Source organism: Blennius ocellaris, assembly GCF_963422515.1.
Source record: "Blennius ocellaris genome assembly, chromosome: 18".
NCBI classification, from domain to species: Eukaryota; Metazoa; Chordata; class Actinopteri; order Blenniiformes; family Blenniidae; genus Blennius; species Blennius ocellaris.
The window spans coordinates 9,240,121-9,295,042 of NC_137667.1; the positions used below are offsets into that span (position 1 = coordinate 9,240,121).

At 40.4% G+C, this 54,922-nt stretch overlaps 1 protein-coding gene across 2 annotated transcripts; it reads left to right on the forward strand.

Annotated features, from left to right (window-relative positions):
* The first annotated feature begins 200 nt into the window (after positions 1-200).
* Positions 201-34,992, forward strand: fndc1 (fibronectin type III domain containing 1). Of its 2 annotated transcripts, XM_080514130.1 has the most exons (23): positions 201-337; positions 490-677; positions 7,197-7,391; positions 9,320-9,388; positions 12,972-13,223; positions 13,467-13,565; positions 13,655-13,772; positions 13,889-14,076; positions 14,631-14,738; positions 14,842-15,030; positions 15,122-17,482; positions 17,824-17,939; positions 18,132-18,243; positions 18,514-18,846; positions 19,925-19,999; positions 20,875-21,027; positions 24,403-24,639; positions 28,743-28,851; positions 32,489-32,568; positions 32,805-32,834; positions 33,235-33,396; positions 33,524-33,646; positions 34,192-34,992. In XM_080514130.1, the coding sequence occupies exons 2-23, from the start codon at positions 605-607 to the stop codon at positions 34,305-34,307; spliced, it is 5,298 nt and encodes a 1,765-aa protein (XP_080370256.1). In that variant the 5' UTR covers positions 201-337; positions 490-604; the 3' UTR covers positions 34,308-34,992. The 2 variants fall into 2 exon arrangements, with proteins under 2 accessions (XP_080370256.1, XP_080370257.1); XM_080514131.1 differs by lacking the exon at positions 19,925-19,999.
* The last annotated feature ends 19,930 nt before the right edge of the window (positions 34,993-54,922 follow it).

Below are 54,922 nucleotides of genomic sequence, written 5' to 3' on the forward strand. Positions count from 1 at the left end.
TCAGTCAAAAAAAACCCTACAAAAGTAAACATTAATAACAGGTAGATAGTGGGCGTGACCAGTGTTTAACGCGCACATCTGAATGAATCCAATAGATTACTTTTTTTTCTCCCCAGTTCAGATCTGCTTCAGTTCTTGTGGAAATCGGAACTTTTCCCCGAAGAGGGAGACATTTTCAGCCTTTTTTTAAAATATATTATCCAAAATGTAAGGACACCTTGCAGCAGCACCCTCACATTCACAAAGCATCGGAGCATATAGTATAGTTTTATACCGTCGGAAATTTGGATTGACGAAAACTAAAATAAGGATGTAAAGTTTTCACGGCTGGCTAAAGGTAAGGAGTGCATTTTGGTTTCCCACTGACGTTTTTTTATTATTATTATTATTATTATTATTATTAAGCACACAATGAGCGGATTTATTATAGAAAAACAATATTTAAACGGTGCATCCAGATATTGATATGCTCGTTTTCACTATTTGCAGACTTGAAGGAGCAACAGTTGTCAGAGTATTGGTGTGGACTGAGGGGAGGAGGGCTGTTGTGTCCCTGCCCTCTGCATCCAGAGCCGCTGAGCAGCTGAAGTGCGCCACACGCACCATGGCTTTGGCCGCAAGCAGGACGCTCCTGGCGCTATTCCTTACCTTTTGCACACAGGAACTTGGATGGACAGGTAAACTTTTTTTTTATTTGCACTAGGGTGTTGCTGAGTTTCTTTGGGAGTGCTTGATTTTTTTTTTTCTGATCCTCTGTGCAGATAATAATTCATTGATGAAAGAGTTAATGTGAGTTAATTTGTAGTCCGTGAATTTATAAAGAGTTTGCAGGTGGTTTCTTCCACTTCTATGCTGCGCAGAGATTTCTGCACACTTCAGTTATTGCAGGGAAAATAAAAGATAAATTGTGAGTTTTATGTGTTTGCAATAGTTAGAGTGAGCAGTCCCAAGAAAATTCAGAGTTCGTAAAATAATGGCATTTTCAGGTTGCTGTGTGGAAAAAAAAAAGTTTTCCAAGTGGTCTCGTGCCAAATTGGTGACTAATATGTCTGTAAGTGGTGATAAATTAGTTGCCATCTTGGTGGGTGACGCGGATTGAAAAGAAATCAAGTTTTCTTTCAGATTTTGAGCAGGCAAATATTGCAGCCTGTTAAACGTGTCATCATCTACTAGCCGGAGGCAGGTATGAGTGGAACATGCCTTCCAGCAGAATGTCACATAATACTTTAACCTGAATTGTTTTGGTGATGCAGAGACTGACATGGTTCCACCAGAAAGCAGTCTGGTCTCCATGCAGTTATTTTTCAAAATGTGCAGCTCTGAGGCAAAAAAAAAAAAAAAAAGAAAAAAGGAAAAAAAGAAACCACGGCAGCACACATGTTTTTGAAGTTTGTTAAGTGCTGTTTGTAAAATCAATTTTCAGGGGGAAAGAATCCCACATCGTCAAGACAGTAAAAATATCCAAAATAGCAAAAGTGCCATAAAGCCTGAGGAGCTTGGAGAGTAGGAAGCTTTGGATGGGTTTAAAGGTCAGAGCCAGACTCTCCTTTTCTCTTTGAATGTCTTCAGTCGTCTCAGCGTGTCAGTTGATCTGTACGTTTCTATACATCCCTTTCTCAACTGTAAGCACTTATAGCATGAGATCACTGCTTTCACTGAATACAGGCAGCTGCTATTTCTTGTGGTCTTTTCTTCGAGTCGTTTCCTTCTCCGTCGTTTTGGAAGCCCTTTCAGGGCCCTTTCTCCTTTTCAACATCCTGCTTCACAATCATGTGCTTCCATACATGCATCCACATGTGCTGAGTGCATCCACAGCTCACTGCTGTTCACTGAGCAGCTCGCGACTTGTTAAAGAAGAGGAGAGTGTTACCCATTAACTTTCTCCACACACGTCATCAAGTTGTCATCCTAAAATTTCTCACAATGGATAAAGCTGGGCTGGTGGGGATATCCTGGACACCTCGGTGGGAGCAGTCATAATAGAGAATATAAACATACTGTATTTGGATTAAAAAATTGAGTTGATTTCTTCCATGCAGCTGCAGTCCATCAACTCTTGGATTGTCTGTGATGTGTTTGCAGTGTGAGTGGGACAGAGACTGAGGGCAAATAGAGAATCATGTTTTTGCAGGCAACAGGAATTTAATCTTATGCTCGACTTCACATGTTGGGATTCTGCAGGAATAACACACGTCATATTTGAGCAAAAGCTTTCGGGAAATCAGCAGTGAGCTTTTCAAGCGTCATGGCCAACATATGTCCAATCTATCTAATATTTTCCACGGCACGGTTCGATCCCGCATCCCACCCACCTGCAAGTTGGCTGCTAGTCAGACCTGCCAGCGGCGGCATGTCTCGTGTCATGATGTCATCTTTCGGTGCCGTTCCAGTCGTTTTAAACCAGTACCACCTGGGCTGTGAACACACACCTGTCACAGGGCACTATAAGTGCTCCATGAAGAAGAGCTGCACAGAAATCTTTCAGTCTGCGTCAGTGAGCGACTGATCAAACTCATTCTGGATGTATTTCGGTGGTGCAGTGGTTTGTTGCTTGTCTGCAAGGAGTTTGCACGTTCTCCCTGCGCACGCATGGGTTTTATATAGACCCTCTGGTTCCCTCTCACAAGAAAAACTTGCACTTAAAGTGAGTGCTCTGTGTGTGTGCGTGCGTCAGCTTGATTGATCCTGGGTGAGAGGAAACTGACTTATGACCACCTTTAAAAAGCAAAGTATGTTTTCCAGTTATAATTGCACTGGCTGACTTCTGTTTGCAGATGTCATTACTCATAAATGTGTATAAACCGCCCAAACTAAACATGCCCTTACTTGAGGTTGTTTCTATGCATAAATTATGTTCTCGTGTAAAGGTTCGGGTTAAATAACAATCAATTGTTGATACCGAACTGACAGTATTGTGTCGGACACTGCAATAATTGATGGGTCGGTGTGACTGAATGGAGGACAGGGGTATTGGCCGTCTTGGGTTACAGCCTCAGTCTGGTGTGTCAGCTTTATGATGAGGTTAATTACTGGCACCGTAAGGAATTCTGTTCCCCCGGGCAGAATTTGACATCAACCTCACACAGCGGCGGCTCACATCTTTTTCAGCTTTTTTGGTTTGTTCAAGTTATGTGTTCAGTCTAAAAGTAAATAAATACAGCAGTCCCTCTCAACTAATACACTCTAAAGCAGCAGTGGGTTGTTTTGCGAAGCAGCACTTGAAAGTCTTTGCCACTTAAACATTTACAGAAGTCTGAGACTTCATGATCAGTGCACGGACTTTGGAAAAACAACATTCAGCATTACATTTTTTTAAAGCAGAGTCACATTTTTTCTGAACAAATCAGAACACACAGTCATGTCCAGTGAAAGCTGTTTACTGCATGTTGTATTGATTACTCAACAACTTGGACACTGGCTTTCTGGAGAGAGAAATTTGTGGTGGTCGACTTGGAAATGCATACTTATTGTGTTTAAATGATTTTATTGGAAGGCTATTAAACGCCCCAGAGAAAGGCATTTTGAAATGTGGGCGAATTAAACTGAAACCATCTCCACAACACTTGTGGTGAGTGAGAATTTGTGGGTTTTGGTTGAAGCGATAATCCAAAACTATTTGAAAAGTGACTTCAAATACGATTCCAATCCCAAATCTGAAACATCTCAAAGTTTTAACTCAGTACTGTATTCATGTTAGTAAAAAAGCAGCACGGCAATCCACAGATATTGTTGAACTTGTGGTAAAAGTATCTTGAAACTTACTAAGTGGAAACTTCCACGTCATTTGCATCTGGTCCTTAAACTCATTTGAGGAAAGACACTTCAATGAGTGCAAATGCTCTGTTGTTGTCATGACATCGACAAACGTCATGATGTAAACACCTGCAGCTGCACATGAGTTTGATCATCTCACTAAAACACTCGCAGTGTGGCCAATCGCTGCAATACGTGCTTTATCAATGCACACACACATTCAGTGGGGATCCTGATTATTGAAGGTAGTTGGCAAAAGATGACATTTATGAGGAGTTAAAGTCGAACTCATTAGGGGTGAATGAAGGGTCGGCATCTGTGATTTCGAGGCGGGGTGAAAGGGTGCTCTTGTAAAAAACAAAAAGGACTGCATTGCAGGTGCAGGGCCACAAGAATTTTCTGGAAGTTTTACAGGAGTCCTTTGACCCCAGGGTTTACCTACACATGCTTCTTGTGCCAAAATACACATGCAGATACATGTTTGCGTCTGCCTATCTGTCTGAGTCTTTGAGTGAGTATTAATGCAACACATACCGAGTCCATCAGACACATAAACCCACTTTCTTTTACTTTTCTGTGATAAATTGGCCCGCAGGCTTTTTCCTCATTCTTCACATACTTCAAACTTTCCACTGTCAAACTCAATTATTTGGTATTCGCCTGTCTTTTCGCTCCACGGTCACAAACACGGCATAGAATCTGTTGTATTGTCGCTCCAGTCTCCTGCTGCGATGCCTCAAAACCAAGCCTCGACGTGTACGATTACGATGTTACTGCTCACTTGCTTAGCTTCTTGCCAAACTGTTTTTTTCTTGGACAGCAATCATGCTGCACTTAAAGAGTCTTGATTTAATCAGAAATGTCTGGTTTGCTCTCGGATCATAAGTTTCCAAAGAGGCTATCATCATTGAGTAAAGTCTGGACAGAGCAGCAGATCCCTTCCTACGTAATAAGGAGTCTTATTAGAAACAAGGGCCAAGTGGCAAGTGTGTCCAGAAAAGTGTCACCGGAGACTGCCGTGGATAGGTGATAAAACTTGAAGGAACAGTGAAGGGACTCTGGATAAACACTGCCACACTCCTTTATGTGCCCATGCAACTACACGTATCTCAGGAGTGTCGGTATTCACAGTGAGGAGAGGCAATAATGAGGCGGCCGTTCAGCACATCTTAAAACAACTACTTAAGCCGAGACTCCACTATCGGCCCCCCCGGGGACGTTTGCGACCGTCTGTGAAGCACGGCTCTGCAAGTGGCAATTATTTCTAAATGTGAAAAGTGAGCGCGATCCAGCTGGGAGCACACCTGCGCATAGCGAGAATGAAAAAGTGATTTTGTGAGGAGGCTGCAGCAGAAGTGCTGCTGTAAACCTTTTTGGGAGCAAAGACACTCATGAGGACCTGATGGTAACAATAATGTCAATTATGACTGCAATAAATTTCCAGCAAGCCAATAAACCTCACTTTACTATTCCCACTTCTGGCTGACTGAATCAACCAAGCTCCTATATCTTCTTGGTCATATATCTTGGAAGACATTTAATCCTTTATCCAATCATCCAAGTGGCTTCATCAGTTCGCTGCTGTTCATTAGACTAGCCTTGTGTTTTGAAAATGTATTTGCATATATACACATTTGCACATGTTTCCATATCTAAATTTGTTGAAAAGAATAAGCCAGTAGAAGGCGAACGACACGAAACATAAAGGTCACAGCGAGGCGTAGTGATTAGCGCTCTCAACATGGAACAAGTGTCCCTGCTTTCAATATGGAGTTAAGCTTGAGGGTATTTGTTTTTTATGCATGTTTTCCTTGTGCCGACTGATTTTATTACTCCAGATAATGTGGTTTCCTTCCACAGTACAAAAACATGCATTTGAGGTTAACTGGTGACTAAATTGCCTGTACGTATAATTACGACAGTGTGACTCTTTCTGTGTTCGTCTTGTGGCCTACAAGCAACCTTTTATATTGAGTATTGATTATATGGACATCAGCTGGGATCAGCTCACCCTTCTCGCAACCTTAAGTTAGAGAAATACCTGCTTGGATTTAAGGATTCAAAGTCACTGCAATGGTATTAACTGTTGATTGAATGACTGCATGTTTCCTGCACTTCATCTGAGCCTCCCATTGTGTTCTCACATCCTTCGAGCACTGTTGTTGTTTTGCTTTGCTCTCAATGTTTCCAGCAGCAGCGACAAGAAACAGCTGATTTCACTCTGAAAACCAAATGCGTGCCACCTGCCTCGGATCAAACAGCAGACAGATAAAGTCAGCAGCAAGCGAGTGAACACTGGAATATTTAGAGCTGTAGTTTCCCTCGGGACTGGGTGGGAAACACAGCAGAGCTACAATACTGGATCTCCATTCATCAACAAAATGATTCTAACATCCAATGCTATTATAAACAAAATGAAAATGTGAGCAACACTGCCCCCAGGAGGTCAATTAAAAAAAACATACTATGTCTGCATGTGAGTTTACGTGTTCTCGCTTTGCATGCGTGGTTTCCCTCGATTCTGTTTTTCTCCCACAGTCAAAAAATAATAATTTTTAAAAGATGGATTTTCTCCAGTGTGATATTGATGGTCAATAATATTTTTACAAATAAGTCAGAGTCTTTTCTTTGGTCTCTGAAGAACAAGTCATGCCAAAACTGTAATCGGTTTACAGTTTAAAAAAACTGTTAATCTAAATCCTTAAAGACCATTTTTGGTCTGTTGTTTGACAAGAACTCAGTCACAGAGAGAGCAGTGTGTATATTGTTAGGAGAAGTGTTATCCAACAGCCTCCTGATAATGAACTTTAGAACAACACACTGAACACTGATCAGAGCTTTGTGTGTAATTCACATGAGGGCCGAAAAAAGTATCAATGGTCTTTCTTCCCTTTATTTGTTGACTCAGCTGAGTCTTCAACAAGCTCTCGGGCATGAAACCATCACTGAGCACTTTGTAAATCAAATGAGCTATTGTCAATATTTCAAGTTAATGTTTATTATTTCCCATGTGCTCAGTCTTCCCCCAGGCAATTTCTTTTCTCACACATAAGCTAAATTTTTCATTTCATATCGAAGCAAATGAGCCATTTGCTCTGCATTATCCTTGTTTTAGTGAGATGAAGATCGCTTATCATCGTAAGCTAATAGCATCCAACTATATCCATTCATCTCTCTTTTGTGTTGGTTTATTCAGCGAAGGGTTGCAAAGTGGCTGGAGCTGATCCCAGCTAACACTGCATCTGTCACTCACATGTTTTTAGACTTTGAGGACCTAAAAGAAGCCCACAACATTCTTATATGTAGAAGTAACATGTATTGTGTAAAGGGAATAAAACGTTTGGTTTTGGGTTTTTTTTGTTAAATTAAGTTCCAAATTACTTAAAAAGGCCAGATCTTCTTTTATTTTCTTTTTTTAAATGACATGATACTTTGTTTTGCAGCTGAAAAACCAGTACGGCTGCAAAATGGCAAACAAACAGCAGTGGACAAAGACCTGAGAGAGAGATGGGAGCCCTCTATCCATCTGGATGGCAGACCTGTGGACCGCTTCGTCATCAGCTCCAGCAAACCTGCGAGATCTCACCGCTTCACTAAAGTGGGAAAAGACAATCGATCTCCTCTACTGGAGGATGTAGGTAAGGAAAAAAAAAAAAAAGAATAATTTGAGCATGTTTAAGAGTTACCAACAAACCGAGAGAAAACAAATGGGAATGTAAGAGCTGGAAGAAATGCGAGAAGAAGAAAAAAAAAGGTGATTCATAGGAAAATAAATGGCCAGAGTGTAAGAAATTAAAGCTTGGCTTGAAGACTGGAGTTGAGCTTTCAACCCTCAGAAATCTGCACTTTCTCAAGACAAGTGCCAAAAACAAAGCTGGGATGAGCAACGCTGTGTACAGAGTTTAGAGTCGGGGAGGTGAGACGTGAGCACTTGCTTGTGTGCGATTGTTATCGCTGGATTACATCATAATTGGAAGTGCAGTCATCAAAGTTTGCCAGTATAACAAGAAGAAGCTTGAGGCATAGTGTTGTGTGATAGAGGTTATTTTAGGCTTAACCAGCTTCTCTTGCTTATTTGTAATGCCGCATTGTAAAACATAAGTCGAGTCTTTATGTTTCTACACACATGCAGTTTGCTGTGTCGACTGTCTGGTCTGCTTTTGTCATTATTGCATTTTCCTCTGCCTTGGCACCTCGATGCCATATTTCACCAGCGACTCAAAGTCTGCAGCCAGCCCTTTTCCAAACCCAGCCCTGCTCCTAGAATCTAGCCCTCTGTGTTGTGGTCACTTGCTTTGTGCGAGTGTGTGTGCAAGTGCATGGTGGCTGTGGTGAAGCACAGGGTGGTGCCAATGATGAAGTCATACGTTGTCTTGTACTGCATCTCAGTTTGTTCATCTATAAATGTCTGTGTGGTTATATGTGCTGCCCGGTGCACGTTGCGGCGGCTCCCTTCTGGTCTCTCCCGCTCCGATACAACTCAAGAGAAACCTCTGGCTGCCGAGCAGAGTCTCGACATCGCCTTTCCAGAAATTCCTTGCAGATCGTTTGTTGTTCCCTCAGCAGCATGAGAGCTGCATCAGCTGTCATAAATAACAGTTCTGCTTTGCTTCCACGTCGCTAATGTGTCTGGCCAGCTGTTCATAGAGCTACAAAAACAAAGAGCTGACCTGTTGTGTGCAACAAAGCGCCAAATGGAGAGTAATCAAGAACAAGACATTAAGATAGTCATTGTCGTCGATGTAAAAAAGAACAAAAAGTGATTTTGCCTGACAAAAAAGAGCTTGAAAAAAGAAAACAGGCATCACAACCAGGCAATGCAGCAAGTTTGTAGGCAAGGAATTAGGTAACCGTCATAATTCACATTGGGAATAACACACTTCTTAGAAATAAACAGGAGATAAGACAAAGTGAACAGACTAATCCTCAGACCACCGCAAGAGACGTTCACAGAAATGTGACAGGACATTGGTGCTAAAATAGAACAGGAAGTAAGGGAATTGAAAAGACATCAGACAACAGCCATGTACATCAACCAAGGGGGGATGGGGTGAACCTTTCACACTTTAAATACATTTGCTGTGTGGCAGCACTACCAATTGTTATAACCGTTTAGTTTCAAACAGCAAGTCTATTTCACTGAGAAGTTTTGAGGCTCAAAACAAAGTTAGCCTGAGCTGAATCAGCAAAAATGTCATTGTCCAAGTAGTAAGAGCTTCTGGCATAGATTTAAGACTCTTGATTGGATTGAAAAAAATAAAGAAATAAAAGCTAATAAGTTAATTCAGGAAAAATGTACATTTTCTGAAAATGTAGCCTAATAATACTTCTAATACATCCATTCATCTTCTTCGCTGCTCAGGTCCTGTTCATGATGATGGGGTCATATATTACACATTCATATAAATTAGTAGTGTCAAATTAAAATTAAAATTATGTGTCAGATAAACACATACAAATGATCAATATCTTAGGATGCCATTAACAAAATACTGCTTATGTATCATTTTGACATGATTGTCTAAACAGATTTCTAATGGGTTTTTTTGTTGTTTTCTTTTGATAGACCCAGAATGGGTGAACCTGGATGGCTTTGCAGTGTTGGGCGGAGCATCTGTCAACAACTCATCAGCAGGTAAAACCTGATCTCCATCAATACCATGGAAGTAGTGTGCCTCGGTTCAAATTTAAGAGTAAAATATACAGGAAAAACACTTTCAAGGCAGTTTGCAGAAACAATCTGCTGACATTGGATCTGTGAAATGAACCCTCAGACGTGATGATGATTTACATTGTCGTGTCTTGGGGGGGGTGACACTCTCATTTTCCTTCATTTCCTCTCTTGTTCTGCCCCTACGGGATCTGAGGGGAAAAACTCCCACTTACCGCTGACTCACAGATTCCCATCTATGCAGCCACGTATATTTTTCTTGTGTGTCCAGTATTGACGTCGATTTTATTGTGTGTTGCAATCGATGGTTTACGCATACTGTATATTATATAGGAAATTAGTGGCTTGACATCTTTGGCAGGGTTTCCACCATATGAGATTGTAGTGAACAAAATACTATTGAAAAGATACATCTGTATATTTAATACTTTTTGGTTTAGTCCCATTTGTAATGATTTTATAGAGATTGTGTGAACAAGTTGCTCAATTACAGTACTGAGAAATATCTTTAAACAAACCATGTTTATATTTCTGTGTATATTCTAAACTATAGGCCTTGCGAAAAGCTGTAAACTCACTATCGACAGTTGCTCATTCTGCTTCTGTGGACAGTTTAGTCTCCAAACCACTTGGCATGGAGAAAAATCATCTAAACTCTCCTCTGAAAACTTCAGGCCTTGCAATTGAACCCAGGACTTCGTTGCATGCGGCAGCAGTGCGAACCACTGAATCACCACGCTGCTTTGGAGGCTCAGTTTATTTGTTTGAGGCAGAGCTGCTTTGGAGACGCTACTAATCACATTTGCCGAGTTACACTTGGGTGAACAGAGCCAAACAAAAGATGGGTTTCTGGCAAAAAAAAAAAAGTATGTAATGAAGGAAGGAAGAAAAAGAAGACAAAGTAAATGTTAAAAACCTTACCTCAAGAAGAAGGTAAAAAATGGTATATAAACAATACAAATGGTAAAAATGGATTTGAACTTATTTCATACTTTTTGATTTTACGCCTTACATTGCTAGTCACGTTCATCCATCCAACTGCTACTGGGAACAATTTGGTGGTTCAGTGTCTTTCTCTTGGACACGCCAGGAATGTTCAAGGTGAGAGGGAAACTTGAACTTGCAAACTTGCTATTGACAAACAACCTGTTACATCATAGCTACTCCTGGTTTGACGCTTATTATTAAGTACAATGTGACATCCGTGCGGTCCAATCTATTAGAGCGCCAATCATCTGTCGGTCCATTTGTCATATTGTTCTTCAACTTCCAATGTTGTGACAGACTGGAAAGCCATCGTCCAATTTCTCAGACAAAGTGGCATGATTCTGAGTTACGAATTAGAAGTTCAGGGAAAACTTAATCACAGTGTGAAATTCAAATTTAAGTCGATTTTCCTATTTAATGCATTCAATAATCTGTAGGAATTGGCCGAACTATTTGCTGAAAGCTCACTGTTATGAATGAATACAAATATAAAAGCATTTTTCTCCATATTTCATTTGCAGCGTTTATATAACAAACGCGTCACTTACGTTACATCTGTAATTACGTTATGTACAAATACGATTTGTGTTTTCCCTGTTGAGAGTAGGTTGTTTACCTTTGACTGTAGTCTTCCGTTGAGGATTGTTTATAGAAGTAAACTGTGTAAAGTAAGTGATGCAGTCCACGCTGAAACCCAAACTCACTGGTTTTGAGTTTGCCAAGCTTCGGCTCGTTTTGGTGATGAAATATCAAAGTGGTTAAAAGCGTTGTTTCCTTAAGGCAGTTTTTGTGGGGTGTTAGGGAAACAACAGAGGCATTCTTTTCCAGCCCAGCCTCAGCAGACGGAGGTGGGTCGCTCCACTGTAACTGGTATGTCTGCCTGTCTGCCGGCCAGCATCGCAGCACCTGAAACCAGCGAGCTTCCAGGAAAATACATCCGGGATTTGGCTTGTGGAGTCAATGGTTTTAGTGGTCCGCGGCATTGTGACCCGGGCCAAACTATGCTCTGTGACAATTTTCCAGAGTGAAGAGAGACAGGAAGACGAAAAAGAAAGGAGAAATGGGCTGATCAAAACCAAATGTGCCTATTTCTGGTTTAGGTTATAGCTTCCCAGAGAAGCAGTCCCATTGAAATGGATTTGGGGTGAAACTGAATTAGCAACCATAACAACAAAAAGAAACTCCCCTCACTGTCTTAGTACCAAATGATAACTTTGGTTAACAGTATTTAATAGTACAAACATAGAGAAAATCCAAAAGCACCTAATGAGACTTTTTGAACTTTTTCTAATTTATATCCAGCCTGGGTAATTATAAGCTAACAGGAAATTGTAGAAAAGTGGTCATTGTGTAGCCCTTTGAGATTAACAACAAACATATTTCAAATGAATAGTTTGTGGTATTCAAGGCTCTAATGTGCGTGTTCTCTTCTGTGGACGTGTTATGTAAGTACTAATTTTCTAACCATGCCAAACATGATAGAAATCGGGCCTAGTCTGGAGGCCAGAACAAAATCATCACCTCAAAGTCATTCATATACTTTGTAAATAATAACATTTAATCCAAATGCAACAATAATGTAATACTGTAAAATCTTATTGTGACAACAGCCCACTGTTAAACCTAAAGCACAATCAAAACAAGGAGACATACAATACCCAAATCACCAGTGTTGTCCAAATTGAAAGGGAAAAAGTTCACTTGGCTGTGCTTAAAGGACATATGAGAGATTGAGGCTTAAAAACACAAACAGTGTTCCAAGTCAAATTGAGACGAAGCATTTTTTTTATTTTATTCACTCAGCCATTCACATCCACTCTGCACCATTGACACAGAACCCTGTCTGAGTTTCCTGGCCATAACTGAAGAAGGCACTCAGTAGATATGGTAACGTCTCATTGATTCTACACCCTATGTACACTTTGAAAAGTAAAACGTACTTTTCAACCGTAGAACTTTTTTCTATCCACCTTGTTCGGCTGACTTATCAGGACTAACAGCGCATGCAGTTGGCCTGATGGAAAACAGAGAAAGTCTTTTTCATCTGACAGTGATTATAACAAATGGCTGAGGGAGGGATCAACCGTCTTAACAAAGAAAGAATACAAAAGAGGGGAGGGACAGTAGGGGTTTTTTTTTTTCCATTTGTTGTGATATTGGCAATGCTATTGCAGATGAGGGGGATAGCCTGGTTGTCCGAGTTCATGCCTGAGACATTGTCAAACATGAAGCGACAACTATCACTGAAATGAAGTGAGAAACAGATGAACAAAAACTGCAGCAGATGATGCAGTACTTGGTGCGCTTCCACAGCATTTACTACTCTGTTCAAGACATCCATGTTTACAGCAACAGTTGGATGAAAGTGACATTATGTTTCTATCGTTCAGCAGATGTGAGAAACAAAAATGGCCAATTTTTTTTTTTCCTTCAAGCTTTGAGAGAGCCCTTTAGGCAAACCAAGTAGATGGCACAGATTACAAGTGAGTTATGGGGTCATGAGGGTACAATGAACTCTACTGCACTCTGGCTTATTCCTGCTTTTATCATCCATCAACAGGTTCGGTCAGGCCTTCACAAAGTGCAACCAGAAATCCCTCATCTGCAGCGCGGGCAACCAGGGTAGACAGAACGACTCACCAGCCGTCAGCCCCGGCTAATACCAGGACACATAGGAGGGCGCCTCAGTCCTCTTCAGGTCCAAGACAGCCTGAGAGAGTTTGGACCAGAGCAGCACTGCTGGAAAGAAGGCAGCAGCAGCATCATACCAAGCCTCAGTCTGACCAAAGAAACCGACACACACCTAAACTAAGTAAGAGGATCCATATATTATACTACTAATAGACATATAATATAGCTACAAAGATTAAAGGTAGAAAAGCATGATAACTTCAAGCAATCACAAGGTGTACAGCATCTGAATACTGCATTTTTTGTTTTCTTTTGGGGGGTTTTTTGTTTCATAATTTAGATAAGTGGATGCATTTTGTTTGTACTGTCTTCAGTGTCCATAGTGTAAACCCTGGTCGTGCCTGGTATCCCTTTCTATTCATAGCATCTGAGTCCGTTCATGTGGTGTCACTGCAGGCACAGAAGGCCCAGGGCCGGAGCGCTCCCGCCAACAGAGCATTCGCAACCAAAACAACCACACCAGGTACCAGCACATTCATATTTACTACTTAAAGATTAAGAACTCGGTCTTTATTCTCTCTGTCTTCTCATGTGCGTTTTGTGTTTATGCAGAGCCACCTGAATATGAGGCTAAAGACATCAGCGCCAGGGTCATGTCACCTCAGTCAGTGCTTATCTCCTGGGTTGATCCTGCTGTCGAGATGGGAAAAGTTGCCCCTGGGGCATCCAGGTGAGCTATGTTGTAATATGTGTTTGTGGGTGTGTCTGTTACAAAAACAGAAAGAGGGTTAAAGCTAAAAGAGAGAAAATTAGTGAAAGATAACTTTACATTTATGTTTGATTCAGATCATACACAGTGAGATACAGGGAGAAGGGTGAGTCAGCACGCTGGGAGTATAAGGACGGCACCCAGAGGAGGATGATGATAGACACCCTGTCTGCTGACGGCATGTACGAGTTCGCCGTCAGAATCTCCCAGGAAGGAAACCATGGCAAGTGGAGTGTCTCTGTGTTTCAGAGGACTCCTGAGTCAGGTATCTATCTGTGCTGAACGCTGAGAATCACTTAAAGAAAACCATAATGTTGCCCGTCATGCAGTTGAAGGATAATGATTACCGAAGCGGGAGTGTTAAAACATTTTCTCGTGAGCTGAAAAGAGCAGTTATTCTCAGAAAAAAAGAATTCACCCATGCGTAATTTTGCCTGTTAGGAATTTGATGCTCGTTTTGCTTTACCACACCTCATCATCACCACTGCTTCATACTCCCACCTGATATTTGATTCTAACTTTGGCTGCTGCTCTGTCATTGCAGGATTTATACCATGTCATTGCAACTCCTGATCTGCAGTTCATTGAAATGTCAGCTTTTATTGCTTGGCTCACAGTTCGCGTCTCCATCTGCAACTTCATGCATGATCACGCTTTTTTTTTTTACAATGTATGGCAGCAGAAACTCTTCAAGCCCCCTGGCAAAAATGTCCTCACTTTAAACAGCAATTTCTTAATCTTCCTTTCTTAAGGCGGTACGTGGTTTGTAATCTTTTTACGCCTATCATTTCATTGTTTTGTGCCCTCTTTCATTGCAAGCACCATCTGGGCCACCAGAGAACTTTGAGGTCAAACCACTACGAGGAAAAGGAACTGCTGTAATAGCAACATGGGATCCACCTGAAGAACCAAATGGAAGGATAAGAGGTCAGGCCAGGACAAAAAGTCTAGCTTTAAAAAAAAAACCCACCATTTTAAAGATCAGTTCTTATGACTTTTCTTATCATTTCGTCATGCTGCTTCCATACAGAGTACATCTTGTCTTATGCCCCTGCGATGAAACCATTTGGAATGAAAAGTGTGACGCATCGTGGCAGCAGCACCACAGCCACCGTCGATGGTCTCACACCCGGAGATCGTTACATTTTCAAGATCAGAGCCACCAACCGGCGGGGGATGGGACCGCAGAGCAAGGCATTCAGTGTTGCTATGCCAGGATGTAAACACATTAATTATTTTCTGTATATCCTTGCATGGAAGCTCGAAACACCACATATCTTTCAACTTTTTTTTTTTTTTTCATTCGCCAGCCAGGAGTGCCGCCTCATCGCTCTCAAAAAACAAAGACAACATCAAGACAAGCCACACGCCATCTGAACAGGATACAAACCATGATGAATCCAACTTCCAGTCAACAAATGTGCCAGAGGAACCGACCACAACTCCCCAGCCACGTCCTGCTGCACCAAACAACAGGCGTACAAGGCCACTTTCCCAGACACGCTCATATCATAGTATCTTCTCCTCTGTGAGGGGATCCGTAAGGAATGGGATGAATAGAGGTTCAACCAGAGGAAGAGCTCGAGAAGATGAGGAGGAGGAGGAGGAAAAAGAAGAGGAAATACCAACGACACCACCTCCCACAGAAGAAACAACTACAGAGGTTATCCCAGAAACAGAAAAGCCAGACAATGATGTTTTTCCTGAAGATCTCACAGTGACTGAAACCCCCAGCCTCAAGGTTTTGACACCCTCCCCAACTAAACCTCATCCCCCAAAAAATAGAAGGCCTGTAAAAATTAGGGTCCATCAAAAGTCAACATCCAAAGCTGCTTCCTCTTTCCCCCCTTCAACTGGTTCATCTTCCTCTTCTTCTGATTCCTCCTTCCCTGTTGATCCTTCAAAATCTTCATCCACTTCCTCGCGTGTTCAAGAGTCAGCAGCCAGTAGAAAGGATTATGTTGCTTCCACATATCCTGAAACCAAAAACATGTACGATACACTCAGTGTGCCACATGAAAAACCTTCCACAGTGATTGAAATAGAAAGTAATTCTCAGCAAACAGATACGCCATCTACAGGCAGAGCTTCATCTTCGGCTGGGCGTACCAGTGGCTCAGGATTTGCTTCTCGATATGGTCACGGCCGGAGGCAATCTGGAAATTTGTTCCGAGGGAATTCAACCCGATTACTGAATGGTTACAAACCTGCTGTCACGTCACAGTCAAACTCTCCGGCAAGAACAGATTCTCTCACATCTCATGACACTTCCGCAGACAGGAGTCAAAACCACCAAACATCAAATACTTTCAACCCAACATCTAGGTCAACTCCAGGAAGTACTTCCAACAGACAGGCAGGATCAGATTCAAATAATCATGATAAATCACAGTCCACATCAGATTCTAGGTCAACTTCACACAGAGGGTCTCAGGGCGTCGCAACGTCACATAATACAAGAACTTCACAGGATTCACACAGATCCCCAGAGCAAGACACTTTCTATACAGAGGCAAATTATAACAGCAACCACAAAGACCCAGATGTAGATATAACCAAAGTGGAGGAGCCTACCTCAACACAACCCACAGAGGAGGAGGAGGAGGAGGAAATAACACAGGAAGAAGAAAGTAAGGCTAGCACTAACGAGAAACCTGTTGTTCCTCATACCAGACTTAACCCATCTTTTGCTGAACGATTCCCTTGGCTGGCCAGTCGTTACCCTGGCAGATTCGGTTCAAGTAGGGGAACGTCATCCTCCAGGCAGGATGGTAGAACCCCAAATAGCAGAGTGTCATCCTCTGTTGGGGCTGGTAGACCGGTTTTAAGGGGGACGCCAACGAGAGTGTCGGGGGCAACAGGCGCTGCAGGAGTGTCTTCAGTTCAAGATACCAGTGAGCATCTGGGGACTCCTTCCACTCAGGACTCACTAAAGAATGGAGCTGGTGAGAGTTCAGTAAAACCTATTGCGACAAACCAAAATACTGCTTTTAGGGATTTTAGAAACCGAACTACCTCTTCTTCATCACATCCCTCGTCAACGTCCTCAAATTCCCAGCGTTCCTCAAGTGGAAACAGAGACTCTAGTGAGCCCATCCACAGAGGGATCGCCAATGAAGATCACAGTAAGGAATACCTTGATGAGAGGAATAGAGGAACTACTGGGAGAATTAATAAAGTTGAAGACCCCACTGCAGAGCAAAAGAATCCTTCTGTAACTTCAAGTGACTCCCAAGGAAATGCAGAAGATAATGACAGTGTTGATGCAAAAGAAACCCCAACGAGGACAAGGCCTTCACCGGCATTTGTTCCAACACAGCGTCGTCCCAATATGGCAGTGAATGGAAGGGTGCGCTCTCCTTTTGTCCCAAACAGGCAGGCTGGTGGCGCTAGAATTCCCGTGAGACCACAACCAGCACAGAACTCTCGGCTCGATTCTACAACATCCAATTCCTCTCCATCCTCTTCTGATTTCTCTTCCTCCTCTAAACTGCCACAGTCAGTGTTGACCTCAGATCATGCCATTGGCAGTGGCACTTCTACAACAAGGACAGGAGGATTAAATGGTGGCAACTCCCAGTCCTCATCCTCATCCTCATCTTCTAGAGACAGCTTAAGGAATAATGGGCTCAGGCCTCGTTATCCCATCGTCAGAGGAAAACCAATAAATGGTAAAGTCTGTTGATTTGCATATGTGATTAAAAATAATGCCGATAGCTAAGGTTACACTCAGCAAGTGAAAGATTGCTTTTACAAGCATTTGCTTAAAGGTGCAATGTATGACATTTAGTGGCATACAGCGACAGATATAATGCTGCAACCAACCTAATACCACTCTACCAAAACAAAATCTGTGGAGCACACCCAATGAATTGTTAACAGGTTAATCACACAGACAAGTGAGTGAATACCATAGTCAGTGGAATACCATCAGTGCACTGTACCTTTAATGATAGTTATGTGATATTGTGATGATGACATGTAACAAAATATACATTTTTGGAATTGTAAGGTAAAAATGGACGACCCAGTCTAACAGCAACAGGTGACAAAGACGTGTCAACCTCGCAAGGAACCAGCAAAGCTGTTGGTCAAAGATTTATCACTGGGCCCGATGGAACCAAATGGGTAATTATGTTTATTTAACTGATCATCAGTTCTTGTTCTTTGAGATAAACCAAGTGCAAAGTCTCTCTATACCTTCTTCTCTATGCTTCTCATATAACGTACAGTAGACTGCAGTGCAGTTGATTGAGAGGCAATCGATCTCCATTTAACTGAGATTATGTTAAATGTTTGGAAAATATTTTGTCTCTCCAGGTGGTGGACTTGGAGCTCGGAGTTCTTATGAATCAGGACGGACAAGTACTTCAGGACTCTCAGGGCAAACCTAAGAGAGTAGTGCTTGGAGAAGATGGACGCACTATTTTTGGTGATAGGCTTCAGTCATCCTTACTTCATACATGAAATGAAGATGTCTTTAACTAAATTTCAAGTGCAGCAACTGCCCAACAGCCTTGTTAACAAACAATTCTAAACTTATAAAGTTGTACTTTTGTAGGCAATCTATTCACCGTTTTAATTGGGTTTGATATAAATGCATTTAAAATGCAATGTGTTTAACAGACATGTTTACAATTTGGTATTTGTGATTCATTTATGTATTTGTTTTTCTTCTAACTATTAATTCTCTAACCTACAGACCACATGGGGAGTCCCTTGGTAAACCAGGAAGGCATGGCCCTGTTTGGCCACGGCAGGGATAGTCAGCCTGTTGTTAACCCCAAAGACAAGGTCCTAATGATAGGAGGCAAACCTGTGGTTGGTTTGAATCCACCTCGGTCCAGGATCCCAACCAAAACTACCACCAAGGCTCCCACTACCACACCTGAACCTACAACTACTGAGCAGCCCACAGAGGAACTTACCACTCCAATGCCATTCCCAACCTGCCCACCTGGAACTTTCTCCAAAACAGATGAATTTGGATATCCAGTTCTGGACCCAGAGGGAATTTTGGACTGTTACCCAGAAGGTGAGGCTCTGGTTTTAAATCCATGACTCTGCAGCATGTCTATTAGATATCAGCCTTTAGAGAATTTGTGCTCCAGCAATAAAACCGTATACTGCAGGCTCTCTTCCTAAATATTGTTATTTGATAGATTTTCCACAGAGCTGAAGTGGACTTCGAAGGCATATTGGTGAACATAAATAAAGCATGAATTTACTACATCAATTGTATTGTTTGTCACGACCATTCAGGCCAAGTCCATCAACAGTTCCTGTCTGTGCCTGCAGAGGCTCATAACGCTGTAACTGTGTGATCTGGACAGTGTTCAGTGTATTTTCAAGATGTATGTGTGTATGTTGCCACAAGAACCACTTGTATGTCTCTGCATGTGGGAGCTGCCTGGTCAGAGTGCTGCTTGGTTAAACATGCTTTGTGCGGCCGATTTCACATTGCGCGTAGTATTATCGTAAGGGTTGAAAGACTTTTACACATCTATACTGTGTAACACAATGTTAATACTCAAGACACAGCAGGAAAGTTGACAACTCCACCAAGTTTTAAAATACAAATTATACTTTGTATAATTAAAGCTGTACTTATTAGTACTACTATTTACAATAGTAGTAGCAGTACTTATTAGTATTTCTGCTCTTAGTACTTGTTTATTAAACTAACACAAAAAATATTGTAACTATAGACCTAACCTAATCAGAAATGGACAGTTCAGTTTTTGTGTGAATATTTTATTCATCATAAATATTTATACAAATTGTTTAAGACTTGATGGCTTGAAATCTTTGCATACAGTTAAGCACCATAGCTAAACTGTAACTGATTTATTTATTTTCCAGATTTATTTTTGGAGGGGAAGCTGGGCCAGCGGTGATTTATTCATATCTTCAGTGTGCTGGTTGTTCTGTGTTGTGTTGCTGAAAAGCCACATTATTTTTAAGAAATTGTTACATTCCTATACAATTTTGTAGGTTTATGTAGAAGTGAATGTGTGCATTTGAGTATTTTTATTATATTTCTTTGCCAGTTCAGCAAAATTGCAAATAGTCGTGTGAAATTGATGCAACAGCTTGTTCTGCTTCTCTGACAGAGGACTCCTCAGGAATGGAAACGGACGACATGGTTGCAGTAACCATGCTGCCTGATGCTTTAGCTCTTGAGAAAGGTATTGGCTGGTTTTGGCTTCAGACTAACCTATCGCCAGCGGGCTTGGATGGACTAACCTGCACTGTTCCACATTGTCTGTTTATTTCCTTGTATGTTTATCTATCAAGTGGATCTGTTTGCAAGCTATTACTGTCTCTTCCGTTTTCACCATGCCTGTGGTCCTCGCATTGTTTCTACTCTTGTAAGTTTGTTCGGCTTTGTCTTGGTCCACAGCTGGAGCTTTGGATATATTCTACCTTGGGTTCTTTGGGGTTTTGTTTGTTTGTTTTTTCGTTCTTTGAAAACACTTGCATGCCTGTGAACATTGCAAAGCTCATTTGAAAGTAAGGATTAGTCTTTGAATCGGTTATTGTCAAGGTCAACCTGCAGAATTTGGTTGATATTAACCTTTAGATGATAGGGACAACTGATCGCATGTCATATCTGGTTTTCTTTTGATAATAAAGTCGCACTATGTTTTTTCTAAGCATTTGCCTGTGGTGAAGCGAAGCTGGTTGCATGTGTGTGGACCGTGATGTAATGTCCACTGGTGCAGCAAAATGTGTCGAAAGAGGAAGAAGCTAATTTAATTTTAACCACAGAATCATTCGGCATTCGTTAGCTCTGGTGACTAAAAATCATTGTTGTCTACAAGCCCCCCCTCAACAGCCCCCTCACATGGAAACTATGGGTAGCAAAAACACAGCTTGTGGCGTCTTTTGAAAGTGACCTCATGTGTCTGTCTGCAATTAATTATATGTGACACTTTTACTACATTGGTCATGGTGAGAATTACGTAGTATTAATCAAACACATGAGCATATTACCAAGCAATAAGTAAATGCTGTAAATCTATTTTGATCAAAGGTTCACTGACCCATGTGTTGTTGCTAGATGAGTTTTTTGTCAAGACCACCCTGCCGCCCACCACCACAACCACCACCATAACCACCACCACAGAGGTCCCAACTGTGGAGCTGCACACCAGTCTGAGCAACAGAGGCCCTTCGTCTGAGTTTGACCTCAGTGGAAAGAAGAGATTCACAGGTACTCAAACACTTCAATGTGTATCTTCAACAAACTACTCAAACTAACAACCAAAAACATCTTGCTGTATTCCAGGGGCCGAAACCAGCCCATGGGACAACTGTGCAAAGTGTAAAATGTACAAGGAAAAACATTGCAGCTATTCATTGGGGTTCAACTTGCATTTTTTTATTTATTTTTTTTGAAGAGCAGACATGTCACAAAGCTGTGACTAAAGACCCAACCTGACAAATCAGCCTCACTGAAAGATAGTTAGAGAGCTACAGAGTCCAAAGAAAGATCTTTGGACTCTGTAGCATCTCTTTTCTGTTTTGCCTCTCACTGTGTTTTCAGGTATGGCAGAAACAGTCTGCAGCCAAAAGTCCAATAGAAGCAACCTGTTCAGGTCCAAACCGTTGGCAGATGTATGGAGAGTCTAGTTTGTGAACATAATCGGGCATTCAAAGAGCCGGATGTTTGCTTCCATGGCGTTACCGACAGTCCAAAACAAAGCTAGATGAGGGTGAATTTTTGACTTGTGGCAAAAAACATGATATCTGCAGCTTTTTCTTTTGAGTAACCAAAGAAAATTATTACTTTCTTATCGCAATGACTTTCATCAAGTTCCAGGTTCCTAGGATTTATGAATGATTTCTAAATTTTAAGAATTACTTTTGTAATGTATGAAAGGTCATTTTTATCCAAATACTTTAGCTCAGATTTTTAAATCAACTTCACAATTCTTCACTTGTTTGATGGAGCCGTTTCTCCCTGTCACCTTTATTACCTGTCACCTTTATGTTGACCATGGTTCATTTCTATGAGTTTATTCAAGGATAGACAAGACAAACGTACTGTATATTTGCCTGACAACCTAACAAATATCATATGTCTCTTGCTAACAAAGCCAAACAGCATGACTGACCATGCTGTGCCATGTGTTTTTGGGTCTTTCTTTATGAGCGTATGTGTCCATCTGTTTGATGAGGGTCTCTCAGTGCTATAAATAATGGCAGGCTGATGGGAACCCTGTTTTGCTTTGCGAACGAGCCATAAATTTGAACCTCTATCTTGGCTTTCTTAGCAATGCCTCATAAAGATATGAGCCTTTCAGATTTAATAGCAACAATATCCCACAAAGAAGAACAAATCTACAAACATACATACATTTGATCAAATAACAGAGTTTACTGAGCAACTTTTGTTTACTTGATAGTTGTACACTGTGACCTCCAGCTGCCTTTTTAGTCTCTATGTGTGTTTATGTTGGACTCTCAGACCCTATCAACCCATAGGGTTGCACAAATAGACCAAGACATTCTCTTGACAGAGAGCAAGCTTTACTCCAACCTACTCGAAACTACGAGATGTCAGAGGTCCTCTAAATATGACTTTGCTTTATGGTGGTGATTTGTCATACCTAAATGATGACAGTTACTATTATACTCGTATAGTACAAGTGCAGGTTTTAATAATCTATTTAACAGCATTCCCATAACATGATCGATAGAGAATTTGGATGTTTTTATTGTAATCATACATTTTACTACAAGTGCCATGGTACCCTGAAGGTCGAGTACTTATAAAAGATTCAGGTAAAGAAAGCTGTGTATGTTATATTTCCCAACTATACATGATACAAAGTGCTTTTAAGGTTATGCTTTGGCATAAGAAGTTATGAAAAATTATGAAGTCACAAAGTATAGTACTTTGGAAAAGCCCTTTAAAATCCTTTACTTTAACAGGATCTTGAGTTAAACCCGAGCTGTCCTGCTTCTCCATTAAAAAATGTACGTAGATGCCAAAGTATGACTGTAGAAAGACAAAGCCTCTTTCAAGCCACAAAAAACATCATACGATTGTTTTCCTCGGCTCTGCAGTACTCCCTGTGGTTAGTAACTTGACTTGTGAAGTGAAAGGAACGACGCCTTCATTGAGAAAGGTGATGAGGAAGCCCCTTCAGAGATTTGTGGTCATCATAAAATATTACAGGTATTAAAGCTACACGGACGTAAGGTTTTTCATTCTGGATGCAAATGAAGCCCGAGGGCCATGGGATCCTCTAATAGTGTTGAGTAATGGCTTCAACTCCACTGATTGACACACTGAAGGCAACTTGTCAGTGCCTTTTCTTTTGATTTCTGTTGTATAAAAAAGAAAACCTTTTAAAAATGGAGATTTATAACAATACATCCTCAGTGTCATCTGCTCCAGACAAAACATGATAACCTGGATACCATTTACAGTAAATTGGTAAACAACTTTTGTCTTGTGACGACACACCGTTCACAAACATCTGAAAGCGATTAATCTCCCAAGTCCAAAATGGAAATAATAAAGTTTAAGAGTGGTGACCTCAGCAGAGAGAGAAAAGTCTTTTGGCTCAATGAGAAACTCTTTTTTTCCCTCCTATTTATGAGTTTCATATATTTTAGATACACTTCAGCAGCCTGCCAGACTACTGACATGCTTTGCTTGAACTTTTTAACAGATACTTTCCTTTTGACGTTTTATCTGTTCAGGCCGGGTTTGGCTTGAATGGATATAGCCCAAGGCTGAGATAGAAAATATTAACAATAATCCTCAACAGTTGCATGCATCTGCAGTACCATACCTTCCAGATGAATGACGTTTGCCACAGTGGACAAAGTAAATGACGACCTGGAAATGTGGACTACTAGAATGCAAATATATGCTTTAGTGGGCTGATATTAAACGTCACATTATGTTAATCATCAATAAACTTTTCCCAGTGGCATTTGATCTCTGTCGCGTAGTTTTGCATTTGGCCTTTCAACAAGCCGAAGTAGGCAACGTGTCTCTGTAGGGAGACACATTAAGCATTTAGAATTGCACACAAGACCAAAGCAAAACATCTGGATCATCCACGTGCACAAGCCTGGACAGATCTCGGACACGTGGGCGCTGTAGAGAAATACAACCTTACATGCATCCTGTGAAAAGACTGACACATCTGCTCACTCTGATGGCGCGTCATGCATTTATTTTACTTTATATATGTGTAGCACAGAGGTTGTAAGACATACAGAAGGATGCCTATAACGGCCTAAACGTGCAGCGAGGAGCAGACTGTGGGCGGATGTGTAGACACTGACATGTGTTTCACTCCTGGCATCTGAAGAGATCCAATCGTCTGGGGAGGTGGAAGCAACTCCAGACTCCAGTGGTTCCTTTTAAATCCCAGTCTGACTAAAACTGTGGGATATCTAAAGTATCCACAGCTGCAGATACAGCTTATGTAGCCAAAGTCACTGAAAACAAGCAAATAAAAAAGAAAAAAAGGATAAAAAATATAAAAGAAGAGCTGATTAAAAGCAGAGAAATTGTAATTTATGCAAACATGACTTTTAAAGTGACTACTTTTCCTGCTTCCAGCTCCTTATGTGAACTACATCCAGAAGGACCCGGGGGCACCTTGCTCTTTGACAGAGGCTCTGGAGTACCTTCAGGTGGATATCCTAGAAAACCTGATGGGGAAGCAGAGCACAGCAGCCAATCAGAACCAGCCTCCCAAGAACAAGCCTCACAACCTCACTGTGGTCGCCATGGAAGGCTGCCATTCCTTCATCATCCTGGACTGGGCTCAGCCCCTGAAGGATGACATGGTGTCAGGTAAGAGACGTCTTTTTAACCACGACGCCAGTGACGACAGGATGAGTTGATAGACGCAGTAAAACAGCGACAACAGTATTGATATCTATCCATCCATACTTGCTTTCATGAGATACCGGTGTGGAAGACTGGACCATATTCCAGTAGACATTGGCCTAAAGGCAAGGCAAGGTGTACCTAGGCAAGGATGCTACATACAGCTACGCCAGACAAAACGTGCAGCTCAATTAAACTGGGGAATAATAGATGTGATATGAACTTATTTACTGATTAACTGACAAACTAGAAGAACGTCTCATGGCAGTATTTAACATGCATTTCCTTCCTTCCTTCCTTGGGTTGAGCATGGGTTGGTATTCAATCAGAGCCAACACGGACAGACGATTGAGTAAAACATGCACCAACAAAACAACAAAAAATAGACAAAAGAAATCATGTGGTTGACGTCTTTTAAACGTGTGTTTTACTTCAGGTTTGTACCACTATTGACATTTGTTTTTGGACATCGGTTTGGAATAAATAACATATTTGCAGATATGATCAGAGGTTATGCCTGATGAGGTTACCACTGACAATCTTCCCTCTAATGTGTTGAAATGGCAGACACTCCCCTGATGTTCTTTATAAAGAAATCTTGCTTTGTGATGGAAAGTGTTTGGTTATGCAACTCCCTGGAGAGTGTAAAGAGAAGGTTGCTTTTTTATATCATAGACTGAACACAGACAGATGACTTCCCCCAAGAAAAAGGAGAAATAAAACTGAAATGACGTATTTACTTGTCAAATAACATCGCAATAACAAAAAAGATATTCCACATGTATGTCTTATCTCAGATTTACAGTATTCTAAACTGGAAATTAAGTTTTTTGGAATGCACATTAAAAAAACCAAGAAATTTCAAGATAGATTCAGAGGCTCTGACTGACAAAAATCTCTGAAAAACATTTTCCTTCAGTACTTAAATATGTTAAAATGACAAACAGCATCATCCCAAAGCAAGTGAATCCGGTCAGCTGAACTTTTCTATACGTACTGGAAGACATGTCCTCTCTTATCCGAGTGGCTTGCTGAGTTTATGCTGTTTACTGGACAGGGCTGACTATTCCAACTAAATGCTTGATGCTCAACTATTTAAACTCTTTGGGTGTGTCACTTAAGGTTTCATACGTTGGCTTTTTTTTTAAAACTCTTCTCTAAAATAATAAACAGCAGTCAAATCATTATTTAACATTTTTAAAAACATTTGGTGAATTTCAACATGTCCCTCTGGATAACACAGGGTGAGATTACTAGTCTATCACAATGCCAATGAGTACAGGTAGTTGATTGAGTAAAAGTGTCACAAATGAAAAATTACATTAAAATGACCGATTACATGGTCAATCAATTCAATTATGAGTTTCGGTTTGCAATATAGCAGTTCTCAATAGGCGAGTTGGCAGCATAACATGCATTTTTCCAGCTTTCGGGTGGAATTAAAATTTAATGGCATGACGCATCTCCCCAGAAGCTGCAAGAAGGACAGATGTCGCTAACTGTGTGTGACCGCCGCCGCGAGCCTGGTAAAACTCACCAGAGCACTATGTAATTTAAAAGCACATCTGCGAGCAAGGTTCTCAAATATCAGCAAAGTGCTGCCATGGAAACCATCTACCCAGATGTGCCATTGTTGTTTTTAGTCCTTCGTTAAAAACAAAGGAGAGTTCAAAATTGCAGGTTAAATTTAAAGCTGCACGAGTGCATTTGCACTCAAAACAGGAGGAGAATAATTGCACTATGTGCACGTTTCACGGCAAATGCAAAAATACTCAATTCGTGTTGCGATTCTGTGTCACCAACCTTTCATCTATCGAGCTTCAGTAGGATCCCTCAGGACTCACATTTTAAGAACTGGGTCTAGAAGTTTATTGGGAATAAATCACTGTATTTAACACATGGAGCACAAGTTGCTGAGCTCCTACTGTTTCTTGTGGAAAATCGCAAGTCTTCTGACCTAGAAACTGACCCATGGAAAAGGGAATAAAATAGAAAGTGATGATAAGAGTCTACAGTATGAGAAAAAGTAGACTATCAGGGGCAAGACTTGGGCCAGCTAGAGAGGCAGTGTGTTTTCCTTGGCAGACACACACAAGCTCCTGGTCATGCCGAGGACGGGTTTGTCCTCTGATGTGTAAAACAGATACTCTATACTGTCACTGGTATTTTCTTCCTCTCTCCTTCTTTCCATCTGTATTTCATGATGTGTCTTTCCAGCGCAGAGACTATTCTGACTTTCTAATGTTAGTTTGATATAGATTATATTTCATTTGCTTGGACTATATATTCCTATATTTGTAATAATGCTCATTTCTATGAAATGATTAACAGATCCAAGTAATTCTGCTTATCATGTTGCTATTTGTTCAGAAATAATCCAGTCCTCTGTATACAGTGTATTGTACTTGACATAAATGCACAGGTACAGTTCACACATGCAGATTCAATCACAAGTCCCTGTTTGAGTCATTAGGGTGTGTTTGCACAGCCATGCCTTACGGTGTTTGGGTCACTGCTTTTAAAACAAGTGGATGGAAACAGCTGTGAGTGTGTGGTTTGTGAGTTTTCACCTGAAACCAACTTGTGGTTACATTTATTGCTGCGCGCAGAGGAAGCCTTCCTTAAATATTTTTGGGGAAAATATACTCATAACTACTGAGAATTTGAAGTGTTGCTTTTGGCTAAAAGAGACCAACTTCTAGGGAAACTTGATAAATTTATACCCAGACAAGGAGAAGACACTCCAAAGAGACTGGCGGTAATTGCGAGAGAAGCCGCTACTCTATCAACCCCCAGTTTAACTGAGTAAAGCGGAGAAGGGATGAAAACCCAAAAAGAGGAAAAACAAAGTAGCTAGTATTTCCCTTCCCCTCCTGTCAGCAGCCAGCTGTGTTGGTGCAGCTCCAGTCAAAATACAGTCAAACTTTAAAAAAAAAAAGAAAAAGTCCCACAGACACAGTGGGTAGTTTGATGTGCGGCAGCGCTGGACTCTGTAGCCTTAAACTGAAGGATTGAGCACTGCGTGACCTCAGGTTACTTGTTGGATTCTCGGGATTAGTCTGCAAGGATGAGGTGAAGAAAGAGACAGACTGAGAGAAATACGGGTGGGAGGACAGTCGGGACGAGTCCAAGGAGAGGCCAGAACAGCTGGATGTATGAGACACCACATGTACCCAGTTATATAACGATGTTGAAAACATGATTCAAGTCCAAGATTGAAAAATTAGCAGGTTTCTCAGACTGTTGTTGTAATAGTTGATAAACAGGAACTGCAAACTTGAAGCATCCACTTTATCGCTGATATGATGACAGACTTGGATATGCTAAATACCTCAAAATCAATTATCTCTGCCGAGAAATTATTTAATGCCTCGATTGATATTTTCACACTGTGGCTGTAGCGGTTATGCTCGTGGGTTTTTTTTTGTTGTTGTTTTTTATCACTTAGACAGTAACTAGAAAACGAACTTGTAACTGCAACCAATTACCAGATTTCTAAACTCGCACAATGTGTGTAGTGTCAAAGGGGTGATTGTGGAAAAGACCCAATGTGTCGACTTGGGTTCAACTCAAAAGAAGATATTTAATAAAAGGGCCGATCCAAAACCCCAAAAATGTTTCCACACAGAATGAAAAAAAAACAAAAAAAAAAACAACGTCCAAACTGAAACAAAATCCCATTGGGAGAAAAGTTAAGGCACCTATAAACACACACACAAACAAAGCACAGCCAACAATGATCAAGTGTAATCAGAGGAGGGATGGAGCAACAACACACTGAACTGAACACAGGCCGGGAGTGAGAAGCCAGACATGAGCTTTTCTCTGTTTTCATGTTTTGTATTCTCTCAACACTAAGAACAGCACGATGACATATACAAATTGGAAATTGATGTGTTGCTTTTCCCCGAAAAGCAAAAATGTACTTTTGAAAATTATTAATTCTTTCTGTTTTGCTGAACTTCGTTTGAGAGTCCATCTACTATATATACTAATTCAGAAAAGCTGTTCCTCAATATTTAGAAGAGTTATGAGCCCTGCCACATTTATTGTGTTGCTCTTCGCAGGTTACCTGGTCTACAGTGCTTCATATGACGACGTCCTCAACAACCGGTGGTCGTCTCAGTCCTCAAGTGGGACACACCTCGCTGTGGAGAATCTCAAGCCCAACTCAAGGTAACTGGTGGTGTCATGCGTGTTTATATCGCTGCACACAGAAAGTATACACGCTTGCCTGCCTGGAGAGAAGTTTATGTATTCACACACTTTTTCTTTGCAGTAATTTCCACATCTCACACATGGAAGTGATAAAAGCCAAGAACCTGATTTAACAAAGATTTGCACGGTTCAGAGATCTTTTAGTCTGTGCGTATATATGTGTGTGTGTGTGTGTGTGTATCGTGGTTGCATGTTTTGTGTGTAATTTTGTATGTGCGTGTTGCGTGCGTCCGTTAGAAAGTGATCATACGCGATCAAGCCAGGCAGACACTGATCAGAACAGAGTGCCAGTTGGACACTGCGATGCTGAGAAAGTAGTGCAGGAAGTCGGGAGGCAGGTTATGGTGCAGATTTGAATCCGAGGTGACGTGCCGTAAAGCTCTGTGGAGACCTTGGAAAATTGAGTGGAACATAAGTGCGTCTCACATTATCTGACATTTACACTCGGTTCCAGCCAGTTTGAGCTTCAGAGCATGTTTCCACTACTATTTTGAAAGAGACATGGGTCACAGTTTCCAAAATATATGCATGCAAGGAAACGTGGGGGACGTGGGGTTCCTTCTTTCTTTATTATTCACCTGCTTTTAAAATATTTTCCCTGATGGCTTCAAAAATGTGCAAATAATTATTATTTTTGTCTATTACACTGATTTTATGTGGGATTAATAATGATGTCACTTCATGCCTTGACTGTAAAATATGATTTACTTTAGAAACTAAAGCCTCTTAAAGACGGTTTCTTTAGTCCAGACCTGGATTCTTGGAAGTGAACTAAATGAGACTATTAAACTGACGATTAAAACTGTTACCTTACCAAGACACCTGGGTTCTTATAAAAATAATATATATATATATATATACAAAGATTTATATTTTTCTCAAGAAGACTCAGGTTCTAAAAACTTGACTTCAGACTGTTCAAAACAACACATGGATTAATCAAAGCACGCATATGAAAACAGACCTAGACCCTTTGTAGTTGGCCAGACCCATTGATTCTACACCAGGAATCTTTGGGCTTCAGACTAAACCCAGACTCTTTGAATTGAACTGGAATTCTTTAAATCAGACCCAGACTCTTCCAGATCCACACTATTTGTGGTACACACTGAATAGGCTCAATTCCTAAAACACAGTCCTTTCAAAGATTTATATTTTTACATTGAAACAGTGTGTTATTAGTTGTGAATGACAGTATGCTGAAATAAGCACAAACAATGAATCAAACGCAGACATAAAGACTGAAATAATAGCAACTGCTGTTGTATAACAATGAGTCAAACCAAGATTTTGCTGTGTGAGCTGAGGTGAGGCCTGACAGAATAAACAGGATGCAACTAATCCACAACATATACACATTCAGTAAAATCATCTGACCTCCCAGAAGAAGAAGAGAACTGTCGAAAATAAATATTTGTAAAAAGAAACTTTTTTTATTGTGCTCTCAACCAGCCAGATGTTGTCTGGAAATCGCAGGTAGTGTTTGGTTCCCATGTGACCCTCCAGATTAAAGCAGATTAATGTGTCATTACTTCATGTATCAGTATCATCTCGTCATATACATTGAAAGTCTCATAACCAGCATCAGATGTGTAACTTAATCAGGAACAGAAGGTCCCCCCCCCCCCCCCCCCCCAGATGTGATAGATGTCACATCTGCAAAGACCCAAACACCTGCTGCTGAACTCAAACACGATTGTTGCATGCAAGAAGAAAGTTTTTCCAGGAGTCTGCGAAGCGGGCTTCCCTCCCTGGCAACCCGTTTGCGTCCGGATCACGGGATGGTTTATGGGACAGTGTTGGTGTTTCCCCTGCTTGAGGCTCCTTCTGGTTTCCTGAACTACTGAAATATAACCGTCTTACTGAGTATGACTGAATATGTACACACCGGTGAGAAGCCGTACTTTTTCCCATTAGACTGAGTTATTGACTGTATACATGTACCCTGTTAAAGGTCAATAGATGTGTCAGATTTCTACTCACTATTTCCACTCAAAAGCCTGAACTTTGAAGCATGCTCATCTTCTAATTCAACTAGAAAACAAGACGTGCTGCAGAACATTTTGCAGCTTCAAAGTGGCGCCTTGACTGTTTAACCCCTTGGTGATAAGATTTTAGTTAAAAAAGCAAAATTGTTTAATGCGTGTGATTTGAACACAGCATTTGATTCCCATCAATTGTGGCTGACCGAGATGCTGTGACCAGCATTTCTTTTGAAGTGTTTAATAATTTTCTGTTTTGTTTTTTGTTTTTTTGACAAAAGTCAGCTGTGTGGTCGATATAAAACTGGTAACCGTTTGCAGACTTCTCATTCTTTCTAAGCACCTAAATCAACATCATCTGTTTGTCCGTTTCACTAATTTATCCACCAGTCATCTATATCTTTACATCTACGTCACTTTAGATTTCGTAAGATACTCAAAAAGGTTTTAAATCATGACCAAAATTAGGAAAATCCCATATTAAAAAATGTGATTAGTAAACCAGACGCACATGGCAGAGACATTTGTCTTGTGAGTCAGAGCTCTGAGTGAAGCTGAAGAATAGTTGAAATGAAGACGTTTACTTTCAGCGCCTGCAGGTTGAGAACTTCCCGTGGCTCAGCTGCCACATATACTGAGAACTATGTGGTTGGATTTGGACTGGAGGACGACAGAATTTGCAGTTTCCGCTTCGTTTTCCTCTTCTCTTTGTGAATGAAGCTCAAACCTCACTGCAGTCAACTTCTCGATTGTGTAGCCCGCCTCAGTTTTTTCATATTCTGTCGCACATTTTCTATTTGTTCTACCATCTCGGATTTCTACTTAAGTATCTTCTTTCATTACATCACCTCTCTGTGCAGCTGCATTTCTCTCTCCCTCTCCCTCTCTCCTCGTCTCTGGTAACATATTTTGGTCAGCATCATCACGTGGCCGCCATGATTGGATCCAGGCTTCGAAGCTGTATGTGGTGAACGTTTCTGGCCAGAAAGTGACGGACCGTGAACTAACTGAATGTGACCTTGCAGAGTGGAAGAAAGCTCTCTCGCAGCAGACGGCTTCGGTCTGCAAACTGAGCAAAGTTGAAGTTGTCAGGGGTGTTGTTTTTAATGTGGCAGTATTTTATTATGCCCCAACAACCTGGAGACAAAGTGAACTCACCACATCGCTTAGTTTTGCTTTTTTGGCTACAGTTTGTGACTTAATGGTGAGAAATTAATATCCTCAGGGTACCTTCCTCCTCACAAACTTTTTCTTTCAATTTATTATTTCAGTTTTACTTTTCCGTACCTTCTCTTTTTATTGTCATTAATTTTCATCTCTTGCTCTCATATGCTAATCTCCACTGCCCCCCCCAACCACCATTCTTTTCTACACTCTACTTCTCCCTTCAACTTCAGCCAAACAGCTGTTTTATTGTGCTCTCCTCGCTCTCGACTCATACGAGTACAAGTACGGACTGCACCTAAATCAGGCGGACTAAAGCACGCCAAGTCATCTGCTATGCTCGTCAACATTTTCTTCGCCTTCAACCAGTCACAACAAAGCTGGCAGGGTGACACTTTAACTACTAAATCTCTCATTAAATCCTGACATTGTGGTCTGTTTTCTTTCAGGTACTACTTCAAGGTTCAGGCTAAGAATGTGTTTGGTTTGGGACCCGTCAGTGAGACACTCACCTACGTGACGGAATCAGGTGTGCTTTCTTTTTATACCTGTTCAAATAGCTGATAGGACGCCCTTGCATGCAGTTTTTTGTTTTTTTTCTTTAGCACTAAACAGTCTGAAATCCAGAACGCTTCATTTGAATGCATTGTAATTCCATCCTTTTCTTGAGTCAGACAACCACTGCATTACACTCTCTATTAGCCTCTCTTTCCTACAAGTTCAGAGCGGTCATCAATGTTTTAAAGATCACGTTCTTTCTTTCAGATGATCCTCTTCTTATTGAAAGGCCGCCTGGTAAGTATTTCTACTCTCAGCACATTTCTGATTTATGGTCTTTGGTAAATATTGAAAATATAATATAACCATCCGTTATAAAAAGACGTAGTGACTGGGCTCCGTCGTGAAAATGTCACAATGGGTCACAGGTTTGAAAACCACAGAGTGACAACTACATGGCAACCACATGTCTCCGGATGGTAACAGGAAGTGGAGCATGTAGACAGGAACCCCACACACACAACCAAGGAGAATTCACAATCTCCACACAGGGCAAAGTGCTCACCGCTATATTGACATTGGTTTCCAATAACAGGTTTTTCTAATTGACCATTTACTGATGTCCTTCAAAGAGTGTACATACCTTCACTTCTAGAGTCTTCATTCCTTTCCTCGACTGCTTCTAACCTCTTCTCAGGTGGAGAACCGATCTGGATCCCCTTCACCTTCAAGTACAACTCAGCCCACAGCAGCTGTAAGGGCAGCCAGTACGTCAAGCGCACGTGGTACAGAAAGTTTGTTGGAGTTGTTCTCTGTAACTCACTACGATACAAGATCTTCATGGGAGATGGTCTAAGAGGTAACACCTGCCACGCACTCGTCACAGTATTTAATGAAACGGTGCTTTCAAAGCAGAATTGAATATTATTTATATGTAATTTTACATTATAAGCTTAATAGTCCTGCTTCGATTTTGCTCCTTGCAGAGCCTTTTTACAGTATAGGAGATACATTTGGACAGGGAGAGGACCATTGCCAGTTTGTGGACTCCTACAGGGATGGAAGGACAGGCCCGGCCTACCTATCAAATCATCTGCCATCAGCACAAGGTAAAGAATAACAAACCTCCCCTGCCTTAAGTCGGCCTATTGGTCTCTATAATGAGCCAGCTGCACTGATTCTATGAACATGAACACAGTTAAGTTTATGGATATAGTCAAAACGTATGTGCATGTTTCTGTCATAGTTCAGGCCATTTTTGGAGGCTTACCAAAACGTATTTTGATGCTGTCACCTTCAGGCACGTGGAAAAAGGGCATCAAAATATCACATGATGAGAATACTGTAATTATGCGCCAGATGAAACAAGTCTTTAAATTTACATAATTAGATCACATTTTAGAAAAAAGAAACTCACTTGTGTAGTAAAAGTTATATTACCTTTTGCATTGTAACAAAGCATTGTGACACATTTTGATCGCAAAAATTCTGACGTGAAATAACTGCCTCATTAGGACGAGAGTATCATCTTTTTATCTCTATTTTAGATAGCAGTAAATGGAGCCACACGAGAGTTAAACTCTTATTTTATATAGATTCCTACCAAGTATCTGCGCATTTAATTTTCATTTATTATTTATTGTGTCTGTTGCAGGATTTTATCGCGCCTACAGACAGGAGCCGGTTTCATTTGGAGTTATTGGACGGCGTACGCCCCATCCATTTGTGGGTTGGTATGAATGTGGGGTGCCCATCCCTGGCAAGTGGTAACACAGAAAGGAGACAATATTAACAGGGGCAAAATGTTCTGGATCCTGCTGCAGGCTTCAGCTTCGCCATGTCCGCCCTTAAACTACAGACTTTTGCCTGCCACCGGGAGTAGACACCACTACAAATTTATTCCAGCTTCACAGAAAAAGAGAATATATTACTTTTTAAACAACAAAAATGTATATCATTACAATGCACTTTTTTTTTTTTTTTTTAACATAAAGCAGTCTGTATATGATGGGAAAATAAGCATGTGTGCTCAAGCTTAGTTCACTTCTTGTCTCCGAGTGTCCTTGTACTATTCCCTGCTATCTCAGCAAAGTCCTCACCCAGTGTTATTTATCTCATCATAATGCTCACACCTGGTCAAAACGGTAACAATGGATGAAGAACATGCTGCAAAGCAAACTGTAAGAATGGACACTATAGGTGTGTATAGGTCTTTTCATTTATATTTCATAATGTTATGGCTTTTGACAGCTTTTTTTGTTTGTTTGTTTGTTGATATGTGTTTTTAAATCATTATATTGTGTGGGGTTTGTTTTTGGTAATCACCAGAATCCATTAAAAGTTACTGTGTGAGTTTTATTTTTTTGTATACAGCTCAAGAATAAAAGACCAAATATTTGCTCAGGAACTGTGCAAGATTGAATAAAGGTGCTTTTGGAAACAACAGCGATCGATACGCATGAATCATATCATACTTTCCCCCCGCTGCCACATTCTTTTTAAGCACACGTGATCCAGTTCTACTCAATCACACCAGTGGAAATCTGAGGTACAGGCTTTGTTATACTGAGCCAACTGGATCGCCAGTGGTTAAAATCTGATCAAATGTGAAAAAACAACATATTGTTAACAGAGGCAGGTGATAAATAACTGCAAAAATATTGGTTTAATGGTATTATGCAAGAAAAGATGAGGTGATGCATCAGCTGCATGGTTCAAAAATATCTGAAATTGTTATGTAATGCAGAACTCTGATGTAATTTCATTTGAAATCAATGTTTGGATAGCAACTAAGTACAAATAAGAAATAAATCTCTCTCGATATCCCCTAATGGCTGCTCCCTTCAGGGGTAGTCTCAGCGGATCATCTGCCTTCATCCCTCCCTGTCATCTCGCTCCTTTAGTGTTCCACAAACTCTGCATCCTCCTTCACTAGATCCATAAAACTTTTCAAAAGTCTTACGTTAGCGTCTAATCTCATTTATTTTACCCATCCTGGTTACACAATGGAATTTTCATTTTCATCCCTGCCACCTCCAGCTCAGCCACAAAGGTATAACTTTCTTGAAAACTTTGCTTTTCCCTCTTCGTGCGTCATTTTGTCACACATCACCTTTCTTTTCCACCAAACTACATCCGTTTGTGCACTGTCCATTGCTCTGTATGGTTGAGCCCAGGTACTTGAGCTCATCCACCACCACCACGTTGTATTTTCATCATTGCACTGACTGCCCCATTATTCACACACAAATCCTGCCCCGTCTCTATTCAGTGCAGACGTCCTCCTCTCAATGTTATTTTCCACCTGCTCTCCACTCTCACCACAGATTAAAACATTCTTTTGATTCATTTACGTTGGCTGCCTGGCTATAAGATTTTTCAAATGTTTTTCGCATGGAAAATGGATCTGGGGTGGGGGTGGGGCATCCAGTAGTCAGCAAGTCATCCGCATCCAACACATACAGCCACACATACGAAGAAAATCTTAACAGATCACGTCTGTTAATCCTTGTGAATAGAAAAAGCTTTTCACAACGTGCATGAGCTGGAAGGTTTTGACATCCTGTTCATCAATCCTGACTACACCTAATACTCTCTTTTCATAGTCAAACTATGGATGACCTTCACTTATGTCAGCGCAAAGCGTGCAATGTGTCGGACAGGAAAAAACTTGTGACGAATCATTCCTTTTATGCCAGTACAAAACAGATGTTGATATCATTCTTACTTCATTAATTACGAGTCTTATCTGAGGAGCACACAGGCCGAGGTTAGCTCTGGCAGCCTGATTTAACAGCCATGAGGAGAGGACTCTGAGAGGGCACCAACTATCTCTCCCGAGCAATGATTTAAAGAGGATGGTTGTTTTTGGAGTCATGGCAGACCAATTTGTCAACACCTTGGTAGATGTCAGATTTCAGACATATTTTCCAGGTACGCTGTTACCATGTGTGAATGATGAGCGTTGCTTTGCCCCCAAAATATTTTCATTGGCTGCGGTTTGATTTTGTTCTGTGAAATCGTTTGCTGACCTCGCCAGTGAGACAAGAAAGTATGCTTTTTAAAATCTATTAACGATCAAGAAACTAACAGCGGAACAGAAGCAAAAGACAAAACAAAACATGAAAATACACGCAGTTCATAAACATGAAGGCATCCACATCTGCTACAGATGTTAGAGGATAGTCAGCAGCTCTTTCTGTGTTTGTCTTAGTGAGAAAGGGTTGCTTTTGAAGCAAATGGGGACAAAATAGACAAACACAAATACAGCAGGGTGGCAACATCTACGAATAAGAAAACAAGAACACACACTAAAAAGACTAAAAACACAGGATGTATAGAGATACATGTTGTTGAAACTACAAGTATATCGTTACTACCTTCATACTATAAGATATGCTTTATAATCCTTAAAAGAAAATATTTGGCAATATGAAACCAAATTTAAGCCTGCAAGACCTTTGACAATCAATAATGAGGTGGAAATAGTAAGAATTTCTACAAAGTCAATTCAATTGAATTACTTATATACACACCATTACAACACAGTCACCTTCATGAAGATAAGCCGAGCTATTCCACATGAGAGTGCATGGGTGACTTTTTCTTTAATAAGACAAGCCAATATTGGAGTGATGTGATTTCTCCTGCTGGCTCCTGTCAGTATTTTCACTGCAGCATTTTGAATCAATTGAACATTTTTAAGCAGTCATTCAGACACCCTGATCGATAATTACAATAGTCTACTCTGGAAGTAACAAAAGCATGGAATCATTTCTCAGCATCACAACATGTTTCATATTTTAGAGTCAGTACAGGTGAAAGAAAGCAGTCCTGCACATTTCTTTTAATGTGGGAGTTGAAGGATAAATCCTGGTCAAAAATAACTCCAAGAGGCCTCGCAGTAGTACTGGTGCTCAAAATGATACCATCCTTTTTAAAACAAGTCTGTCCTAATCAATGCAGTGTGGCCTTGTTTGTTCCCCAAAGGCAAATTGCTTGTTTGTTCCCCAAAAAACAACTTGTGCCATGGATACAGATCTCATCAACAAAGATTGGCTCACCAATCTCTTTTTACAGCCTCAGGCATGTGATCCAGGGCATCTGCTCTGATCGAGAAGTGCAGCCAAAAGCTGACATCAGAGGCCAAATTATTGGCCACCATCACAGATGTTTAAAAAAAAAAAAAAAAGGATGCTTTTATTTTATACCTGTCCAAATATGTTGAATTTTCCTTTGTTTGTTTTAATCAGACTTCATATACACACATACGTATATATAGAGAAGCTATGCTTGCTTTGACTGAGTACAGGCAGCACTGACTTTCCACACGTGGATCTCACATTATAAATTCAACTCTGCTTTTCAAACCAGCTTCACGATGCCAGGGAGCTGCTCCTGAGCCTGTAGTCAGTTTTAAAAGAGCTCATTCCCATACTTTAGACAATACACAGAGCGGCTGAACTGAAGGACAACGTAAATCTCCTAAATGAAAAATAATTGTGTATTTGCAAAGAATGCAGATCTTTTCACACTTTTCCACATGTTTTTTTTTTTTTTTTTTTGGAAGGAGGTAGCAGTGGGTCACATGGTGTTCAGGCTGGAAAAAGTTAGACTTCATTCTGAAGAGCTGAAATCATCGCAAGAAGAATCAGGAGAAGGTTGAAGGGAGAAAAGCAAAGAGAAAAGAGAAGGGTGAGAAACAGATGCTGGAGAAAGACCATTAGGAGCATGTTTATTTCTCTTATACGTGAATTGAAACATTTTGATAGGCAGCAGTGAAAAAAACAGTTTACTGTATCCTGCATTAGTGAATGCATTCAAGTCCCATAGCACCCCCAAATGTTGAATTTACTGAGAAACGTGTTCCAATTAGATTGCCAGGTTCATTTTACATTGCAATGCATCCAGCAATTGCAATTGCGTAACTTGTGAAACAAAATTTAAATATTAGTATCTAACAAGGTTGCACAATCACATAGAGACTGAGGTAGTGAGATATGATCAATTTAAATAGAACATATTGACTTTCATTTTTATCTTTAGTCCAATACATGCTCACACTGGAGCTGATCCCAGAAGATTATTGTAGAACAGATTGTTGGTCCATCTCAGGGCAAACCAAAACAAATAGATGACAATATACAGATATTTTCACACCTGTGGTTAATTTAGGAGTGACCAGTTAACCTGGAATGCATGATTTGGGACTGTACCTGGAGAAAAATACCATGTGGAAAATATACAAACTCCACTTCAAATTTCCATAATAAAAACTTTCCTCCTGCTTGTAATGCATGAAGATCATCAGTGGCTTTGCCTGCTCTCAGTGTGGTGCTGATCGAGTAGCATCTGGAAGCTTTATCAAAGCTTTTCTTTAAATAAAATGAAAACAGGACGTTGCTCCTGTGAGACCGAATCAAAACAATTCAGCTCAGAAGCCCCTAAAACCAAAACAACACGCTGAAATATGCTGAAGAGTTCTGTAGCGCCGAGGTCAACGGGAAGGCTCGCGTACTTGCGAGCGAGACCATTCGCATGGCACATTCTTGCTTCATTCATGGTGAACCACTTAACCGAAATGTGGGTCAAATGTAAGTTTCACCTCTGTATTTTGATTGGCGCTGAACCATTCTGGAGCAAAGCATGCATCACGTGAAAGCACGAAGCCTCACGGTCCAAAGAATGTAAACACTTTACCATTCACACAACATACTGGCAGCAGCTTCTTTGAAACAAGAGTAAAGAAAATGCAACACAAATGGTAGATCCAAAGAGACCAATGTAAAAAAATAGATGATAGCATCTGTAACGCATCTAAAATGGTAAATATAACTGATGTGTTGCGTCAACATCAGTTTTGTTTTTCATTTTTCCAAGACTTTAGTTTCTGCTCTCTTATTTATAGTTGCACTGTTCAGCATGTTTGAACTATTCCTGTGAAAACAAGTCTGAGCCAGTTCCGTCTTTAAAAAAAGACAAATAGTAACTTAAGGGATTCTGTCTTTTTTAACATCCTGAACATTTATCTTTTTAAGTAATGTCAAAGTAGTTTTCTCGAGCAGACCACCAGCGTGTATTGTGGGAAAACATTAATGATAAATGTTCTTTAATCTCTTGAAAGCCCACAAGCCAAATCAATATATCAAGCAAGTATGAAAGATGAATGGGTGGCTCTATTGGACAAGTCTGAGCAAGCTGCTTTGTTTATTGTGAAACCGAAACGGTCACTCTCTGTCCCTGCTTTCGAAAAAAGAGCAAAGAATTGTCCAGAGGTTAAAGAGCACAGCTGTGTGGCTAAAATGTTAAATAAACTGAAAGATGAGCCACGATTGCTGAATGGAGGATAAAGTGAAGAATATAGGGATATGTGGAGTCTCTTCAGCAGAACCAAATAAAATGGGATGGTTAGATTTGACTAACAAGAGGAAGAGAAAACATGACTGAAAAAGGATTAATGTTTTCGTCCTCTGAACCAGCTAAGAGTCTCAGGAAAACATAAAAAATCTGGGAATTATCGTTTGCTCAGAAACAAAATATTTACCGAGCACCACAATGACATAACTTTAAAGCTGACAAGAAAGAGACTCGGCTGTTTTGCTTTTAGGTTATATTCTTTTAATTGGGCTTGGATGGAACTCTTTCTTTTTCTTTTTTTTTTTAAACTGGTCTGACTTCATTGTAAAAGTCAGTTATGAACTCAGCCTGCGGAGCCGTGCAGTGATATCATTTTGTTGGCACATGGTTGGATCACGCGTAAATATGAGGAACTTCTGCAGGAGAACATGGTCAGAGCTTCAGACATTATCTTTTGAAATGATCAGAGGTCGTCTTTTACCATCTACATATATCAGAGATGGGATTGTACAGGAAACACAACCTTAAATGTGAAAAGTATTCACTGTCTTATACCTTCTGGTGAGAGAATCAGGAGAAAAGGGCAGAGGACTTTATTATTTCTGATATTAATTAAAACATGCTATTTTAAAGTTGTATGCATGCACATCATGTATTTATGTCTTTTGAAGCCCTTGCATTTGGTCAATTTCCTCAAATGTGTGTTCGCACAAACTCTGAAAGTCAATAAATGAGTGTGTAAACACATTCAAGTCACCATAACAGTAACAAGTTCACCTCCGTCTACACACAGTGTTTTATTACCCTCGTGGACATTGCGTTAACTCAACCTCATCTCCTGGGGATCAGCTACTACAACTGCTGGACTCTATATTTTTGTCCACATAAACACAAAACTACCCCGTAACGTGAAAGTGTAAACAGATCTCGGTTGCCACAACAGCAATGATTATACACACTCACACACACCGCACTGTTTTTATTCAGGGCAAAGACTTGATTTGTTCGTACCCACAAGGTTTCGGTGATTTACAATTTAAGTAGAACTTTCCCAATGCACACACTCTCTCTGTCACTCTGTCGTACCACAATCTGAAGCAGTAAAATACAGATTTATTTTTATGGCAAACTAATTTTGAAATATTCAGCCCGGGATCAGACAAGGCACTGCTTCATATCCCACTTCTGTCAACGGCTAAACTCCTTTTATGACACGATGTCTAACATTACTGGAAGGAAGCCAAGTTGGAAAAGGAGCTGTTCACTCAAAGAAAGTATTTTCTTAGACTTAAACGGTGAGGTGATTGCTACCGACTTTCTTCTGAGACTGTGTGTGAGGTCTGACACGCATGGAGCTTCTCCCACGAGTCATTGTAAGCACTGGCAATGAAGCGTGCCAACACGTGCCTGCTCATCACAAACAACTGCAGGTGTGTAAATAAACAATCATGTTGCTGCAGCTCACGGGGTTATGTAAGCAAATCCCATGTTACTCAACAGCTTTGAGATCATACACTCTTTTATTGGCTCATAAAACACAAAAATAGGGTTAAGGATTGTAGGTAATTACTCCCATGACTGTGGCTTCTTGGCTACTTAAACCACTATGTCATTCTATCTTACACATTTGGATTATAAACAGTACATGTGGTTAAAAAAAAATAAAAGGCCAAAAAGAGGCTTGATTGTCTTCACAGTCAGAGTTGAGATCAGTGTTACATACAGTGATTGATGAAAGAGGCTCCGAGCATGAGCACTGCCAGGACAGCTGCTGCAGGGTCTTTGAAGGCACCAGCATCTTTAACTCATCAAAAATAGTCCGAAATTATATAATCAATGCACTTTTTGTGAACAAACGCCGAGAATGTTATGTTTCTTATTTCAGAAAATGAGTTGAAACTGTAATTAAGTTACTAATACAAATTTGAGAATGTGAACATCAAATTAAATCTGTACAGAATGATAATTAAACTTCCACAGAAGTCTTTTCTTTTTCTGTTTCAATTATGTCGGTGCTTATCATCACTTGTCGTAACACAGAAGTTCAATAAATTGAGAACTGGGGCCTCCAAAAATCTCATTTTCCCAAGAATGTCGAGTTCAGCCTGATTTTTGTGGACGAGCAAATGCAGTCTGTTAGAGAAAATTGTATTCGAACTCCCTTGTGTAAACACTGATCAAAGTTTGCAGACCAACCTTCTGGTGCTGTCTTGATCAGCCACACTTTCCATGGCCGTGGCGTGTGCACAAAAAAATGGTTGTTGCATACTTGTCGGGTGCGTTCACTCTCTGAGGTTTATACATTTGTGCCAAATTAGACCCACATTGCAATAAACCAGAATTTGTCTTTGGGCATAATGAGCTCATATTGGATTATCAAACTTTGTGTTATTTCATCTACAAGAAATACAAAATCAGTTTCTTTATATGCGTCTGCATTTTTATTCATATCTAAATCTATGTTTATATTGTTTATGTACATCCACATCCATTTCTGTGTTTGTATTTTAATATCTTCATCTATGTGTCCATGTCCCCATCTACTCTACATAATATATCTGCATCTCTGTGGATGTGTCCATCGACACACAGCACAAACACATTTCTGTCAACTCATATAATTGTATCAAGCAGTTTGTCAATTAAACTGTCAACAATTTTCACCCATAAAATTATGTGTAGAATAGAGTGAAATGTTCAGCATGTCATCATTGGCATCTAAAACAGGATGAGAAGACACTCGCATCACAAAAAAGCCACTTATCTGATTCTGAGCTCATCTCGCGCAGACCTTGAGCATTGCAGGCTAATTAAATATTTCAATGGCTCGTGTCAAATGCCAAGTGGCTGAATTTTTCTATTACTTCATTATTTTGCTGAACCTCTACAGCAGATACAAATACCTCATTGGGAAGGTCCATGCCAGTGGAAGCAAATGCCAGAAGTGGCTTTTCGTGGTAAATCGAAACACACAGTTGGCAGGGCAGTTTCACCTTTGACAAGTTTATTGTTTTGAAAGCACTTTGTCTCTATGTTGACTTTCCAACATGGGAGTCCAAAGGTATGATTTCATAATAATAATTGGTCAGGTCTATTACAATTTTCAAACAGCACTGACATCACTATCACTGAAAAATCCATTTTAGGTGCAAGAAGTGCCACAGAACTGAAGATATAGAATTGTTAATGAAAACTGAAAGCAAAATTCTAAATAAATCAACAGTCACAAGACAATACATTAAATGTTTGAACATTAATGTAAAACATTTTGCAGCAGTTTCATGAAAAGCATTGATTCCTTTTGATTTAATGGTCAACTCAAAAACATTGGGACAGGTGCAGTAAAAGGCTGAAGGAGCATATTGAATATTGAATTATCTAGGTACAAAAATACTTTCTAACAGAGTCTCACCAGTCTGAAAAGAAAGGAGGTCTATAAGTTGTGAAATATCTAAAAAGGATTTTCAAGACTGGTCTGCTTCGTACACGTGACAAGACAAAATACACATCAGAAAATTAGGTTTCACTTCTTAGATGCCAGGGCATCGCATAGTGGTTTATGCACCTTTAAAGCCAGATTTTGGAAGATTCTGGAAAGTTATCAATGCTGTGGTATTTTTTCCCCCATCTGGAAAGAGTAGAATTAAAGTGCAAGCACTCCAATAGAACTGTTGCAGGATGGACAGACTGTTTTGTTAACCACTCACTCATATCTATGGACACACACACACACCTTTTATGTCTTCACATTGTACGAAAATATCAAACTTGCATCATATCACACCCACCCAGTGCATCACACAGAGAAAGCACAGCTCTTAATAGTTCGTATTTTCATTTCTGACAGTGATTCCAAACAATAAGTGAAACATGAGTCAAATCACAGTTTGGATCAGTTTTGCTCTCTGGGGTCAAATTTGAGTGCAAAACTCCATTTATATTGGAGAAAGATATGTTTGAGACCGCTTTTTGACAGTACAAGTCCTGATCAAACTCTTTATAATGTTGTCGGACAACACTATGAATCATTTCCTTTGAGCTTTACCCTGACACTCAAACAGAGTAGAATTTACATCCCATTCAGTGCTGTGAGGGTATATCACATCCAGTACTGTGCATACACTGCCCTACTAAAGGATGGAACCACCAGACCCGGAGAAGTTGTAAACAAACTATAAAGATGGGCCTGGCTTGCAGTTGCATAATATGAAGCAGACATGCCTCAGCATGTATGTATAGCATAGAAACTGTTTGGGTTTATTATGTTTCTCGCTCTCAGCTCAGTTATAGACCCAGAGAAAATCTGACAAGTTGACTTATTCTTCTTTGCCATGTGTGAGATGGAGATGGAATAATTGTGTTACTCGGTTGGAATTCATCCCCATATGTGTCTGTTACTGAACAGTGTGTTTCGGCTGCTGTGATCACTCAAATTCAGTGAGGCTCAGCAGTCTGGCTTCGATAAGTGCAGTCGCTGCAAATAATTAGTAGGGCCTTTTTAATCGCCTCAGGTGGGACAGCCGCAATGGCACAGGGTTTCATCTCCACTTCCATGTGTCTTTTACACTCATTCCCACTTTGTCAGACTTTTTAAAGTTGTAAATATTGCACGGTTCTGCTGGGACAGATAGACTCACAACACAGTAGTGACAAATCATGTGATCCTTGTGCTCACAAAATACAATGTTACTTATCTCTTAGCTTTCATTGAAAAGTGCTTGAGGGACCAGATTTATTTATACACAGGAGGACACTGACAGATGTGGAATAAACAGAAAAACAAGTACTTCCGTGTGTGTGTGGAGGCATACGCTGTCCATATGCCTCCAGAGAGATCACACACTGAAATACACAAAGACGTACAAACATGACTACGGATACACGCATAAACTCAGGGTTATGAAATAAATCTTTATCTGAATGTCCAATGCAAAACTACAAAGTATGCATTATACTCCTCCCCTCTTGGAAAGTGCATTATGCCACTAAATCAAAAAAAAATATTTAAAAAGAAAAACAACGAAAAACGGGGGGGAAACATTACATCTTGAAAAGTCATCTCACAGCAAAAAGAAGTCATACATGGAAAATTTAAGAATGTTCTTTCCTGAAAAAGAATCCAGGGCAATAATTTACATTATGTGTTATTAATCACTCAGCATTAAAAAAAACTAAAACATCCTCAACTGCAGAGGTAGAAGATGTGAACGGGAGGATCAACGTCTTCTCAGGCCGGTCAGCCAAAACTCTGGTAGAAAAAAAAAAAAAAGTCTCATCACAGCAGGAGCTGCCTGCGATGGCTGGGCGGGCGGACGAGGAGACGAAACCATGTCCGACAAACGGAAGCAAAAGGAAGCAACAGCAGGAACAACCTTTGGTGTTTTTGGACATTGCAGGAACAAATTTACGGTGATACTTTATGTTTGCCCAACTGATTCTTTAACAATCTTAACAACTGCAAATGCATTTAAAGCTGCACTTAACATGTTTTTATGTCAATAATAAAAAGGATTAATATAAATGTTAAATGTCATGTGCTCTACTCGCCAAGTACTGAGACGAAGACTGGATACATTTAAGATGTTTTCGAATTTGTCATGTTTTGCTATAACAAAGCAAGTTTGAAGGCATGTGTGCATGATATCTTCATAGGTTTGTTTACTGTAGCAATGGTAAAGGGATTGAACCGTGTCCTTCTTACAACTCTCTCAATACCAGAGTCAGGTATCTTAACTGTGACAATTGGATTTAATCTATATGTATTCTATACCTGTGAAGTACACGGGCAAAATAGAAAGCCAACACCACTACTTCAGAATCTCTCCAGCCAATAGCTTCTTGATCAGTGCACTAAACACAGGTATACAGAAAAGCCACAGTGGATAACCTGCCTCCAGCTCATCATATCATCTGCTACCTCTTCTGTTAAACTGATCATCTCCTTGTCCTTACTTACTCCATCCACGAATCTGAGAGCTTTCTCTTCTCCTCCTGTCTGCAAATCCATCTGTGACATCTATCTGCCACAAAGCAATAAGGAAATAAGCAAACCCTGCAACAATTGTAGAGCAAGGCATCATATTGCACGTTAAACTGTGTGAAAAATGAAACTAATAACCATGAAAGGTCAGACTATAACCACTGAATCATATGATGTGAAGCCACATCATTCTTTCGGGTAGATGTGGCTTGGTTCGTAGAGCTTGTTCTCCACATGCCAAGGTTGGTAGTTTGATCTCCCACGGAGGGCTGGAGTCCTGAGGTCTTGCAAAAATGCAAACATTAAATGATGCTCCTTGCATTGGCTGATGCTGCCGTTTCCTCATAAACTCTGAGACATCCAACTTGCATGTAATTCACTGGTATATCGAAGTATCTGCATTACTAAAGCATTCACACATGTCCCAAAGAACCCTGGAAAGACTTTGTTCAGACTCCTTCATACTATCAAAGAGCAATCATGAGCTGAGAATGATGCCAACTCAAGTATTCCACATATGCATTTGGCTCAGCTGAGCATTGCTGTCATAGTTATTTAATGCAATATATCCCATGAACCTTTAGTCTACATCATTCTGAGTGTACATTCAAAAGAAGCTGGATTGTATTTTTCTGAGAAGAGTCCAAGTGATCAACCAGTAGAGTATTTCGGGCACACTCGACGTGGCTCAGTGAATGTAAAAAAAATTTTTCTCTGCCTGGTTGGTTAAGGGCAATTGTTTAACGATTCCACTCTACTTTATGGACTGAGAATATTGCAATACTACATTTCCATACTTCTTCGTTTCACAGCTACCAAGTGACCAACAAAAATCTCTTAATGCAGCTTTGAAGCTGAACTACAAAATCTGCAGCTCACACAGGAACTGTTCTGTTGATGGTACGTCACTTAATGCATTGCAATTACAAAATGTCTTTCTAAAAACTAATTGGAACAATGTGATTTCACAAATTTTCAACTACAAGACTGCATTACAAGTCTTGGCAAAATTATTATGACCGTACAAATTTCTTTTACCTCAAGTAAAAGTGCCCCCTGAGTCTGACACGAACATTTTGAAGACAATTTGTACGAGCCGCCTTGTTTGTGCATGAAATTTCCAATATTTCTCTTGAACAAGTTCCAGTAAGAGCATGTTGCTTTATTGAGTCACCACGCCGTCAGTGTTATCTGATGCTCTTTCATCCATGTTGCTATGAGACCCTTCGTGAAACAGACGTCACATACAATAGGTGTCAGGTCTCTCCAAGGTCAGGTTTCAAACTTTCATACCGCTGGTCTTTTCCACCGAGTTAGGACTTTTATGTAGTTTTCAGGATTTCACATCTGTCTTGCATTAAATGAATTAATTGTCACACAATGGGAGCATTTTTTCTGTATTACTGTTCCATCAATTGCGGGTGTCATTGGTCCTAATGGAGGTAAGGCACGCAAAGATGTGAAAACAACAAGGGGAAATATTTTTGGTTGAATTGAAAAAGAACATATCCATCCATCTTCTATGACTCTTTAAAGTTGTGGATGCTGGAGCCAATCTCAGCTGACTATGGGTGAAGGCAGGGTACATCTTGTATAGGTAACACAGTCCAGGCCCCGTCCTGTGACACCACTACAATCTGTACAGTCCAAAAAGAAAGCAGCATCAATAAAAAAAAGAAAAAAATCTAAGAAGTAGAAAGTACAAATCTGTTGAATTATGAATAACTTAAAAGGCTAAAAAAATAAAGTTAGTATTACAGATAGATTAGTTCTATAGTTTCATCCTCTAAACCACTCTATTAACTTTCCCCCATTTAAAGTTTTCTGTGAATATACAAAGGATTCTCTGTGTCCGGACAGTGCGTGTACATTTTGTTAATTGCTTCATCGGGGCTCTGTATTTGTACGTGTTGATTATAGCCCCCGCAGCGCACTGGGACCCGTCATGGTACCCTGGTGGGTAAAACTCTGTGGCAGATGTGTGAGGGTGAGGTCACTCACGTGCTGCTTTAAAGACTTGCACTGATGCTGAATCACCTCACATGGACGCAGCGCTGCAGAAGGAGGGCCGTGAGGAGTGTGGGAGGGATGGTGAGAGAAACAGACCGTGTACCAGAACGACTGCCGAGTGAATTACTCGTTAGTGTAATCTGTCCAGTCTTAACGAAATATATCTTCATTTCAAAACCACAACAGGAAAGACACTTATCTCTCAAGTAGTCCATGAGTGATATACTAGTTTAAACTCAGCAGAGGGGGAGAAAGCTTAAGTGACAGTGGGGAATTTAAGAAGCCCATAGTCAAACTATGAATGGACAAGAGAAAAGAAAGTTGCATTAACAGCAACGTATGGTAGTGAGAAAGCTGATGAGTGTGAAATTATCTGGGACAGCAGGAAGAATGCTTTGAGGTCTTATTTTTCTACGGATCTCTCCCTGACTACCAAGTTGACTGCCAATATTGCATCTGTTTCTGAACAAAGCGGTAACTATGGAAAATCCCCTGGCAGGGCATATCACCACACTGCAGACACACACACTAAAGCTGTGGCTCTCCCCACTATCTACTATCACAGATTATATCTTTGACCTCCACTCCCTCCGGGGTTGCCCCATCACATTATTTAATTCTATCCACACCTTACCTCTTTTTTTTTCAGCGATCAACCAACGCTTCATGCCACGCTGGAAAGTTTTATATTGACTGACAATCAAAAGCTGGTTCTTGTTATGGAGCTTGCAGTCAGGCCTTTATTACATTGTTTAGTCACCATTTCAAACAGGATTCAGACTTGTGAGGGCCTATGGCAGGAAAAGCAAGATGAGGGGAGGAAATGAGTTAAAAAGCTCCCCCAGGAGTCTAAACGTCTAGCGATACCTTGACGGGAAAATTATCTTTTCGTTTTTAAACTTCCCGGACAAGCGGTGAAAAATCTGCCATTGTAACATTCGAAGGAGCTTTGACCTCCAGGGTTTTGTTTTTTTCTTCCCTTTTCAAAATACTCTGTTGTGACCCAGTCATTTTTTCCATGCTGGTCTGTGCTCCTAGTTTTCCATGTGGGGATGTGTTTAGACAGACAATGAAATATACCAGAGCGGAATGATGAATGGATTCTGATGGATTGTTGCAAAAATACAGACAACACTTCTGTCCAGCATGACCTCATTATGCATGACATATGAAGTCAGCTGAGACCACTTTTGCAGAATAAAGCAGTTTTCTGTAATCGTTTGCCATACATCAACATTTCAGGTAATGAATTATTAATTAAATGTTTTTTCAGCAATACTTCTGTTCTTCACAGTGCATTTTTTTTTGGGTGGTGGGGGGGGTTATAAAGGAAAGGAGGGTGGGAAGGGACAAGAGCTACAGAGGAAGAAACTCAAATCGTTACTCTCTTACCTCAGTCAGAATGTGAGTGTTTGGCCAGTAGCTGTTGAGTGTTTCCATCCATCACTGTGCACGAAAGCCTAGAAACACCAGCAAAAAGATAAAAATAGTAAAACATTTCGAGGATGAAGTGGAAACGTTGAAGGAAGAGCAAGAAAATAGAATGACTGGAAACAGGCTAAGTGAACAAATTGGGACATATCTCAAGAAGTCTGACCTGAATGCAGCTCCAGCTTCTGAGCAAATATAAAGAAAAGCCTGTTTAGTCCACAAGATGTAAAGATGAATTTCAATTTTCTTTATTCACATGAACCTTAACTGTTCAGTGCTATACAATAAGATGGAGCTGTCATTGTTTCATATGGAATCCTTGAAGGTCTTTTTTTTTTGTTTCACTCCTGCTTCCAGCATCAAACCATCCAGCCACCACATGTCCATCTGCCACACCCACCTCAGCTGTATCCCATTACCAATCACTGCTCTGTCCATCTACCATCCATACCGCCTTGCAAAACTTAACAAACAAGCAGAGACAAAAACTGTCATAATTCTCTGCGTTTTGGGGCCGCGCATTTACACATAAACACAGCATCGACTCACTACAAACGATGATTCTTGAAAACTCCAGCCACAGTGGAGATCTGGATAAAATCCATGGCTTCATGCTACTCGATACACTGCCCCCTACAGGTTTGGCAGCTCTGAACAACGTGTATATGCAAGTCAGTATAAATGAAGATTATATTTTTAAAGGAAGAGGCGGGGAACTAGGTACGTAAACGTGGCCTTAGTGTAAAAAAAAAAATCCCTAAAGGGAACATACAAAACTGACACAGAAAGCTATCTCTGCTTGATTTCTCTTGTGTTTCTCTTAGTTTTCATGTTTCACATTAAAGTGGCTTTAAACTGTTCCTGGCTAAACTGTCAGACTAAGAATGATTACAAATGTGACTTCAACAACTGTCAAGTATTTAATAATCCACAATATTGATGAAGCCTGTTGAATCACTGTAAAACACATTTAAGAATCATCTACTGTGCATTTCAGCGCTATGATTAACTGTTTAGTTATTTTCTTACGTGCAGTTCTGTGCAAACATTTTACACAGCAGTGAACAAAATCCTGCAAGACTTTAGTCTTCCTATTAATGAAAATCGAATTAACTTAACATTATTTGGTGATGATTTGCCTTCATCTAAATTTAAAGACTGTCAGAAAATATACTGATTGTAATACTTGATAGACCTATGCTACTTTTACCGCAAACCTTGCCCAAATGTTTTATACAGTTCTGTAGGTAAGTCAGTAAGTAAGCTTTACTGTTGTCAGCGCATAGCTCCGGTAAGCCTCAGCTCACCTTACATCCTTCATACTCCTCTGTACAAATCTGTCAAATGGCTGTTTTTCCGTGAGCCTATAATACAGATATTCTCCTTTACTCTACTTACCAGGACAAAAAAGGCCTGCTGTTAACACAGCCAGCTTTCCACAGCGCACTGGTAAAGGTTAGGAAGGAAAACCTGCAGACGCAGCTCATTTGTTGGCACATGTAGAGCTGCCAGAATAATTTATGTTTCATCTCATGTGTAGGCATTATCATAGGGAAGCCAATGGGTTGGGCTCCAGGCTCGGTTGTTTGATCTTTAACAGCTCCCACCACAAATGTTACAAAATGTTTTGTTGAATTTTTATGTACTTTTTATATGTGGTGAGAGAGACAGACAGACAGACAGACAGACAGACAGACAGACAGACAGACAGATCTATGAAAGTGTCTCCATGACCAACTATTTAGGCCACTTAGTGAGTTAAATTCAAGAGTTCCACTCAGTATTTTTTTTAAGTTCATGATAATATTCAGCTTCGTATTACTGGTGCTTTTCATATTTAAGTGATGCTTCCGGTCCTGTCTTGTCCACACATAATCAAATTTGTCACTTTAATTCCCCAACTCGTACTCTGTCCTGACAACTGGTCCCAAAAAGCCATAAACATCCCATTATTTCTTAGAGCTCAACATGTACACATAAGTGATATTTGGACTTTTGAAGCCAAAACAAATTCAAGACTGCACTTTATAGACTCGCCATGGAACAGATGTACCATAAACACAGAATGTAATGAGCAAAAGATGACGTAAAGGGCAAAATACACTCCCTCTTGTTAAACGTATTCTACACCATAGGGTCTTGCTCAGATGTAGACAGACACAATTAATCCTTTCCAAACACATACAGTGCACATCACTCTCAAGTCATTCACTTTGGAAAACCAGCCACTACTTCCCACTTTACAATTGTTTGCAAAATGTTGTTTATGTTACAGTAAATTAGCTGTAATGGCTGGACAGTGGACTGGACAGAATCAGTGGTTTGTCCTTCAAAGCGAAGAAGGGGGGGAGTCGAATGTTCTCCCTGTGCATTCATGGCTTTCCTCCTCTGGTTTCCTCCCACATGTATTTAATATTAGTGACCAATATAAATATTGATGACTATAATTTACTTGGATGTGTGTTTGTGACTGAAACTGACTAGAAAATGTTATTTTGTGAATTCATTCAATAATCCATTTTCATTAGGAAGCGGTGTTGTGCCATGCTCAAGAGAGCATGCTCAGTTAAAAAGAAAAATCATACTAAAATGTCTGATCACATCAAATCGACCTAAAGGTGAGTGCACCATCATTTCACCTCAAAATTGGAAGTCTGTTGTAACACAAGATGAACCTAATGAGTGACTCAGTCATTGGACTGACCCAAACGCTGCTGGAAGTTCAGCGCAACACTGCACTACAATAACTTTTCCAAGTAACTTATTCTTTTTGTTTGTGGTAAGTTGGAAAATTACTCAAGGGCAGCTTCTGTGTAGAGTTTGGATGTTCTCCTGCTGGGGCTTTCACTTCCTCCTACAGTCCAGAAACATTCACATTTTTTGATATGTAACTGGTAACAGCAATTAAGTTCTATTTTTCAGTAACTTGCACAAACTTTAAGGTGACCCACTCAATCACATGAACCACAGCCACATAATTTATGCAATTTAAAATTGAATATAAGTTCACACTTTACCATTATTAGCTTGACTTAATTTTAAAAGTTGTTTTTTTTAATCTCACCCAAGTATAATATAAAAGTGTTTACAAAATAACTTTTTTTTTTTTTTTTTTTTTTTTATGAAAGGCAACCTGAAGAGACTTGCGTAGATAAAGTAGGGTTACGGTACTATTAAACAATCACCCGAGGAAACTGTGACGTCTGTTGCACATGAAGGCACTTCATTGTATTATATTATTCCATCTTTTGGTATCGCCCAGTTCGCTTTTGCTTCTTTTTCGTCTCTTCCTGTCTGACATCCTGAGTAGTCTGCCCAAAACGATCTGCTGAGTGCTGACTCGCAGCAAAAGGAAGATGGACAGGGGCCCACACTGAGATGGGGAAAAAACTAAACACTCTTGATCAAATCCAGAGGGATTATTGAATCGAAATCCAGCGGGCCTAATAACTGACAGGTTAAGCAGTGCCAGAAATGATAGATATGGACAGGGAAAAGGTACACCAAAGATCATTTCTAAACAACGTCTAACAGGGTGTCTGGCTTATAAACCTTTTTATGTCCAACAATGAAAGACGACTCCGTTAGCCTGCAAAATCAAGCATGAACTGATGTAATTATTGTTAATTTTATGAACACTAAGCTTTCTGGTCCATGGTTATCCTTCTTCAAGTTACATTTGGCTGAGAAGTCAGCCTTTTTTTGTTTTTTTTAAAGGAAAAAAATTCAGAGATCTCCATGTGGATTCGTCAAGCTTGGATCAATCCAACATAAACCCAAATGACCCTAGGCCTGCTATGATTTATCACACTGTGCTGCCTGAAGGATGTCCACAAGCTCTTAGACTCACTGGTGCAAGTGACTGTTACATAACTGCCGTGAATTAGCCATACGCAGTCCCACCCTCTCGCTGAAACAATCCTTTCTTCTCTTCCTTGCAGACTTTCTCCGAGAGAGCTTTTTAGGTATGGAAATTGTAACACTGGAGATTAAATGTTGAAAGAGACTGAGGAGGAGTCGGTGAAAGAAATTGTATATCTACATGCAGTTTCTTCAAGCTCCTAATTCTTCTTCCGTCTCCTTCCTTTACAGTAGCCATAATGAATCAATCTCTCCAATCTCTACATATCAAAGCTTTGAAACAGATCCCAGCTGCTTTCGACCCGCTTGAAACGTCTGGCTCGTGCCCCCCCCCCCCTGCACCTGGAGGAGGGAGCTCCTTCTTCAAAGTTCTCCGACTCAGGCCCTGGCCCAAACGGGTGCCCTGGATTCAGCTCCGTCACCCTCCCTGCCAGGAACAACGGCCTCCGAATGCTGGAAAGTTTTACCTCTTAACCTTGCCACTTCACTTTTCCAGTCTGCATGGGACAATGACAGCTTGTGTAGGACAAATGGCACATGGGGCTCAGCTCACGCAAAGGAATAGAGGGGACAAGTTAGGAGGGTGGGGGGTGGGTTGTCTGGAGGAGTCTAGACGTGATGTTGAAGCTGAAAGAGCCTGAAAGGCAGCAAACAGATTAAAGATGATGCAATGTGACAAGCATGTGTAGACCAATTATCAGACTTCCTTGTGAATTTAATGAGAAGTATTGATACGTCCCTGATTTAAAAGAACTCCGCTCCTTAGATCCATGCAACCAACAACACATCTGTCTGCACTTAACATTTTTGTGTTCAAAACACGACACAGCAGGAGAAGCAGAGAAGTCAGACCTTTTATTTAAGGTTTCAAGGACTTTTACTCTCTTGACCACACAGCTTTTCACTCCAAATGTGTGGCACAAAGAAACATATGTTGCAAAACTTCACCTTTTACGGCACATTCTCACTGCCGCAGCAGTCTCAGAGCACTTTACACTGTCGTTCACATTCCCACCAATGTGTTGACTAACTAGCAAGGAACCTGAACTCACTTTTCCATTGAAAGCGGTTTATAGGGTTCAGTGTTGATCAAGGACACTCGTAAAGGCAAGAAGGGCGATCCAATCACCAACCTTTGGACTGGAAGACAAAAAAACTGATGTCTCCAGAGTTTGTAAGTAAATGAAGGTAATAAATTAAAACAGTAAAAAAAACAAAAAAACATTCAAGATCCTTTCTTGCGCCCTTTTTTTTTGGACCAACAGTCCAACATGTAATTCCTGCATCAGTGTGGATCTTCATATTTCAATAAAACTGAAAATTCCCACTGAGACTGTGCACATCTATATCTCTTTCCCCATCGTGCCAAACAGCAGCAACCGCTGAAAATTACCTGGCAACAGTTTGCTGAGGGTGTCACGTTCAGAACTTTGCTATGTTGATGATTTGAACCTCGGTTTTGAAGAAAAGGCACCACGGCTTGGAAAAGTCAAGAGAATAAAGAACGAAAGAGCTTTAAAACAGGCGTTTAACATTTGCCCAATGTTTTCCTCTCTTCTCTTCCAAAGGTTAAAGAAACTACATCCTGAGTGACTTCCATTTTTTTTTTATGAGTTGTAGATGAGGCAAAACTGTTTTGGCACCTTTTTCAGAGCAAAAGTAGGCCACGTTTAGAAAAGTCATCTGATAAATAGGGAAACTGTTTATAAAAGCTGGCAGCGTCTCACAAATGCTAATACTTGGGTTT

Coding starts and splice junctions, on each gene's coding strand:
- fndc1 (XM_080514130.1), top strand. CDS start 605: ATGGCTTTGGCCGCAAGCAGGACGCTCCTGGCGCTATTCCTTACCTTT. Junction 678..7,196: donor ACAGGAACTTGGATGGACAG/GTAAACTTTTTT, acceptor TTTGTTTTGCAG/CTGAAAAACCAGTACGGCTG. Junction 13,566..13,654: donor AACCAAAACAACCACACCAG/GTACCAGCACAT, acceptor GTGTTTATGCAG/AGCCACCTGAATATGAGGCT.